Raw genomic sequence first — 71782 nt, 5'->3', positions numbered from 1 at the left:
TTTGGTCGCAGCCAGGTAGGTCCCACCACATAGCATGCAAACGAATCTAAACTACCACCACTTGGTCTGACATGTACGCACACCGCGTCGAGCTGAGTGCATAGCCATGCATAGTAGGACGCAGACCTGTACGTGACTGGATTCCATGGCTGGCCACAAGTTCGACTGTTAAGATTTGTTCTTCATTAGCCGCCCTTGACTAAGCGCATCCAGATTAATTTGTTTTTTTGCCGCTGCACAAATAGAACTCCTCAAGTTCTGCCCGTTAGTGTGAAAACTTCTATGTTTAATCTGGGAATCAATTTTGGCGAAGTATCAAGTGAAAACTGGAATTCGGTGCAAATCTGGAAACTTCCATCGTGGGACCTTGGATCAATAGCGAGCGGCAGAGATCAAAGGTGGGAGCACTAACCAGCCATTTAACTCCATTTTTCACATAACCCCCTCTTTCAGTAATTAGGTAACTCCATGTCTTATTCTACCCGTTCCTATCCTTCCAAGTTCTAACCCAAATCTCGCCGCCGCCCCATCTGACCTATGCGACGGCGACCAGGCGAGCCCCCGCGCGATGGCGGGTGCTGCACCACGCAATGGTGATTCGGCGGCCTCAGCGCTACTTCAGGCAACGACCACCCGGCGCCCTTGGGGCTGCTCCGACGCGACGACGAGTCTGACGGCCTTGGCGCTGCCCGTCCTGCCCGTCCCACCCCAGTGCGATGGCAGCCCGCTGACCTTGGCGCTGCTTGCCCTTCGAAGCTGTTGGTCTGTATTTGCTGTCGTCCAAATTCTAGTGCAGACAATTGGGTTGGGCCAGCTTTTGGTTAGCTGTTCATATTCAGTTCCTTAGCTGAATGAATGCTGCAGCGTGCAGCCTAAAGGAAAAATTAAGTTCCCCAGAAATCCACTATAAAGAAATCACAGAGTATTGAAGCAACAATAACAAGAGACCATCTATGAAGAAAGGCAGCAGATGGAAACCCCCAAATGAAGATTACCTGAAGATCAAGTGCTCTGTTTCAAGAAGCAAAATTTAAACTGACCTTTTATTTCAGTTCTGCTTTCTATTGTGTGATGACCCAAGTCTTGTAATTAAATTTTTATTGGCCGAGTGTAATCTCACCCTCGCTCCCAACTCTCAACCTTTGTAAATGTACTCTATCTTATAATGAAATGGTTCAGGCCGGCGTAAGTTCGCCGTAGCTCCGTAAAAAAAAAGGTCCAACTCTGTAATCTGTATCTTCATTTTTGTTTGTTTTGGTCGTTGCAATTCTGTGTGGTGGCTTTCCCCTCGTCTCCTATTCTAATATATTCACATACAACTCTTCAAATTTCTGATGTAATCAACGGATCTATGATTAGTACTCCTACATTACTAAGACCCCATGAGCCACTGCGTTACTTCCACTACCCGTGAACTGGAACATGTAGTTAGGAAAACGGCCACACATCACATTGATCTCCCTGAGCTCTCATGGCACCATTTGCAGAGAGAAGCTTCAAGTATTTTCAGTTTGTCGATGACCAGCGAACAAACACATTCAAAAGAGCTTTGCTACAGTTATGGGATGAAAATCACGGATTATAATTACAGGCTGACAGTGGCCTTATCGTATTGGGTCACGTTGCCCCCCCCCCCCCCCCCCCCCCCCCCCCGCTGGAAATTAGGGGGGAAAGTTCAGCGTGGGGTGGACACGTCTGTCCGTAAGAGCAGTCCGTGGCTTGTAGTCCGTAAGTGTAGGATTTTTGTATTCAAAAACTACAGGGAAGTTGCACAACTCCAGTACCTATTTTTTAATTGCACAGCTTCAGCACTAACTTTTTCTTTTTGCGGTGTGCTCCAGCACCAACTGAACAGCAACTTTCCGTGCACAAGCTTCAACATATCCAGGTAAAGTACTTCAGAGAACAGAGTTTGTGCTGGACAATTCTTCAGAGAACTGCAAAATCAGTGTACAATTCTTCAGAGAACGACGTAGCGTGGGGGCAACCCGCGGCTGTCGAGTTGCCCTTCGAGGTTGCCACATCCGGACGCCGATGTGCTTCACGCAACCTACACTGCAGGTCACGGCCACCGTTACGGCGTCGCGTGGAGCTCAGAGGTGCTGTTAGCGATGCGTGGCTGTGTCGCTCTACTTCACCTCCGGGGCTGTGCCGGCGAGCTCTTCGCCTCCTACGCAGTCCCAATCCCTTGCAGCAAGGTCCACGTCGTCGGTGAGGGAGGCTCCCTGAGCCGACGCCACGGGCACCCTCGCCAGCGCGTCCCTTGACTCGGCTTCTCGGGACTGCGCTCCTCGCCGAGGAGAGCTTCGGCACGGTGCGCGGCTGCGTCGCCGCAGTTGGGAGCCCCGTCAGCTATGCCCGCCTACCTCTGTGGATTCACCGCGGCAGCTGCACCATGGTACGGGGCGAGTTAGGTTGGATACGGCCAAGTAATCTGCTAATCATCGAGATAAGAGGGGGTTTCTGCTAATTGATGTTTAAGTGGCCGGTTAGAATTCCCACCTTTGATCTGTGCCGTTCTTTGTAGATCTAATGGCTCACACGGCAAGTTTCCAGATTTTCACTGAAAATCAGTTTTCACTCGATACTTCGCCATCAATTTTATCCATTTGACATCCTACACTCGTTAGTCTACCACAAGTTTGAATGTGCACGTAGATGAACCATGACCTGTAGGCTCGAGTTTGATAAATTAATGCCAATGCTCTTAAGGGCCTGTTTGGTTCACAAGTCCTAGGACTTTTTTTAGTCCCAACTTATAAGTCCTTAGTCCCTAAAAAGTCCTTACCTGTTTGGTTCCTGAGACTTATAAGTCTCTATAAGACCATATTACAACTATAAGTCCCAATAAGTCCCTCTTTGAGAGTCTTATTTTATAAGTCTCAAATGCCCACTTTAAGTCCCTATAAGTCCCTCCTGTTTGGTTTAGATGGGACTTATAGGGACTTATTTAAGTCCCTAGACCAATAAGTCCCTGAAAACAAACACCCTCTAACTTATTTAACCTGTATAAACAGGCTACCACGCATTAACATGTTTACAAGGTTTCATGAACACTTGTACACAACTGACCAGTACGCTGTAAGCGACAGCTGGCACAAGTTCTTTGCTCCACTCACGCGCCGACTGTGCCGTGAGTGCTGGCAAATAAAATTAACCGCTCTCCTGATTACAATATTGGATTAGAGAGTAAACATGATGAGGACTTACACATCAGAGTGTATGTAATGATAGCAAGGTAGTTAACAGGTACTCCCTCTATAAGGAAATAGGAGTATAAGAGTGTTTAGATCACTATTTTAATAATCTAAACGCTCTTATATTTTTTTACGGAGGGAGTAGTATTTACTAACAAATATCTAATGTTAGTTGAAACTCAGTATTCCACAGATGACTATGCACATTGCTTATCCATTTCCATAACCTGTTTGTGATTACCAATCGCTGGCACAACATTTTCAGTCGAAAGCATAGTCACACATTTGTGCCATGAAATTCTTTGGACCCTTGATCACCTCCTAACTCCAATGTACCATCACCATATGCAGGATATATCACATGTACTCCCTCCGTTCCTAAATATTTGTCTTTCTAGACATTTCAAATGACTACTACATACGGATGTATGTAGATATATTTTAGAGTGTAGATTCACTCATTTTACTTCGTATGTAGTCACTTGTTGAAATGCCTAGAAAGACAAGTATTTAGGAACGGAGGGAGTATTTGATTTTGCACAGATTAGCATGCAGACTGAAGGAAATATGCCCTAGAGGCAATAATAATGTTATTATTTTATTTCCTTATATCATGATAAATGTTTAATATTCATGCTAGAATTGTATTATCCGGAAACATAATACTTGTGTGAATACATAGACAAACCAAACGTCACTAGTATGCCTCTACTTGACTAGCTCGTTAATCGAAGATGGTTATGTTTCCTAACCATAGACATGTGTTGTCATTTGATTAATGGGATCACATCATTAGAAGAATGATGTGATTGACATGACCCATTCCATTAGCTTAGCATCCGATCGTTTAGTATGTTGCTATTGCTTTCTTCATGACTTATACATGTTCCTATGACTATGAGATTATGCAACTCCCGTTTACCGGAGGAACACTTTGTGTGCTACCAAACGTCACAACGTAACTAGGTGATTATAAAGGAGCTCTACAGGTGTCTCCAAAGGTGAATGTTGGGTTGGCGTATTTCGAGATTAGGATTTGTCACTCCGATTGTCGGAGAGGTATCTCTGGGCCCTCTCGGTAATGCACATCACATAAGCCTTGCAAGCATTACAACTAATGAGTTAGTTGCAAGATGATGTATTACGAAACAAGTAAAGAGACTTGCCGGTAACGAGATTGAACTAGGTATTGAGATACCGACGATCGAATCTCAGGCAAGTAACATACCGATGACAAAAGGAACAACATATGTTGTTATGCGGTCTGACCGATAAAGATCTTCGTAGAATATGTAGGAGCCAATATGAGCATCCAGGTTCCGCTATTGGTTATTGACCGGAGAAGTGTCTCGGTCATGTCTACATTGTTCTCGAACCCGTAGGGTCCGCACGCTTAAGGTTTCGATGACAGTTATATTATGAGTTTATGAGTTTTGATGTACCGAAGTTAGTTCGGAGTCCTAGATGCGATCACGGATATGACGAGGAGTCTCGAAATGGTCGAGACATAAAGATTGATATATTGGAAGCCTATATTTGGATATCGGAAGTGTTCCGGGTAAAATTGGGATTTTACCGGAGTACCGGGAGGTTACCGGAACCCCCCGGGAGGTATATGGGCCTTAGTGGGCTTTAGTGGAAAGAGAGGAGAGGTGGCCAGGGCTGGGCCACGCGCCCCTCCCCCTAGTCCGAATAGGACAAGGAGAGGGGGGCGGCGCCCCCCCTTCCTTTTCTCTCTCCTCTTTCCCCCTCCCGAATCCTATTCCAACTAGGAAAGGGGGGAATCCTACTCCCGGTGGGAGTAGGACTCCTCCTGGCGCGCCCTCCTCCTGGCCGACCGCACCTCCCCTTGCTCCTTTATATACGGGGGCAGGGGGCACCCCTAGACACACAAGTTGATCCACGTGATCATATACTTAGCCGTGTGCGGTGCCCCCTTCCACCGTAATCCTCGATAATATTGTAGCGGTGCTTAGGCGAAGCCCTGCGACTGTAGAACATCAAGATCGTCACCACGCCGTCGTGCTGACGGAACTCTTCCCCGACACTTTGCTGGATCGGAGTCCGGGGATCGTCATCGAGCTGAACGTGTGCTAGAACTCGGAGGCGCCGTAGTTTCGGTGCTTGATCGGTCGGGCCATGAAGACGTACGACTACATCAACCGCGTTGTACTAACGCTTCCGCTGTCAGTCTACAAGGGTACGTAGATCACACTCTCCCCTCTCATTGCTATGCATCACCATGATCTTGCGTGTGCGTAGGAATTTTTTTGAAATTACTACATTCCCCAACAGTGGTATCAGAGCCTAGGTTTTATGTGTTGATGTTATATGCACGGGTAGAATACAAGTGAGTTGTGGGCGATATAAGTCAACTGCTTACCAGCATGTCATACTTTGGTTCGGCGGTATTGTTGGACGAAGCGGCCCGGACCGACATTACGCGTACGCTTACGCGAGACCGGTTCTCCCGACGTGCTTTGCACAAAGGTGGCTAGCGGGTGACAGTTTCTTCAACTTTAGTTGAACCAAGTGTGGCTACGCCCGGTCCTTGCGAAGGTTAAAACAACACCAACTTGACAAACTATCATTGTGGTTTTGATGCGTAGATAAGATTGGTTCTTACTTAAGCCCGTAGCAGCCACATAAAACTTGCAACAACAAAGTAGAGGACGTCTAACTTTTTTTTGCAGGGCATGTTGTGATGTGATATGGTCAAGACATGATGCTAAATTTTATTGTATGAGATGATCATGTTTTGTAACCGAGTTATCGGCAACTCGCAGGAGCCATATAGTTGTCGCTTTATTGTATGCAATGCAACCGCGCTGTAATGCTTTACTTTATCACCAAGCGGGGGCAATAGTCGTGGAAGCATAAGATTGGCGAGACGACAACGATGCTACGATGGAGATCAAGGTATCGCGCCGGTGACGATGGTGATCACGATGGTGCTTCGAAGATGGAGATCACAAGCACAAGATGATGATGGCCATATCATATCACTTATATTGACTGCATGTGATGTTTATCTTTTATGCATCTTATCTTGCTTTGATTGACGTTAGCATTATAAGATGATCTCTCACTAATTATCAAGAAGTGTTCTCCCTGAGTATGCACCGTTGCGAAAGTTCTTCGTGCTGAGACACCACGTGATGATCGGGTGTGATAGGCTCTACGTTCAAATACAATGGGTGCAAAACAGTTGCACACGCGGAATACTCAGGTTATACTTGACGAGCCAAGCATATACAGATATGGCCTCGGAACACGGAGACCGAAAGGTCGAGCATGAATCATATAGTAGATATGATCAACATAGTGATGTTCAGCAATGAAACTACTCCATCTCACGTGATGATCGGACATGGTTTAGTTGATTTGGATCACGTCATCACTTAGAGGATTAGAGGGATGTCTATCTAAGTGGGAGTTCTTTAAGTAATATGATTAATTGAACCTAAATTTATAATGAACTTAGTACCTGATAGTATCTTGCTTGTTTATGTTTGATTGTAGCTAGATGGCCCGTGCTGATGTTCCGTTGAATTTTAATGCGTTCCTTGAGAAAGCAAAGTTGAAAGATGATGGTAGCAATTACACGGACTGGGTCCGTAACTTGAGGATTATCCTCATTGCTGCACAGAAGAATTACGTCCTGGAAGCACCGCTGGGTGCCAGGCCTGCTGCTGGAGCAACACCAGATGTTATGAACGTCTGGCAGAGCAAAGCTGATGACTACTCGATAGTTCAGTGTGCCATGCTTTACGGCTTAGATTCGGGACTTCAACGACGTTTTGAACGTCATGGAGCATATGAGATGTTCCAGGAGTTGAAGTTAATATTTCAAGCAAATGCCCGGATTGAGAGATATGAAGTCTCCAATAAGTTCTATAGCTGCAAGATGGAGGAGAACTGTTCTGTCAGTGAGCATATACTCAAAATGTCTGGCTATAATAATCACTTGATTCAATTGGGAGTTAATCTTCCAGATGATTGCGTCATTGACAGAATTCTCCAATCACTGCCACCAAGCTACAAGAGCTTCGATTGCATCATTGACAGAATTCTCCAATCACTGCCACCAAGCTACAAGAGCTTCGTGATGAACTATAATATGCAAGGGATGAATAAGACTATTCCCGAGCTCTTCGCAATGCTGAAAGTTGCGGAGGTAGAAATGAAGAAGGAGCATCAAGTGTTGATGGTCAACAAGACCACTAGTTTGAAGAAAAAGGGCAAAGGGAAGAAGAAGGGGAACTTCAAAAAGAACAGCAAGCAAGTTGCTACTCAAGAGAAGAAACCCAAACTTGGACCTAAGCCTGAAACTGAGTGCTTCTACTGCAAGCAGACTGGCCACTGGAAGCGGAACTGCCCCAAGTATTTGGCGGATAAGAAGGATGGCAAGGTGAACAAAGGTATATGTGATATACATGTTATTGATGTGTACCTTAGTAATGCTCGCAGTAGTACCTGGGTATTTGATACTGGTTCTGTTGCTAATATTTGCAACTCGAAACAGGGACTACGGATTAAGCGAAGATTCGCTAAGGACGAGGTGACGATGTGCGTGGGAAATGGTTCCAAAGTCGATGTGATCGCAGTCGGCACGCTACCTCTACATCTACCTTCGGGATTAGTATTAGACCTAAATAATTGTTATTTGGTGCCAGCGTTAAGCATGAACATTATATCTGGATCTTGTTTGATGCGAGACGGTTATTCATTTAAATCAGAGAATAATGGTTGTTCTATTTACATGAGTAATATCTTTTATGGTCATGCACCCTTAAAGAGTGGTCTATTCTTATTAAATCTCGATAGTAGTGACACACATATTCATAGTGTTGAAGCCAAAAGATGCAGAGTTGATAATCATAGTGCAACTTATTTGTGGCACTGCCTTTTGGCTCATATCGGTATAAAGCACATGAAGAAACTCCATACCGATGGGCTTTTGGAACCACTTGATTATGAATCACTTGGTACTTGCGAACCGTGCCTTATGGGTAAGATGACAAAAACACCGTTCTCCTGTACTATGGAGAGAGCAACAGATTTATTGGAAATAATACATACAGATGTATGTGGTCCGATGAATGTTGAGGCTCGTGGTGGATATCGTTATTTTCTCACATTCACAGATGACTTAAGCAGATATGGGTATATCTACTTAATGAAACATAAGTCTGAAACGTTTGAAAAGTTCAAAGAATTTCAGAGTGAAGTTGAAAATCATCGTAACAAGAAAATAAAATTCCTACGATCTGATCGTGGAGGAGAATATTTGAGTTACGAGTTTGGTGTACATTTGAAACAATGTGGAATAGTTTCGCAACTCACGCCACCCGGAACACCACAGCGTAATGGTGTGTCCGAACGTTGTAATCGTACTTTACTAGATATGGTACGATCTATGATGTCTCTTACTGATTTACCGCTATCATTTTGGGGATATGCTCTAGAGACGGCCGCATTCACGTTAAATAGGGCACCATCAAAATCCGTTGAGACGACGCCTTATGAACTGTGGTTTGGCAAGAAACCAAAGTTGTCGTTTCTGAAAGTTTTGGGTTGCGATGCTTATGTGAAAAAGCTTCAACCTGATAAGCTTGAACCCAAATCGGAGAAATGTGTCTTCATAGGATATCCAAAGAAAACTATTGGATACACCTTCTATCACAGATCCGAAGGCAAGACTTTTGTTGCTAAATTCGGAAACTTTCTGGAGAAGGAGTTTCTATCGAAAGAAGTGAGTGGGAGGAAAGTAGAACTTGACGAGGTAACTGTACCTGCTCCCTTATTGGAAAGTAGTACATCACAGAAACCTGTTTCTGTGACACCTACACCAATTAGTGAGGAAGTTAATGATAATGATCATGAAACTTCAGAACAAGATACCACTGAACCTCGTAGATCAACCAGAGTAAGATCCGGGCCAGAGTGGTACGGTAATCCTGTTCTGGAAGTCATACTACTAGATCATGATGAACCTACAAACTATGAAGAAGCGATGGTGAGCCCAGATTCCGCAAATGGCTTGAAGCCATGAAATCTGAGATGGGATCCATGTATGAGAACAAAGTATGGACTTTGGTTGACTTGCCCAATGATCGGTAAGCAATTGAGAATAAATGGATCTTCAAGAAGAAGACTGACGCTGACGGTAATATTACTGTCTACAAAGCTCGACTTGTCGCAAAAGGTTTTCGGCAAGTTCAAGGGATTGACTACGATGAGACCTTCTCACCCGTAGCGATGCTTAAGTCTGTCCGAATCATGTTAGCAATTGCCGCATTTTATGATTATGAAATTTGGCAAATGGATGTCAAAACTACATTCCTGAATGGATTTCTGCAAGAAGAGTTGTATATGATGCAGCCGGAAGGTTTTGTCGATCCAAAGGGAGCTAACAAAGTGTGCAAGCTCCTGCGATCCATTTATGGACTGGTGCAAGCCTCTCGGAGTTGGAATAAACGCTTTGATAGTGTGATCAAAGCATTTGGTTTTATACAGACTTTTGGAGAAGTCTGTATTTACAAGAAAGTGAGTGGGAGCTCTGTAGCATTTCTGATATTATATGTAGATGACATATTACTAATCGGAAATGATATAGAATTTCTGGATAGCATAAAAGGATACTTGAATAAAAGTTTTTCAATGAAAGACCTCGGTGAAGCTCTTACATATTGGGCATTAAGATCTATAGAGATAGATCAAAACGCTTAATTGGACTTTCACAAAGCACATACCTTGACAAAATTTTGAAGAAGTTCAAAATGGATCAAGCAAAGAAAGGATTCTTGCCTGTGTTACAAGGTGTGAAATTGAGTAAGACTCAATCCCCGACCAATGCAGAAGATAGAGAGAAAATAAAAGATGTTCCCTATGCTTCAGCCATAGGCTCTATCATGTATGCAATGTTATGTACCAGACCTGATGTGTGTCTTGCTATAAGTCTAGCAGGGAGGTACCAAAGTAATCCAGGAGTGGATCACTGGACAGTGGTCAAGAACATCCTGATATACCTGAAAAGGACTAAGGATATGTTTCTCATATATGGAGGTGACAAAGAGCTCATTGTAAATGGTTACGTTGATGCAAGCTTTGACACTGATCCGGACGATTCTAAATCGCAAACCGGATACGTGTTTACATTAAACGGTGGAGCTGTCAGTTGGTGCAGTTCTAAACAAAGCGTTATGGCGGGATCTACATGTGAAGCGGAGTACATAGCTGCTTTGGAAGCAGCAAACGAAGGAGTCTGGATGAAGGAGTTCATATCCGATCTAGGTGTCATACCTAGTGCATCGGGTCCAATGAAAATCTTTTGTGACAATACTGGTGCAATTGCCTTGGCAAAGGAATCCAGATTTCACAAGAGAACCAAGCACATCAAGAGACGCTTCAATTCCATCCGGGATCTAGTCCAGGTGGGAGACATAGAGATTTGCAAGATACATACGGATCTGAATATAGCAGACCCGTTGACTAAGCCTCTTCCATGAGCAAAACATGATCAACACCAAAGCTCCATGGGTGTTAGAATCATTATCGTGTAATCTAGATTATTGACTCTAGTGCAAGTGGGAGACTGAAGGAAATATGCCCTAGAGGCAATAATAATTTTATTATTTTCTTTCCTTATATCATGATAAATGCTTCTTATTCATGCTAGAATTGTATTATCCGGAAACATAATACTTGTGTGAATACATAGACAAACCAAACGTCACTAGTATGCCTCTACTTGACTAGCTCGTTAATCGAAGATGGTTATGTTTCCTAACCATAGACATGTGTTGTCATTTGATTAATGGGATCACATCATTAGGAGAATGATGTGATTGACATGACCCATTCCATTAGCTTAGCACCCGATCATTTAGTATGTTGCTATTGCTTTCTTCATGACTTATACTTGTTCCTATGACTATGAGATTATGCAACTCCCGTTTACTGGAGGAACACTTTGTATGCTACCAAACTTCACAACGTAACTGGGTGATTATAAAGGAGCTCTATAGGTGTCTCCAAAGGTGAATGTTGGGTTGGCGTATTTCGAGATTAGGATTTGTCACTCCGATTGTCGGAGAGGTATCTCTGGGCCCTCTCGGTAATGCACATCACATAAGCCTTGCAAGCATTACAACTAATGAGTTAGTTGCAAGATGATGTATTACGAAACGAGTAAAGAGACTTGTCGGTAACGAGATTGAACTAGGTATTGAGATACCGACGATCGAATCTCGGGCAAGTAACATACCGATGACAAAGGGAACAACGTATGTTGTTATGCGGTCTGACCGATAAAGATCTTCATAGAATATGTAGGAGCCAATATGAGCATCCAGGTTCCGCTATTGGTTATTGACCGGAGAAGTGTCTCGGTCATGTCTACATTGTTCTCGAACCCGTAGGGTCCGCACGCTTAAGGTTTCGATGACAGTTTTATTATGAGTTTTGATGTACCGAAGTTAGTTCGGAGTCCCGGGTGCGATCACGGACATGACGAGGAGTCTCGAAATGGTCGAGACATAAAGATTGATATATTGGAAGCCTATATTTGGATATCTAAAGTGTTCCGGGTAAAATCGGGATTTTACCGGAGTACCGGGAGGTTACCGGAACCCCCCGGGAGGTATATGGGCCTTAGTGGGCTTTAGTGGAAAGAGAGGAGAGGTGGCCAGTGCTGGCCCGCGCGCCCCTCCCCCCCTAGTCCGAATAGGACAAGGAGAGGGGGGCGGCGCCCCCCCTTCCTTCTCTCTCTCCTCTTTCCCCCTCCCGAATCCTATTCCAACTAGGAAAGGGGGGGGGGAATCCTACTCCCGGTGGGAGTAGGACTCCTCCTGGTGTGCCCTCCTCCTGGCCGGCCGCACCTCCCCTTGCTCCTTTATATACGGGGGCAGGGGCACCCCTAGACACACAAGTTGATCCACGTGATCATATTCTTAGCCGTGTGCGGTTCCCCCTTCCACCATAATCCTTGATAATATTGTAGCGGTGCTTAGGCGAAGCCCTGCGATGGTAGAACATCAAGATCGTCACCACACCGTCGTGCTGACGGAACTCTTCCCCGACACTTTGCTGGATCGGAGTCCGGGGATCGTCATCGAGCTGAACGTGTGCTAGAACTCGGAGGCGCCGTAGTTTCGGTGCTTGATCGGTCGGGCCGTGAAGACGTACGACTACATCAATCGCGTTGTGCTAACGCTTCCGCTGTCGGTCTACAAGGGTACGCAGATCGCACTCTCCCCTCTCGTTGCTATGCATCACCATGATCTTGCGTGTGCGTAGGAATTTTTTTGAAATTACTACGTTCCCCAACACAGAGAACAACTAAATCGAAGTCGAAAATGACTGAAATATCAACTGCCTTACATTGACAGCTAAGTCATCTTTTTAATTACCCACTCAAGCCCTCTTTACTTGTTCAAAAAAAGCCCTCTTTACCAACCAGCTTGCAGTTAGCTTGCGAGCACTTTTTCGGCCAGGCCTCCCTCTCCAAATTCTCCAGATATGCTTTTCCCACTCTCACCCTGATGAGACAACACAAACCATTATCACTAGAACTGAATTGAAAATCGACACATTTTGACAAAATAACTTAAGCTAACACACAACATGTGCTGATTTTTACTAATACACACATCATGTTCTACGTACAGAATAGGAACAATGAATAATTGGAATACCCATCACCCACCTTAGCAATTTGATATGGTTCACAAACGGTACAAATACATTACAGTATTTACAAACATACGCCATAGTGTGTCAAATGGATCACTGACAGGGAACTTATCAGATGCGTATCTATATGCTGGCAGATTTCAGTCCAAAATTATTGATACATTTCACAATTTACCAGGAAGAAACTTTCAGCAGCTCGTGCAAAAAACCAAGATTTCTGTTTGGTAAACAGCAACACATTGCAAGACACGAGCGGTTGATCTGAATTTACACAGACGTACCATGCAAAAAACCAGGAAGAAACATGCTTTTTTTTACACAGACGTATCGCGCATGCACACACAATCTCTTGCATACATCTTGTTCTCTGCACATTGAGCCTGCTCTTCGCCAGCCGTATACCAAACCCAGTTTCCCATGAATATAGGTTATAGAACTCATATGCCTCATCCAACAAGTCAAATTCCGTGCCAGTTGTTGGATTGATGACATGCCCTTCACATTTTTCAGCATAAGCATGGACAGACAGCTCAACCGTTGTTTTCCTGTCGGGGTTCATGTCCCTCTCACCAGGTGCTTTCCCGAGCCTCACCCTGAGCCAGTGTGTCGCATGAAAAAGAACAGTCATCAATTAGTTATCTATTCATGGTATAGCACTAGCATAAATCAATAACAGCAAAAGATCTGTATGCGCTGGAAAACTTCGTATGATCAAGATACCTCCTACCACAAGAGACTAGAGAAACCCCCCAAAAAACTAATGAAATATGGCTCCCCACTGCATAGATATCAAACGCCACAGTAGAAATCACATACACATATCCAGCTCACTATTAGCTGAAAAAAAATGCATTTCTCCTGTCACCATAGGAAACCAGCTCTACTTACAGAAGCCAAATCCACAACCATAATCGGTATAACTCATCCTCTCTTTTTTCAGACTTTTTGAATACAGAATCAGCCATCTTTTTAAGGTCCAGCACACTCATCCTAGAATCGAAACAAAACAGATTTTGTGTCTGCATGCGCGGTGAGTCTCAGTACTCCAGCCATAATCACAACAAAAAGTTATCTCGCTTACTCTTGCCTAAATGTCAGACGCCACGCTTAAAATCAAAAAAACTACATAGTTCAGTATCGCCTACTAATTTGCATTTATGTATTTCACCATAAGAAAGCAGCTCTTGTTACGTAATCCAAATATGCACGCCCATGATTAGCATAACTCATTCTATCTATTTTTGCAGCCTGCTACATCCACAAAAAAACCCCATAATTTCAAGATGCATCAGAGGATGCTAGGAATCCAAACATCACAGATACTGTGTATCAATGACAGGTTGGTCTTATTAATCCTAGAATCCAAAAAACGAACCAGAAAGCTATTCAGAAATCTAAAACGAACAACCTGAAACCATTACTCTCTGCGTCTCCTACTAGGGACACGACTCAAACAAGACAAATCAGACACTTAACTGTTTGATATTTGGTCTTTCTAAATAGGGATCCATCACAGGATTGTACCAGCAGGGTATGTCGAGAATGCATCTCTTAAGCTGAACATATGCGAATGAAGCATGATGGGGGGGGGGGGACAGAAAAAACCGCACCTCCTCGTCCAGCCGCTTGTAGCTTGAGAGCACACCTCGTATCTCTTCCCATCTCCAACCATCGCTGCTTCTTCGTCCTTGTCGAGCTCTAGGGCTGGAGCACTCATGGAATCTTGGGATTCCACCGGGAACACAACACTTTTTCCATCCGGTGATGTTAGCTCCACCGCTCCTGCAGTCAAACCTAGCGCCATCAGTGAATGGATTTGCAAAGAAAAGTGGGGAAGGAACTAGGGGGAGAGAGAACTTGGAGGAGCAAGAACATACCCGTTGACCTCCAGTCCGTCCGTCGAAATCTCACCGGTGGGGAATCCGCAGCGCGCCCGTGTGGAAAAAGAGAGCAGCCGTGGATGCAAGCTTTCTGTCTGTGGAGGAGAGGCCCATATAACATGTGTTGTTTCGAAAGATTTCTCTGTACCAAAACTAGGGAGCAACTAGTCAACAAGCGCTCCTTCAGGAGCCTCGCAACGATCAGCGCCACTTGGCGCGCTCTCAGCCATTCGCCACGTGTCGCGCTCTGGACGCTCCCTTCGGATTTTGTTTTTTTATTTTTCCACACGCGTTTTCGACTTTTTAAACGGTTTTTCCCGGGTTTTTTTCTGCGTTTTGGTTTTCCCCCGGTCTTTCTTAGCTTTTCGATAAGAAACAATTCGAAAAAAAAACTTTTTTGCGCGAAAAAACGTGTTTTCTTTTTTTCCCTTTCGCAAAAGTCACGGTTTTTCTTCCGTAAGAGGCACGGTTGTGCTTTATCGAGAGTCACGGCCGTGCCTTTTCGGAAACGAAAAAAAATGCATTTTCTGTTTTTTTCTTTTGCGAGAGTCACGGTTTTTCTTCCGCGATAGGCACGGTTGTACTTTTGCGAGAGTCACGACCGTGCCTCTCGGAAAGGGAAAAACAAAACGCGTTTTCTGTATTTTTTCTTTCGTGAGAATCATGGTTTTGCTTCCGCGAGAGGCATGGTTGTGCTTACGCGAAAGTCACGGCCGTGCCTCTCGGAAAGGGAAAAAAATACACGTTTTCTATTTTTTTTCTTTCATGAGAGTCACGGTTTTGCTTCCGCGAGAGGCACGGTTGTGCTTTCGCGAGAATCACGGTCGTGCCTCTCGAAAATGAAAAAAAACGCGTTTTCTGTTTTTTTTCCTTCCACGAGAGTCGCGGTTTTGCTTCCACGAGAGGCAAGGTTGTGATTTCGCGAGAGGCACGGGCGTGCCTCTTTCGAAAAGGGAAAAAACCGTGCTCCCGGTTCGGTTTTTTCGCCCGGTTTTTTTCGTCCGGTTTTTTCGTGAAAAAAAAAGTTCTTCAAAACCTATCAAAATGGGATCTAGTTTTGAAGATCTCGACGCGAGGAATCCAATGATGAAAACGGTTCAAGATTTGGATGCACGGTTTAAGAGATAAAACGTTTTGAATAAACGGATCTACGAAAAAAGGGAAAACTCCCAGGTTGCGACAAGTGGCGCGCTGCATGTACGCCACTTGTCGCGACCTGGGAAAGTGAAGTGTTCTTTGCAACGAGTACTCCTTAATTAGTGATTTCGCCAAAACTACTGTCCAGGCCACCGAGTCACGCCGCGGGCCGGGGTACAGGAACGGGTGATGGGCCGAACACAATACGCCTATTGAAGGAAGTCTAGCTGTATCACGGACCGTAATTCACCCACTAGGCCTGCCACCCCACAGCAGTGAAAAGACGGATCCCCAATCCCAAAGCCCATTCGAATGGACGAGATTGCAGCCTGCCTGTAGCCCGGCCATCAAAAGCCCTTACTCGCATAGATATAGATATATATATTAGTAGTACTGCCTGTAGCAAGACAAGCAGGAGAATTCTGATAGACCCGGAGTCCCTTAGTGCACGAGTACTGAAGGCCAAATATCACCCGACAACGGATTTCTTGGACTCGGAGTTGGGTTCTGCTCCTTCCCAGATCTGGCGCGCGATCTTGGAGGGACGAGACGTGATGACCCAGGGGCTAATAAGACGGATTGGCCACGGTCAAACAACGTAGATCTGGAACCAGAATTGGTTACCACGTCCGTCTAATATGAGACCCATGGTGAGCAGGATAGTGGATCCACCGCAATGGGTCACTGAACTAATCATGCCAGACGCACAATGGGACAGCACATTGATCTAGGAAATCTTCCTTCCAACAGATGCTCAGACAATTATGTCGATACCTTTGTGCACGAGACATGTCGATGACTTCTGGTCTTGGATTCATGAAAAGAATGGAGTGTTTTCCGTCCGATCTGCTTACCGCATGTTGGTTAACACCAAGATGAGGAGAGAAGCATGGATTGAGGGCCGAGCAAATTCTTCTGATTTGGACAGAGACTCCAAGGCGTGGGAGAAATTGTGGAAAGTCAATGTTCCTCCTAAGGTGAAGATTTTCTTATGGAGGCTAGCGCAGCAATCTATCCCCACAGCAGACCTGCTATATCACTGAAACATGACCACAAGCACACGGTGTGACTTGTGCGGGGCAGAAGATTCATGGCAGCACTCCTTTCTTCACTGCACAGTCGCCCGGTGTGTGTGGGCGCTACAAGATCCTGAGTTGGTTGAGGCCCTGAACAACACCCAAGAGCCGGATGCGAGACGATGGTTGTTTGTCCTGCAGGAAATGCTTTCACCTGCAGAATTTACCCAGGTTGCAGTTACATTGTGGGCGTTGTGGCACTCACGTCGTCAGGCGCTGCATGAAAACATCTTTCAGAGCCCTTTGTCTACGCATCTTTTTATCACCAAGTATATCAGAGAGATCGAGGATTGCACGCCCAAGGCGATGCAAGGGATAGTGCACCCAACCCCGGTGCAAACGCAGGCTAGATGGATACCGCCACCGCCGGGAGTGGCAAAGATCAGAGTGGACGGGGCAACAATGAGAAACTCCCTGGAGGGTTCTTTCAGTGCTATATGCAGAGATGAAACAGGGTTATTCTTAGGAGCCTCGGTGATCAAGACACCAGGAGTGACTGATCTTGCGACTGGAAGCTCTGGTGTGTACCGCCCTTGCAATGGACTTGCAGATCTCCAGGGTTGTCATTGCTTCAGACTGCCAGGGAGTGATCCAGGATATCAAAGATGCTACAGGAGGGCACTACGCTGCTGTAATCAAGGAGATCACTGAAACAGTGAGAGATTTTGAGCAATGCACCTTCATCTTCGAGGGTAGATCGACCAATATCGAGGCACATAGCCTTGCTAAACACGCTTTCGGACTAGATTATGGGCGTCATTTGTGGCTTATAATCCATTGTATTCCTATGAACTTTTATGATTAATAAAGTGTGTTCAGACTAAAAAAAAGATATATATTAGTAGTGCAAGAAACTTTTTCCAAAGAAAAGGGGCACACCTGACCGGATGCAAGGATATATAGGAGTGAGGTTGGAGCGCCTACTTGGCCGCAAACGAGAGGAGAGCAGGGGCAGGAAACCATGGCTGCCGACATGAACCAATGCCCCTGCGCCGCCGCTCCCAGTCCTTTTCCAGACACAAATAGTAACTTAGAGAAGCTGCTACCATTTCGGATCGGAGCTCTGGTCGTCGTAGCCGTGGTCATGCTGTTCGTCCTGCACGTCCTCGGCTCCTTACGCCGGAGGTCGAGCAACAAGGCCCTCCACGGCGTCGTGGTGGGGGCCTACTCCCTCTCCTACGCGCTGGTCAGCTACACCCTCGGCCTGATGCAGTCTTCCACGTACTACGTCGACGAGTTCCCCATATGGGCGGTGTGCCTGCTCATGCTCGTCGGCAACGCCGACTGCCTGACGGCCAGCAGCCTCAACGACATCGAGAGTTGGAAGAGCTACATCGTGAAGCACCTCATCCACGGAATGTGGGGGGTGTGGATCGTTGTGTACTTCGGCTTGCTGCCGGGGGCGTCGGACTTCCCGGTGACCATGAAGGTGGCGCTCTGGTTCATGCTGTTCATCATCCTGCTCAAGTCGTACGCGCGGATCGCATCCATGAGGATGGCGCGCAAATCTTACATGCTCTGCAAGAACATGAAGCGGATCGCAGACTACATGCAGGAGGATGTGCTACGGGCATGCGATGAGAGGCCCGACCCGGTGACCATGCAAGGCTACCGGTACGTGGTCTCCGGCGAGCGCAAGCAGAAATTCCTCGTGAAGCGACCCGAGTACGTGTTATCTTACGACAGGCAGTGCGTGAAGATGACCACCGTGGAGCAGATCTGGTCGTGCACGGGCAGCCTCCTGAGTTCTGACGGCGGCGGGTTGCTCAAGGACATGTGCCTCTCCATGGCCTTGTCCAAGATGCTCAACCGAAGGTTCGCTGGTTTCGAGCTAGTCGAGGCGGAGCTCGAGAAGACCCACGATTTTGTGTTCCGCGGGCTGCTCGCCGGCGACAAGCAGAAGCAGTGCGAGCGGGTGTTCAGGGTCGTGGAAGAAGAGCTTGCTTTCGTCCATGACTTGTACTACACAAGGTACCCTTATCTCTACCACAAGGGTCGCTACTTCGCCTTCTACTTGCCCTTCGCCATGATTGGCCTCTGCCTCTGGGTCATTCACCTGCTCTTCGAGAAGAACAAGTTCCCGTTGTTGACCACTACCACAATGGTTTTAATGGTGGTGGTGGCATTCTTGGAGCTATTCCAGCTGTACCTGTACGCGGCATCAGGGTGGTGCAAGGTGGCGTTGATAAGGAGCTACGCCGCCATGCCTGCGTCTGCGTTGCAAAGGAACGGCTTCTGTCAGATGCTTATTGGTCTTCTATTGAGGTTGAAGGCGCTTCGCCCGTGGGAGGACAAGCTCGGCCAGTACTCTCTCATCGACGCGTTCGACCGAACGCGTCGTGCTAGCAAGTGCCTGCACTGCATGACATGCTGCCTAGTCGACAAGCCTAAGAAGGGTCGCCACAGAGCCAAGCCTGTCAAGGTGTCGAGGCAGCTGAAGCAAGCAGTCGTCGATTCTCTCATCGATAGCGAGGGCCGCCTCACCAATGGGGTCAGATCCCTGAGAAACAATGGCGTCGAGCAACTATTGGAGAGGGCTAGCAACAGAACGACGACGACCCACACCGTTCTGGTGTGGCACATTGCTACAACCCTCTGCAAGCACAGCCTCGATGAGCAAGCAACAGACGGGCGGCTGCCCGGAAATGATGGAAGCACGATTGACACGGACTCCTCGGTGGCCTCCAGCTTGTCGCTCTACTGCGCGTACCTCATCGCCTTCGAGCCGGATCTCTTGCCCGATCACAGCTCCGTTTCGACATTGATACTCGGGGAATCCATCAGAGAAGCGCGCAAGCTGCTCAAAGGGGCCAAGACCATGAAGCGCAAGTATGAGAAGCTCATGGACATCAGTGATGACCGGTCTGCCGCCGGCGACGTGTCGCTCGTCGTGGAGGGCGCTCGACTTGCGAGAAGGCTGAACGAGGACATCCCAGACCCGGCGCGACGCTGGAGGATCCTCTCCGAGTTCTGGGCGGAGATGATGCTGTACCTAGCGCCCTCCGACAACGCCCGGGCGCATCTGGAGGCTCTGGCGACAGGAGGTGAGTTCATCACGCACCTCTGGGCGCTGCTCACCCACGCCGGCGTGCTGCAGCGAGATCGTGGCGCTGGCGGGCCACAGGCTGCTGTCTAATCCATCCATCGCTTCAATTCATTCAGTGCACGCGCGCGGCATTGTTAATTTAATTATCGTGTTTATTTCCGGCCACGGCCATGCATCTATCTAATCCATCGATCGCTTCAATTCAATCAGTGCACGCGCGCGGCATTGTTTATTTATTTATCGTGTTTATTTCCGTCCATCTATCTACTATCAAATTTCAAACTCCTTTTTTCTTAGGTTTCGATGGAATGAGCATCCCTGGGAGAGGTGTAAGTGGATGAATGTATGATCTATTTATTTTTGAGTCAAAGACAACCCCCCCCCCCCCCCCCCCCCCCCCCCTCCCCCTCCAATTTCATTAACGAAACCATCGTGTCTGAAAGGCATAAATAGATGGACGGAGTGACTACGTGGTGTACCGAAATTTCAGACCCCCAGCGCCCCCTTCCTCATACACCGCTAGAGAATTGTCACGTCGTGAAGAGAGAACTGTCATGCTGAGGATAACCACACTAGAAAAGCCTAATAATGATGCGGGTAAATTGCTTGGTAACAGCATGGGGCCCTCACTACTACTATCATGCCACAGCTAAAATGTTAGTAGAAGCCTGGGGTATCACCACCTAAATAGTAGTAGCGCGTCTGTAGTACCATGTGCTATTAGTATCCTAAATACTAATAGCACGCAGTTTTTTTCCGTGCTACTACTACTAATTAGGAATTAAAAAATAAAATCTTCCAGTTCCATTTTAGTATGGTCAGAAGGTTAGGGAGGTCATCCAGCCGAACAGGCAAAGTACGCCGTTGTTGGTGAACGTAACCACCGCGCCATCGACGTGCGCCGCGACGTGGGGCATGCGCTGAGCGTGACCAGTGTGGACATGCTGAAGCCGACGAGCCAGAATCGTTGGTTGCTCTGCATCTTGATGAACCCCAGAAACAACCTGATCCCCGCAGATGACATGATCCACACAGGTTTGAGGATCAATTGGGCGAGCTTGGACCGTAGCCCGATGACGAAGATGAGGATAAACATGAGGCCCTCGATGAAGACCACGACGAGTGCCTTGCGGTAGGAGAGCGTGCCCGAGCCATGGAAGCCGACTACAGTGTATGTGAAGTAGGCGTTGGTGCCCATGTCGGGGGCGAGCGTGATGGGGAGGTCGGCGAAGGCACCCATGATGAAGGCGCCGGTGATGGACGAGGTGGCGGTGGCGACGATGAGGTCGCGGCGCACGCGAGAGAGGAAGGCGGCGCAGCCGGGTCGGAGAGGATAGAGGCGTTGACGGCGAGGATGTAGGCCATGGCAAGGAGCGTGGTGGTGCCGGTGAGAAGCTCAGTGGTGAAGGTGCCCCCCCTCCCCCCCTGCACGCGTTGCCAGGCGGAAGTGTCAGCCCACCTAGGACCGCTCCACCGCGGCGTTGAGGCGGCCCACCCTCGTCGTCGCGACTTGTCCACCATCATCGGATCATCGGTTCACGAGATGATGGGGCTAGTCATGCGTGCGTGCGTGCGTGCGTGTGTGTGCGTGTGTGTGTGCGTGCGTGTGTGTGTGTGTGTGTGTGTGTGTGTGTGTGTGTGTGTTGGATCCTTTGAATGGGTGGGGATTTGGGAAGGAGATTTGGGGGCGAAGAGGTAGCCTTCGACAACTGATTCGGGGGAAGGACAGATAGGAAGAGGAGGAAGAATAGTGTGGTTGTTGGTTAGGTTTTGGGTTCGGTTTTGTGTTTGGTGGGCGGGCAGCTAGATTTCCAATTTGGTAGTGGTAGCGCGGGTAGCAAACCCACGCTACTACTAAGATGGGCCCATCAATGGATTTCATGGACCTATAGTAGTAGCGCGGTTTGTACCTCACATGCTACAACTATTTTCTTAGTAGTATGATATGTGGTACAACCCACGCTACCACGGCTTGTCCGCGGGACACGGTTGAAGATATTTAATAGTACCGTGTTTCTTTGGGTCACCCGCTAGCACGGGTCTGCGGGCAACGCTACGTAAGTAGCAGTAGCACACGATCAATATAACACACCATTAGTAAATGATTGTCTATAACCTTTTTCCTAATAGTATTATATTATGAAGAGAGAACTATCATGTTGTACCATGTTGTGAAGAAAGAATTACTACGCTACGATAATACAGAAACTTGTCATGTGTTCGGGCGTTGCCATGTTGTGACATAGAAAATGCGAGTGTCTATTTTCCATTCCACTGAAATAGAATTCGCCTTCATTTAAATTTCGGTTTGTCTAAGGCACATCTAGACAGTGGTGGAGACCAGGGTCTGTATGTAGTTTATCTGCAGCGTTCGGAATTACTCCGGTGAACCAATCCGTGGTTGTATGATTAGGTGGACAGTGGTATCCCAGCCCATCAGGGTTCAAGTCCCGATACTAGCATTTATCCTGGATTTATTTTAGAATTTTCTACGATGCGTTTTTAGTGAGAGGAGACGTTTCCGTCGACTACGAAGCGCCCACGATGACTTCATAAAATCTCAAGAGAATATGCCAGCTCAGTCTCTCGGAGGTGCTTATAAGGGTAGGGTGTACATTCATTGTGGTGAATGTATGCGCGCGTATATAAGCGCTATTGTCTGTGCTGTGTTAAAAACAAAAATTCACACCGCAATGCACAACGCTGGTACCGATGACGTGCACCTGTGGCTTGTTCACGGACTCACTGATTTGACATACCCCATCAGCTTTGTGCCAAGTCTGTTTTGCACTCAAGATGTGACATAACACATCACCTTTGTTCTCAAGATTCTTGCATACTTTAGCTGTGTAGCCCTTTTTCCATACTGGAACACCACCAGCACCGGCTAGGTAGCACCATGTACTGGCCCTTTCACATCACCTGTAGATGAGTGAGCAGTGGCGTTGTGACAGGCACCAGAGGCCTTTGAACAGTTGGATATGTATCCTTCCAAGAGATTGAGCAATCTCTCCTAGACATTGGGTTCTCTTCACTTCTTCCAATGAATCCACATGTCCACTAAAAAAGAACCCTACGAATCCATGTACATGTGCTCATTACCTGTCACTCTGTTACTTGATTCTATGTGTGTAGGTTATATCCCGTTGTTCAGACATTTTACTACGTGCTCATGGTTGTGGCTTTAAGTAAACAACATCTAAAATTGGGGATGGAGTTCAGTTACTCTTACATATCTCAGTTAGCTTGTCTACAAGTACGAGCTACTAGTTTGCTTGCTTATGTGTACATAAATTCATCTCTAGTGGTTATAGTTTTTTTTTAGAACGAAGGCTCGAGGATGAACTCGGCTTTGAATTAACAAAGCCATCAACCGGCCAGGCATTACAGCCAACAAGTGCCAGCCCAACGCCACTTATAGAGAAAATAAAACAGGAGTAGCCCAAACATACATGGGTGCTGAAGATTGCTAGCGGTTGTTGACGAGCAGGATGACAATCACAACAGGTTGAATGGTACGACCCCGCGCTCACATGATGCCCCCCATCTACTGCTTTTTGCGTGCTCATTTGTTCCCTCTCATCTTTGGTTTCCTATCAGGAACATACTTTAGACTGACCCCTTTTTAATGAACAGACAGCGTGCAGCTACGGTCTGCGGAATTAAATAATTATATCGACCTTTGAGATGAAAGCAAAGCATCTTCACGCATTGTATGGTCATCATTATAAAATAATGTAAATAAAATTTACCTAAGTTGATGCACTATATCTTCTAGCACTTCATTTCCCACTTGTGTTCCCATTCAATGTTCTGTGCCCTCCAATCGTAACGACCCTTGCCCATATTGCTCAGCCTGCAAATTATGTAGCAAAGTGTCAATTTAGTACATTAAAGAAGACACTAACTATTTAGGGAGGTCACATCTTACTTATGGGTTTCCTTCGTCTATACATCTTGGAAAAGGTGGTGGAATATCCTAATAGAGACCGAACTGTCTCATGACACGCTCTGGGTTGTAAGGCTCAACACACCACATGAATAATAAGTTGCAGCTAGTCAGCCAGAATGCACTATCGCTCATGCATCCGGTTGTGATGGGTCGTATATCGAAGTCATCTGTAACTGCTCCTGAGTCCACGAGTTCCATGTGACTAGTGACCCATCAAGCATCTCAAATTGTTGGTGGTGTATAGGGTAACAACATTTCGCAATATATGGAGACCATTTTTTCCGTGCCTTTGTCCACCTGCTGGCCATAGTTACATTGCCCTCGCTACAGTCGTATCAATGTATGGGATTTAGTATACGAGGTCGTCAACAGGGAGGTATTCCCAGGACCATAACTATAGAAACTCATAGGTGACACAAAGTAACGGAGCTTTTTCTGCGAACGAAGTTTTCTGTGTGGCATCACACAAGCCTCTATATGTATGAGATAGCATGGCAAAATCAAAGTTGTATTTTTGATGCTGAAGTAAAGATTCATCTACCATATTCTCTACAAAGTAGACGAGACCAGGGAGAACTACGTCCCAGTGTGAATTTGGAAACATAGTCCCGATGAGCCACAACAAATACGTAAACAGATGTATTTTCCTCATCTGATAATCAGCGTGGTTAGGTAAACAATTAAAGTTTGCACGAAGCTAGGCGAGTGGGACGCCCCAATTGCCACCAGAACGTTGTGATTCTGGCATTGTCATCCCAAGACGGACTGAGATATTTAATGCCCAAGATGGAGAAACTCATTCAGAGACTAACGACTCACCTCTAATTGGTAGAGCAGTGATCCTAGAAACATCTTTCAGTGTAGGTGCAAGGTCCCCAAAACGAAAGTGAAAGGTGTGGGTTTCAGGTCTCCACCAGTCAATGAGGGATGTCAAAAGGGATGCGTCCGAACGTAATTGGTCTTCGGATGATGTGAGCCTAGCATAACCATGTAGTCCATAAGCCTCAACGCGAGGAATGAAATAATCGTGTATTGACCATGTGTTACTTACGGTTCGAAGTCTGAAAGTTCGAGGATCATTATCATTATTTGGGTTCAACAATAGGTGGCAATGGTGGCCGGCGTCATGGGGCCCCTGCAAAAGCATTGGCACTTCAGCCGTAACTTGCACACAAACATATAAATAAAAATAAACATCTGAAGACACAAATACACAAATACAAATGCAAATTATCTGAAGACACAAATTAACCTAAAAATACAGAGAGATACAATTTACATTAATTATTTGAAGATAACATCACGATTACAAAAATACAAAGAGATTCAATTTAAATTAAATATCTAAAGGTGCATCACGAGTATGAAAAGTATGAAAATTAAATATTACACACGGATTTTTCTTTCAGTTACCAAAAGTATGAAAATAGCACTTGCATGTATGTGGTCATCACCTCAAAAAGGACAGCGAATATTGAAATACGTTCTTCAATCATTCATCTCCTCCTTGTTTGCTACTAAGATGAATTATTTTACCTAATTGCATACATCATTAAGTACATTAGCATGTAATCTTAACACAGAAAATTTAGATTATTGCGACATAACCAAGTAGACATACGGTTTCCTAACTATATACTTATTAATAAACATACCACATGAGCACATGCAACGAACAATTACAGTATGTACAAACTTTTTCTTAATTACCATATTAAGATCTTCTCGTATGTCAAACTAAATTTATGCATTTTAAAAGCCTAATGTTGATCTACAATACCGTCAAATATTTGCTGTCCAAATTCCGGCTCGAACCAAACCTAAACGTTCAACAAAAGTACTAATTACGATTAATACTAATGGATGCCGCTAACATTGATACAACATCTTCAACCTACTCTTCTAAAAAAATAGTATAAATGCAACATATGTAATTTGAAATTATTTCTAACTTTAAGCACTAACATCGCATAGCTAATGACTAGCTAAAAGACTAACTAGTTAACACCGTGCATGCACGAAAAAATCATTTTATTGCAAAGCTCATACCTTGATCAACTTCGTAATTCACTTCGCTAGGAAAATCCTACTCCTGAAGCTTTAAATGACACAAAAGGTGATGAAATAATGCCTAACACAACAGATAACACATAGTTATGAACTAATCTAAAAGAGTAAAAAAATCATGCATGCGAACGAAACCAACAAAAAGGATAGATCTTACCTTGATCTATCTTTTGTTCAACTTCAGCATATTCAAAATCCAACTCCAAATCGCGCTAAATCATGAGTGAAAGTGCCTAATGAGTTTTTCTTTCTCAATGTTCTTAGAGACTTAGAGAGCAGAAGAGGAGGCCAGGGAGGGTGTGCTTTCGCACGGAGCAAAAGCATAGGATAGCATATAAAAGGAAGAGGATCCCTGTAGTGTCGGCACAACAGGTTAAAACTCACCTACCTCAGCCTCGAATTCGCACAGCGAGTGAGTGAATTCATGCAGTGTCGTCGCGTCCTCTAAAGCAAAAGCCAGTGCTGAGTGAGTGATTCCCGGGCAGCCGTCCCTTCCGCTGAAGCAAAAGTCAGTGTTGAGTGAGTGATTCCCGGGCTGCCGTCACGTCCGCTGAAGCAAAAGCCAACACTGAATGAGTAATTTCCGGGCAGCAGCGGGGCATAAAGAAAGGAAACGACATCGGATTCCCGCGCGTGGGAATCTGTCTCGTCGGCTGCGGCAATTAGCGCCGTCTGCAAATTACTCCAGTAGCGAGGGAATCAAGCAATCAGGGAATCAGTGACACAAAGCGACAACGGCAGCTAAAGAACTGGCAAGAAGTCAGTGCCACGAATATTCCAGTGCTACTGCGCGCCAATGAGTGCCGCTATCAATCAAATTCTTCAATCGGTGCCGGGGAATCTCTGCCTCGATCGCATGCAGGAACAGTCCTGCCGCCGTGGCGGCAAGGCCCACATCCGTAGCACCGTTCTGTCCGGAGACTGCCTCCTATTATGCGCGGCCTGCCACCTGCTCTGGTGGCAGCAGGTGCCACGCCTGCCGTCATAGTTGAGGGGTTTTTTTTGTCTCTTTCGACCACATGTGGTCCTTTTTATCAATTTCGTTGGGCCAGTGGTCCTTTTGGACAAAAATTTCTGTTGGCCATGGTGCGGCAGCATGCCGCACCAGCGCATGCCGCCTCGTATCGTGGCGGTAGGTCCCACGTCGCCAACCTGTTCCGTCCCACCCAGCGATTTCGGTTATACGAGGGCGACCACCTCGTGCAGTGGCGGCAGGTGCCACGTGTCGCCTGCCGCCACGGCCGGAGGTCTTTTCTGCCATTTCATCTTCGAGGTGGTCCTTTTTGGCAATACCGGTCGGCAGTTGCTCCTTTTCGACACAAAAGCTTTTTTGTTCGACTGAAATAGAATTCACCTTCATTTAAATTTGGGCTCGTCTAGGACACGTCTATACAGTGGCTGAGACAGCGGGTACGTGTAGTTTATCTGCAGCGTTCAGAATTTTACTCCGTGATGCACAAAGTTGGCACCCATGACGTGCACCTGTGGCAAGGACACGGACTCGCTGATTTGACATACCCCATCAGCTTTGTGTCAAGTCTTTTTTGCACTCAAGATGTGACATAACACATCACCTTTGTGCTCGAGATTCTTGCATACTTTAGCTGTGTAGCCCTTTTCCACACTGGAACACCACCAGCACCGGCCAGGTACGTAGCACCATGTGCTGGCCCTTTCACATCACCTGCATTCCATACCTACACTTCAACTTAAAATTTTCTCAGTTTACACTACCGTACCAGACCCAAAGAAAAATCACACTTGTAGATGACTGAGCAATGTCCTTGGGACAGGCACCAGAGGCCTTTGAACTGTTGGATATGCATCCTTCCAAGAGATTGAGCAATCTCTCCCAGGCATTGGGCATTGGGTTCTCTTCACTTCTTCCGATGAATCCACTTGACCACCAAAAATGAACCCTACGGAATCTATGTACACGTGCTCATTACCTGTCACTCTGTTACTTGATTCTGTGTCTGTAGGTTATATCCCGTTGTTCAGACATTTTACTGCGTGCTCATGGTTGTGGCTTTAAGTAAACAACATCTAAAATTGGGGATGGAGTTCCGTTACTCTTACTTACGTCATTTAGCTTATCTACAAGTTGGAGCTACAGGTTTGCTTGCTTATGTGTACATAAATTCATCTCTAATGGTTACAGTTTTTTTTAGAACGAAGGCTCGAGGATGAACTCGGCTTTCAATTAACAAAGCCATCAACCGGCCAGGCATTACAGCCAACAAGTGCCAGCCCAACGCCACTTACAGAGAAAATAAAACAGGAGTAGCCCAAACATACATGGGTACTGAAGAACACAGCTACAACGTGATTCTCTTGGTTGCAGCTTAAGGGAACTTCAGCTAATGTTGGTGATGGATTCTGTCACTGTCACCTTGCTAGGTTGGAAGCTAGTATCAGTTAGGTTGCCTCCACTAAGTGGGGGCATAAGATTGCTAGCCGTTGTTGACGAGTAGGATGACAATCACAACAGGTTGAATGGTAATCCCCGCGTTCTCCTGATGCCCCACCTACTGCTTTGCGTGCTCATTTGTTCCCTCTCATCTTTGGTTTCCTATCAGGAACAAACTTTAGACTGGCCCCTTTTAATGGACGGACTTGCTGAGGTCTTCCTACGACACGGTGTATGAGGTCACGACCATGGTCATCTTCTTTGGATTGGAGCCGGCTCCTCTACCGTACTGCACCCTGCCGTTGGCTCACTGACGCATGGGCCCGGGCTCACGTGTCAGTGGGCTGACGGCACGTCAGAGGAGCTGCGTCCCTTTGGATTGTATCGAGTACACCACTGCCACATCCACATGGGCATGTACGAGGGTCATCATCTCATCTGCTCTCATATGTCATCTAAGCACACATCCACACGAATCTTTTGTGATAGATTGAGCTACTGTCTATTCAGAATTTTTACTACTGTCGTCTGTGCTCGGTTGGAAGCTATTAGTGGAGACTGAAGATGGCATTCCCAACCAGTTGCACGCTACGGTTCTGCTTTCCCCTAATGGTCAGTTTCTTGTGAGGTTCGCCATTTCCATGTTGTAATTCTGCATGTTCATTTGTTTTTTGTCTATATTTGGCATGAACTGGGACGACACCGAAACAGCAGAGCCCACACCTCCCGGGTCGCTCTAGGGCGACTCCGGAGGACACCCCAGCCGCCGGCCCTAGAAACCTCAGATCGTCGTCCTACTCCTGCCGCCGGCGGCGCTGACGGCGGCGGTGGGGCTCTCGCGCCCGACTCTATATTTCCCTCCTCCCCCGGGTTAGCCAGCCTCTTCCTGCACCTTGTGGCTGCTGTACGTACTTGGCCGGATCTGGTTGGTACGAAGCCAAGGTGTGGGGTTGGCGCAGAGGTGCTTTGCGCCGTGGCGCTGTGGACGGCACGGATGCGAGTTAATTGCAAAAAACCATCATATTTGGGGCATCAATTACAGAAAACCACCTAGTCCCTAATTTTGTGTAAAAATCACTATGTTTTTAGTAAACTTTTTGCAAATTGCACTGATCAAGTGATTTAGCCTGATAGATCACTTTCTGACATGTGGAGCCGGATTATAAGGAGATGATTTGGTTAAAAAATGACATACACCTCCCTGGATTTCATAAATAGACCCTTGTTCAAAAACTGAAAAAGCAATCAGCCCCCCTCCCACTCCGTCGCCTTCCTCCTCTGAGGTGGTGGCTGGCCACGGCGAGACGGCCTCCGGCGGGACGACCTCCCTCCTCCCTGGCCTTGCTCGTGGGCGGGGCGGCCTCCCTCCTCCCTGGCTATGCTGCCGGAGCTCCGACGCCCGGCGAGTGCTCCGCCCCGCGCGCCGCTGTGTGCTGCTGTCGGCACCGCAGCTCCCCGCCGGTGTGGCTGCTGCTGCTCGCCGCCGCAGGTCCTCGCCATCGCGGCTACCACGGGCATGCCGAGCAGGAGGTCGTGGCAGCTGTGCCGCGGGCACGCCGAGCAGGAGGTCGTGGCGCAGACGCGCCGACCAGCTCGTGGACCAGGCCGTCGTGCTCGCAGGCAGTAGCAACGCCACCATGGGGACCTACGACCGGGATGCGCCGCCGAACTACTCCGAATTCCGGCGAGGACGAGCTCCTGGGCGCCGCGACCCATCCCGCTTCGGCGATGCTGAGCTCCAGCGCACCCGCGCCCTTGCCCATCATCGGCGGAACGTGCACCTCATGGACGACGCACATCGCAGAGGAGATGAGGAGAGGCAGGGCCGGCTGTGGGCTTTTGGCGGCGGCGACAGGAGCCGGTGGGGGCTGCGCGGTTGCCTCCTCCCTATCGGATCGGGAGCAAGGATCGGATCGAGAGTAGGGGTTAGATTGCTTTTTGTTTTTAGATCCAAGGATGTGTGTATGTAATTTTTTTTCCCAAGTCAGCTCCTTACAGTCCGGTTCCATGTGTCAGAAAGTGATTAAATGGGCTAAATCACCTGATCAGTGCAATTTGCAAAAAGTTTACTAGAAACGCGGTGATTTTTGCACAAAATTAGGGATCATCTGGTTTTCTACAATCGATGCCTCAAATGTGGGTTTTTTTTGCAATTAACTCCACACATGCATAGTGCTGCTGCTGCGGCGCACGATGGAGTGGTGCGGTGCAGATCTGGCGCTGTGTTGATGACATGTTTATGAGACATGTTGTGGATTATCTCAAGGTCTGTAATGAATTGAGCATCCATGACCATGCTGCATCGTGTTCTTTGATTCAGTCTTGCCCCTGTATTTTTGCTTAGTCATTATGTAATTAGTGGCTGCCTTTGTATGTTTTCGCCTTCTCTTGCCGTTTCTTCTTCTGAATACAAATACATCGCACATTCTTGCAAACAAAACAAGAGCACCAAAGCAAGAACAAAGAAAATCAAATCGAGACCCGAAGGAAGTAATAAGCAAGAGATCCATCGTCCTCTGATTTGACTATGCATGGATCCACAATGTTGTTTCATGCATGAATAGATTAGTAATTTCTGGGCACGAAATTTTACTATTTTACAAAGAAGAAATACAGGAAACAAACGGGCATATGTTGGTAATGGCTTGCTTGAGTGACATGTGGAACCCTCTCATACTACCCTCACGCTGAAACCCTCTCATTGACCACTTATCTCTCTCTCCAGGAGGCAGGAGCTGCTCCACTGTGCAATCTCCCGTCTGTGCGCCGCCCCGAGCTCCCGATCACCGCTCACCATGTTGAAGAAGCGAGTCGATCGCCTTCTCCGTCCAAGCCTAGGCATAACATGAGTGAATGAAACACGCGTGTAAAAATAGTGTTTCTCCGGTGCAGGGCTTGGAACCATAGAAACTGCATCATCTTTGGTCAAGGTAAGGCTATATTATTTACGGTTTTTCTGCAGGCGTGTTCACTCGCTCCAGTCAATTGAAGCTTGTCAGCCACACCATCACATCAAAGGGAAAGGTATCCTCTATCGTCCATGGGAGCGGACTGGCGGTGACCGGTGACTAGCACAAGAAGTGATACTCAGGCGAGGAGATGAGAGAGGCCGGACCGAGCTTAGCTAACACGCTTAATGTTCTCACTGAAGACACTGTCTAGGTTGCTTGGGGTGCGGTGCCGCATGATGAGACTGGCGTTGTGTTGTGGTCGGCATGGCAGAAAAATTCCTTTCTACAACAATGCGGCCATGCCACTATGCCAGGTGGGTCACGAGGTATTGTTAACCTTTGTTAAATTGCCCGTGATCATCGAGAGCTATGGTGCAAAAGTGGTGGCTGAGATGAGGTTCTCTGAAGCTCACCATTTGCATGTTCATGTAGTGGTGGCTGAGATGAGGTTAACCTTTGTTAAATTGCCCGCTCCTTCCTCTCCCTCTCCTCCGTCGCCGCCGGTGGTTGGCGCCGGGCATAGCCTGTGCGTGCGACGGCGGCGGCAGAGGCACTCCTCCCTCTCATGGGTCATAGGGTGACGTGGGGCGCCCTGGCTCGAGGGTGTGACCCCGATCTGCACTGTGGCGGCGCCGATCTGGTTCATGAAGGCCCAGATCTGGACTACGGCGGTGTGGCGGCCGGCCAGCGTCCTAATGGCGGCTGTGGTGGCAGTGTTGGCGACAGCAATGGCTGTGGCGCGGCGGCGTCGGAGGCGGCACGGGCTGCGGGCGCGGCGGCCTGCCCTGTTTTGGCGGCGGCGGCGGCACGCCATCTGCCTTTGGATCGAAGGATTCGTGGAGGGCCTGGCGGTCGCGTCAGCGGCACCTCCGGTTAGATCTGTTCTGACTGGTGCAGCCAACGGTGGTGGTCATCTCTTCCGTCAGAGGTGGCCGGCCTGTGGCTGGGTTGTCAGATCTCGAGATTCGTCATCTAGTCCCGGCTACGAGTCGGGGAGACATAGTTGCCAGTGAAAACCGAGCCGTTGGCGGGCGAGGGCGGCGTTTTGCCCCATTACCTTGATGAAGGCATCGTCATGTAACTGTTGTCGACCCACTCGTGCTGCTTCGGGGGAAACCCTAGAATCTGGTCTTCCAGATGGCGGTACTACGGTGTCGTTTCTCCTTTGGGAGTATTGTTTATGGAGCATCGCTGGAAGACAGAGGCAGGAGGTTGAACGGCTTCATCTTGCATGGAGCTTCGGTGGAGCTGTCAAGTCATGCCTGGCCGACAGGTGCTACGCTGAGTCATGCCTGGTTGGCAGGTGCTACGCACGATGGATCTTCCAGAGTCTTCGCATCTGGACGGACGAGCGCAGGGTGGTGGCGCCGTGGTGGCGTCGACGGATGTCCGGACTGGTAAGGATGATGCGGATCACTCTCCTGAAGATGGGTCAGTGGTCCGATGATGATGGCGGCTTCTAAAACGTATGCATGTGGTGTGCACTTTAGGTAGGCTGCACCGGTTTTAGATATGGAAAATAAGAGCACTCCATATTTATCGAGTTTGTAGGTGTGAGTGGTGGCTTCGGATGAATTGATGTATGTTCTTGTCACACCTTTATGGAATAATTAATAAAGATGGCTGCATGCATTGATTAATGCAGAGGCAGGGGGTTTAACCTCCTTTTCAAAAAAAATCTCTATCTCTACCTTATATTAATAAAGCAGATATTGCTTCTGCCCGTCCGTCACAAAAATTGCCCTCCAAAGTTGCTATAAATTAACTGTTATGCCACCCGTAAGTGAAGAAAATGATTCGATTTTTCTTTTCAAAGTCGCCGTCGTATACGTAATATCCCATATATAGCACAGATGCACCAGCAGCCCGGTGGCTCGATCCTGTCTCTTCCACCCTCGAGACCAGGGTTTGAATCCTAGCTTCTACCAATATTTTCCTCCATCTTTTTCTCATGCACTCCCCCCCCTCCTCCCCCTCCTCCTCCTCCTCCTTAGGCCTACATGGGCCGGCCAGCGGGCTTAACGTCCTGTTTATTTTTTATTTTTTTGGTCTTCTCTTTTCTCACTTTTGCTTTTTTTCTCCTTCTTTAAATTAATTCAAGATTTTTCAAATATTAAAAAGTTGCGAGTTTGACAAGATGTTTGAGAAATTATAAAATGTGTGTGAATTCAAAAAAGTACAGAAAATCATAAAATTTCGCTGTTTCAAAAAATGTCAGTGATTTTACAAAAATGGTCGCAAATTATAAAAAAAACATAATTTGGAAAGAAATTCCGTTAATTAAAATCAACTTCATGATCTTGATAAAATGATCGTGTATTCAAAACATATTTGTGAATCTGAAAAAAGTCAATGAAATTTTAGAAAATATTTGAAAAAATCAAAAAAAATGTGAAATTCAAAATTTGTTCCCCAATTTTAAAATAGTTCATCGATTTAAAAAACATTTTCTAAGTCATCATGAACTTGAAAACTATTCATGCATTTCAATAAATGTTCGTCTAAAAAACAAATGTTCGTGAATTAAAAAAATGCCTAAATTTAAAAGAATGTTTGTCGATTCAAAAAACTGTTCTGATTCAGAAGTATTTTATATCTAAGATTTGATTAGTTTTTGGAAATTCTTTATATGTCTTGGCGTTGGCGAGTAGTTTATGGTCAATGAGATTTGTCTTTAAAGTTTTAAACATTCCCTTACGCGAGACGATGACAAATATGTCTGCAGTGACAAGCTCATTGTTTACCACGTTGAATGCATTGCGATCACGTGGATATCGCATCCATCATCAACGATACTGAGAAGAAGGATAATTTGCAAAATGGTCACGTACCCTGCCGCGTCGCCGACCAGGGCCACGCGCCCGACCACGCGGCAAGGGCGCGGGTGCTCCTGGATTGGGTGTGCCTCCACCTTGACCTTGCAGCACCCTGCGATCGTGGGGCCCGCCCGCGCCCTAATGCAGGACTGGAGCTTCTTGATCTCCGACTTGGCGGCGATGGTGTTGGTTCCAACGCACAAGTGCACGTTGGTCTCCATAGGGGACGTATGTCGGTTGTGGAGGGAGGTCGGCTAGCGGAAGGATGGCGGCGGCGGCCTACGCGCGAGCAGGATTACCCTCGCTCGGGAGATTAGAAAAGGGTGGGGCGTTTGTTTTCTCTAGCGGGGGCTCTATGATTGATTTGGTAGAGAACAAATAGAAAACGGAAGGTGGGATATGTTTCCTTTTTTCGTGCGTTAATAAAAAGACTTGGGACGGGAACAACGAAAGGATAGAAGGGTTGGTATGCGATATGTTTTGCATGGAAGGTTCGATATGATTTGATTGGTGTCTTATATGGAAGCGTCGGTTTTTCTGGGCATGGGATGTGGGGGTCTGCTGATGAATGAAAACTGGTGGTGGTTTTCGGAGGAAGGTAGAAAATCAGTGGGAGGCAGATCGGGGGTAGGGCCATATCTATCAATCGAAGGGACAAGCGAAACGAAACCACAACGGACTGCTCCATTAGGATGCTCATATGTAATTTTGGGTGCTCATATGTTCCAATCAGTTGGTACTATATATGGGGATGGTTGATTTACTCTGTGCAGAATATTCACTTCACTCTGCCCTTGGTTGCTGATTAATAAAACACCAGCTAAAATTGGGGATGGGGTTCAGTTACTGTCAATTAGCTTAGCTGGAAGCAATCAGTTTGCTTATCTTCACTTCACTTGGTCGCACTGAAGATTGGGAGCTACTCCCTCAGTCCCATAATATAAGACGTTTTTACAAGCTAAGTTAGCTTGCAAAAACGTCCTATATTATGGGACGTAGTAGTAGCTGTCAGTCGGTCACTGTCGATGAGCAGGATATCATTCACAACCTATCTGAGCAGCACAAACCACAAGCCAGATAATCCCGCACAAGAGGTCAGGCGTTGAATCCATGCACATCCACTCATTTCCTGCTGTTGTTGTTTCGCTTGATTCTGTGTCTACACTCTGCAGTTTATCTATCTCCAGTGTTCACAATCTTTGCTTTGCGCTCTTGGTTGCAGCTTAAGCAAATTACATATAGAATTGGCCATGGATTCGGTTCCATCACATCAGCTAGCTCAGTTGGAGGCCATCACCTCAGTTAGCTTACTTTCCACTATGTGGGGCAGAAGATTGCCAGCCGGCCATCACTCTTGGCGCAGGATGACATTCGCAAACCAGTTGTGTGATACGGTTCCGCTGTGTTTCTTCTGATGCTCCCCTGCTGGTTAGTTTCTGTACAGACTATCATTTTTTCATGAGGTAATTCTGGGTCCTCATATGTTCCCATCAGTTGGCATGGTTAATTTAATCTGGGTCCTCATATGTTCCCATCAGTTGGTATGGTTATCGCTTCACTAGCCTGCCCTCAGTTGTAGCTTAAGCAAACACCAGCTAAGAATGGGGATGGAGCTCAGTTACCATACCTAGCTCGGTTGGAATTGATCAGTTAGCTTATCTTCACTAGGTGGCACTGAAGATTGCCATCCGGCTCTCAGTGTCAGATGGCATCAAGGTTTTGGTTACCGAATGAGGCAATTTTACCGAGGGGGACTAGTAAATGTGGTTACCACAGTTACCGAGAAATGCAGAGAATATTTCGAGCGAATTTTGTAGTTGAATTTTGAATTCAAATAAGTGAATGAACGAATATTCGAACCAAAGACCTCTCAAAAAAGGAACTAGCTTGCTACCAATACGCTAGAACCAACTCTCATGACATTAATTAGATCCTACGTACTTTACAGTAAATCGAGTGTTTAAATTTAAAATTTTCAAAAAATGGTATTTTTTGCTCGGTATGGCGATTTACTGAGGGGCACGGAAATACACGGTAACCACGGAAAATAGTGAAATTTCGACCGGTAACCAAAACAGTGGATGGCATTCAATGTCTATCTCTGCAACGCGAATCACAAGCCGATAATATGCAATGCGGTTTATTGTGAACAGAAATGAGCCATTTGGCAAAGACTTGTCAACACCCCCTTTGATGGGCTAGAATATCATGCACAAGAAGGCAGGCATTGACTGACTTGAGAGGCGGCTCTGCGGCAGCAAGACCAGAAAAAGGTAGTGGTGCTTACTTTTCTTGTTCTTCGCGGTGTCTTCTTACTTGGGCCTAGTGTCTCCATTAATTTGCAGCACCAAGCCAGTCCTGAAAGTGGTACGTACAATATAAGGCCTCCCAGATGAGCCGTTCAACACTGACTACTGTTAAATCCTCATAGCATTGTCGCAAACTTGACAGGTCCACTAACTTGTAACAAGTGGCAAATATAGTGCCGTAAATTTGCAAATTATGCCACTTTGATCACTGCAACATTGAATTAGCTAAAATGTTTGCCAAAGTAATGTCCAAAACGCGGTGTCCAATGCTGATGAGTTTCTGATTTAGTTCGTTTGGCATCTTCATGCTGCAATTTTGCTTCTTTACTTGTTCTCATCAATTTGCACAAGTTTGGCGTGAGTTTTCTAGCATCTTAGTAAAAACATGTGGTGACATGGGCTAGAATTACCTGCACCAGGAGATAATGACTGACTTACAAGTTCAGCTGCAGCATAGCCACAAGAAAAGTAGCGGCGCAATTTAATGTGGCCATGGCAAATTGGCAATCTCACTTTCATATCGCATCAAACCCACCACAGCCACATCCACAGGAGTCAAACTGCAACTATGCAACCATTAATATGCAGACTTAAAGCTGGCATGACTTGATAAAAAAAATCCGTGAGATGTACACCCCATATACTCTCCCCATATACTTGCCTGACCTGAATTTCTCGAGCGAAGTTGGAAGCAGCGCAAGGTGCATTTGTAGATCATGGGCATCTTGCCAGTGATCTATGCACTACTCCCTTTCTTGGTACTCGGGTCACTAGGAAAGCTAACTGCGTTAGCATCTGGAGTTGTAACAAGCTACAGTCCAGAACATAATAGTGTTCCCCGGAGTGCCTCGCTCGAAGGTTGCGTGAAGACATGTGGCAATCTGAGCTTCGACTATCCCTTTGGCATCGGGTCGAGGTGCTCCCGTGGGCCTGATTTCAATCTCTCTTGCAACGAGACCTCCCAACCCCCCAAGCTCTTCTTGCACGACGGCATCACCGAGGTAACCGGCGATATCGATGTGAATGGTTTCGGCACTGCAAATTTCATCAGCACCTCCTTCCGGCATACCATTCCTTTGAAATCTGGTGTTAAAGTGTATGACTTGTCGCTGAAATCACCTGGGAGGTCCTTCACCCATGGGTACACTGTTCTAAACATCATAGGTTGCGACCTGGATGTGTATTGGGTCAACGACAACACCGGCACAGCCAGACGCGTCTGCAAAACTGCGTGCATGGACCTAGGAATTACGGAGATGGTGGCTACGAAGAAGTGCAATGGCGTCGGTTGCTGTAGTTTTCCCATCGATGACCATAGCATCGACACTTTTCACCTCAAATTTGTATTGCGCCATAGGAAAATTAACACCAGAGCACGCCCTAACCGGACCTCTCCATTGTGGGATAGAATCAGCATAACGGACAGTGGCGGCGCCACTGTTCATTGGAATATGGTGGATCAACCCAACTGTGCTGGCACGGTGCGAAATAGGACTGCCTATGCCTGTATCAGCGAGCATGCCGAGTGCGTCGACAGTACATTTTTTGACTGTCCATTGACACGTGATGAGTGCATTGACTTCGGCATGACATCAAGCAATGGGTACAACTGCATCTGCGGTGCCGGCTATACAGGCAACCCCTTCATTCAAGATGGATGCTCCAACGACAAAGGTAACTTTATTTTTTTCCCTAGTGAAATGACCAAATGTACAACTGTTAGGTATTTTGGGAATTGTAACTTGGATACAACTTACCTTTATTGATCATCCCAGGGTATAATCCAATTGCAAGCAGAGCTGATTGTACCCGTTCGTGTGGTAACATTAGTGTGCAATTCCCGTTCGGCTTAGAAGAGGGTTGTTTTGCGAGGGGAGATTTTCACCTCAACTGCTCAGTTACGACTTCATCAGCTGTCCTCATGTTGGCACATCTGGAGGTAAACAGCATGAATGTTGATGAAGGGACCATTAATATCACCAATCCTGAGCAAAAAGGAGGATTCACCCTGTCTGGAGGTCTTTTTTATTCATATGGGACATTGTTCTCCCCTCTGCAATGGGTTGCTGCAAATCTAAGTTGCATAGAGGCCCGACAGAATAAAACCGGATATGCTTGTGTGAGTCTCAACAGCAAGTGCGTAGAAGTAAACACTGCAGACATCTATGTTGGTTATCACTGCAAATGCGCAGATGGCTTCCAAGGAAATCCATACGTCCAAAGTGGTTGTAGCGGTAAGCACAATATATCTCTTATAAAAGAAAATTTGTACAATTATATCAAAGCTAAGGTTTACAGCGAAAATACTTCGCTGCATCTGGTATGTTTTATCATGCATGTAGGCTTTTTTACTTGGCTGATGTACTGCTTCATGTTAATTGAATATATACTATGTCTCATGTATATAGTTTTGGGATGCATCTTATCAAGATCTTGTTAATTTCAGACATTGATGAGTGCATTCAGCCAAACAATTGTAAAGGGATCTGCCATAATATTGAAGGAAGCTTCTTTTGTACTGGATGTCCTCGCAAGACTGAGTATGATCAAACAAAAATGCAGTGTACTAGAACGAAACAACAGACTCTGCTTTTAGGTAAGAATGTTATGGTAACATTTGATAGATGACATAGAACATTAACTTAAAGAGCTTGATGACTGCAGGTATAATTATTGGGTTGTCTTGTGGATTCGGTGTTCTACTTCTGAGCTTCAGTGCATCACTTCTCATTCTTAGATGGAAAATAAATGTTCAAAAGCAACTACGGAAAAAATATTTCCAGAAGAACCAAGGTCTTCTCCTAGAAACGTTGATATCGTCTGATGAAACTGCAAATGAGAATACTAAGATTTTTTCGTTAGAAGAGCTAGAGAAGGCAACAAACAACTTCGATCCTACACGTATTATCGGACGTGGGGGCCATGGCATGGTTTACAAAGGCATATGTCTGATCAGTGTGTCGTTGCAGTAAAAAAGTCAAAGGTCATTGAGCAATCTGAGATCAGACAATTCATTAATGAGGTCGCAGTCCTCACTCAGATAAATCACAGAAATATTGTGAAGCTCTTTGGATGTTGCCTCGAAACCGAGGTTCCACTACTGGTGTATGATTATGTATCCAACGGCTCACTGTCTGAAGTTCTTCATGCCGATGCAAGTGATGGTTTTTCCTTATCTTGGGGTGATTATTTGAGGATTGCTCTCGAATCAGCAGGAGCTCTATCTTATCTCCATTCTTCAGCTTCAGTATCAATCTTCCATCGTGACGTGAAGTCCTCAAATATTCTTTTGGATGGGAACTACACAGCTAAAGTTTCTGATTTTGGCGCTTCCAGATTGGTTCCAATCGATCAAACACATATTGTCACGAATGTGCAAGGTACATTTGGGTACTTAGATCCAGAGTATTTCCATACCAGGCAGCTGAACGGGAAGAGCGACGTGTACAGTTTTGGTGTGGTACTAGTGGAGTTGCTTCTCAGAATGAAGCCTGTATTTACATGTGAATCAGGCACAGTCTAAAGTTTGTCAAACTATTTCCTTCAGGAGTTCAATGAGGGAAGAATCACAGATATTGCTAATTCTCAGGTGCTTGAGGAGGCAACCGAGGAAGAGATCAATGGTGTTGCCTCTCTTGCAGAGCGGTGCTTGAGGCTACACGGTGAAGAAAGACCAACCATGAAACAGGTTGAGACAGAACTGCAGACTCTACGGACAAAACGGATGAACTCATCTCAGCCAGATCCGAGAAGTGGAGAACAGATGCAACCAAGGTCGTTAACTCAAAGGAGTAGATATGCTCGGCAATTATCCGCACAGCCAGGAGATAGCCAACGACGCTATAGCTTGGAGGCAGAGTTCTTGTCATCTTCTAGCCTGCCACGGTAGATGAGGCTATTGAGCTTATTAATAATGGATAATTTCTTTCCCTCTTTTGTGAACCTGTATTTCAGGCATCATGATTGTATCAGATTCTCGGTTGGAATTATGCTTGCTTATATGTGTACACTGGTTTTAATTACCCAGAGATAGGGAGTGAATTTCTAGCATATGCATTGTGTTGATGAGATCAATGTTTATAAGAGATTTAGTGAATTACACTAGCAATGATTTTGAGCGCTCTTTTTATTTTGCCATTGCCACCGTTGGTACATTGCTGCATTTTCTTGGTGCTTCTTTTAATACAAGATATATGTTTCATGTTTTTTCTCTTGGCGCAAATACAAAAGGCATTCAGATGCATGTTGGGTAAACAGAAGGAGAATGCACTATATCCAACTCTAACATTTGTTGGGGCCCATCACACTGCTGCCATCCTTAAATGTCAGACAGCAAAGGCCTCTGAATAATTGAATGTGTATTTTGTATGCTGAAATCGAGGATGCTGAAACAATCTCAGGCACTGGCCGGTTCTCTCCAGTTCTTGAGATGAACCCACTTGTCCCCGGAAAATGTACAAGTGCTCACTTCGTGTTATCATTTTAGTCGATTCTCTGCATTTCTCTACTTTATCTCCAGCGGTGAGGGTTTTGACTTTGATTCCCCTTCTTTATCTTGAGCTAATAGTTAGCCTTCTGAGGATGGATTCAGTTGCTGTTGGCAATCAGTTAACTTATCTTCCACTGGATGGGACTGAAGATCGCAAGTCGTTTGTCGCTGTTGATGAGTAGCATGGCATCCACAACCGATTGCATGATACGGTTATGCATTCTCCTGACGCCCCCTGCTAGTGAGCTCCTGTGCAGGTTGGCATTTTTCATGCGGTAATTTTGTGTGCCCGAGCTCATATGTTCCCGTTCCATCAATTTAATTTGCTGAGGTTAAGGGCCCTTAGCCCGACCGTATTTTAGACTTCCTATCTGTGTTTGGCCCTCGAAGAGCTGAGAGCCGAACAGACTGCTCATTGCCGAAGCAAGAAAGAGATGGCCGAGATGGCCGTGAAGCTAAAAAGCGCTGCTGACCGTTGCAAGCTTCTTGAAAGGGAAGACCGGGCGGAGCAGACGGACTTGAAGAAGGCCGTTGCCGATGCCAAGGATGCTCGCTCTGCGATGAGAGCTGCAAAGAAGGAGCTGCGTCAGGCCAGAGAAATCACGGCTGGAAAGCCTTATATGCTGCGGAGGAAGTTTTGTGATCCTAAACATGCTCCGTTGGACCGACTGTGGAGTACGACGGACACCTATCTGGATTTGGCGGCGAGTGCCGCTGATGCGATCGAACACTTTCGAGATCAAGAAGATCGCGAAGTGGAAAAGCTTTTCTGGTCGCAGTTCCACAATTCAGAGCGTCCACTGTCAGTGGCCGATCGTCTGGCCGAATGGGCCGAACTGAATAGGCTGTCCGAACTCACCATGAAGTGTGTCATGAGTCACCTGTGGCCGGGGAGATCGGAGCCGAAGAGTTATTTCAGCTTGGTGCAGCAGTTCCTTGGTGCGATGCCGCGTATTAATGCAATTAAGAGGTCAGCATGCATAGAGGGTGCGCGGATAGCTCTTGCCCGTGTCAAGACATACTGGGCGGAAATGGAGACCACCGCTGTTGCATCCCAAGATTCGGATAGAAGCCGAGTACCTGCCGAGCACTATTTTCAGGAAGTCCTGCAAGGCGCTCATGTAATCGAGACGCAATGCTCGAAGGATGCTATCTTCGAATAGCGTACGTGATTGTAAAAAGATATTTTGATAAATTATAGGAACTTTTTATACTTGTGTCTGCAAGTATTTTAACACCTCCTGTGCGGCTGTTTATATAAAATCTGAAAGATGGCAGTCGTCGGCTTCAGCCCCCATGCACATAATGTCGGGGTGTTCGCAGAAGGCGTGTTTTCACACTTAATCCAACGTCTTGGTCCTACAAAGGAGGTGATAGCGCAGCGAACTAGGCAATCGGACTATAATGCTTTATCACTTTCACTTAGCCATAGGAGCTTGATTGTGAGGCTACTTAGATAGCCCCTGGTGGCGACTGCGCTCGCCCGAATTCGGGGCGCGTATGTGCCTGGCCGGGAAACGGCCCTTCGTTAAAGCGGAGGAATCCTATAGATTCCGGTAGTTCATCGAGTGGCTGACCAGTCTCGCGCTATATCATGACAGTCAGTTTTTGGCTTTCTCTACTAAGGTGCTCGCCCGGCCGAACCGGGGCACAATCGCAGTAGTTCTCCTGGTGCTACCTTAGCCGATAGAGCGGAACGTAAGGCAGCCGAACACAGGAGCCGGGCAACCCAACATTTGACCAAAGACATGATTCTGAGCTGATGCATATAAGGCCAAAACGCGCGACGCCGAACACTCCCTAAGGTATTCGGTCTTTATGAGTGCGAGCAAGACAACGCCCTTTGTTAAAAGCCCCTAGTGTCTAGGTACGCGCAAAAATTCTGACGTGGCCACATGGCAAGACGCCAGCCTCCTCCTTGGTTATACCAGAGAAAACCAGAGGATGTATATCAACAAGAGACAGTAAAAAAGGTTTACGCAAGGTCTTAATCTGAAAAGAATCCTTGAAACGGGTCCCTGCTGCACGTCTGCGCCTGTGTCTCCGTTGTGCCGTATCCTGGACGGGCGCAACACGATGTTCATCTGTAAAAGAGAGGAACTAGGTTGAAAAAAGGTCGTGCCGAACAAAAGTTATATTAAATAAACAAAGTATAAAGTAAAATATGTAAAATTGAGCTTTATTGTCTCTTATTTTATATGTGTGGAGCCCCAGGGCAGTGGTATATGGCCACTAAGTTTTTATTAATGATACTTTTGTGCCGGACTCGTCTATCCGTGTCCGTGGTCTTAATGACCTGTTCAGATGTTTTGGCTGGTGAAGCCATTTTATTGTGGGGCTGTTAAAGAGGCCGCACAATCCTCCGCTCGAGGGAGGCGCATTCAACGCTTCCCCTGCAAAGAGATGATGCCTCGCGGACCGGGCATCTTAAGCGTAAGAGATGCATAATGCGGTATTGCGTTAAAGCGAGCGAAAGCCTCGCGTCCCAGCAGTGCTTGATAGCGACTTGAGAATGGGACGATTTTGAAAGTCAGCTTTTCGCGGCGGAAGTTATCGGTGGAGCCGAATATAACTTCGAGCCGGAGAAAACCCATGCAATGGGTGTCCGGACCTTGCGCTACCCCTTGAAAGGAGGTTTTGCTGTGGCGAATTCTTGTTGGGTCTATCCCCATGTGGCGGATTGTATCCTGATATATCAGGTTTAGACTGCTGCCGCCGTCCATCAGGACATTTGTAAATTGGAGTCCGCCAATTATTGGAGCGAGTACCAAGGCAGTCCAGCCTGCGTTCCTGATACTTCTAGAATAGTCCAGATGATCGAAGATGATTGGTTTTGACAACCAGTGGCGCGACTCCTTTGGGATAGGCCGTGTGGCGCGTACCTTTATGGGCGCCGCACGTTTTGTTATGTGAAGTAAGTTTACTGTTTTTACTTCTTGTGGAAAATTCTTTTGTTTCCTGGTGCTCTGCTTTTGGGGTTCGTCATCGTCTTCGCTTGGTGTGTCAAGCCCCTTGTGTTCGGCGTTGAGTCTGCCGGATTGTTTGAAGACCCAACAATCTCTGTGGGTATGGTTAGCAGGCTTCCCAGGAGTACTGTGTATTTGACATATCCTGTCCAGGATTTTGTTTACGTTGGATAGGTCGTCCCTGTTATCCTGGAGGGGCGGCCTTTTCTAATTCTGCCGTGAGCTTTTGAATCCGGCGTTGACGGCCGTGCTCTTCGGATTGTTTTCCTTGGTCCGGCGACGATCCTTGTTGTGTCGCGGTTTTCCATTTCCATCCCTAGTTTCGGATGTACTTGGGTCACTGGTGCTACATCTTGCCAACCAGCTGTCCTTTCCTGCGCAAAAGCTGGTCATGAGGCTTGTCAATGCGGCCATTGTTCTTGGATTTTCTTGGCCGAGGTGTCTGGAGAGCCATTCGTCTCGAACGTTGTGCCTAAAAGCTGTTAGGGCTTCGGCATCCGGACAGTCGACTATTTGATTCTTCTTAGTGAGAAATCTATTCCAGAACTGCCGAGCTGACTCTCCGGGCCGTTGGGTTATGTGACTGAGATCGTCTGCATCCGGAGGGCGGACATAGGTCCCTTGAAAATTTGCTCGGAAAGCGTCCTCGAGCTCTTCCCAACTTCCAATTGTGTTTTTAGGAAGGCTTTTAAGCCAATGCCGGGCTGGCCCTTTAAGCTTGAGGGGTAAGTATTTGATGGCGTGGAGGTCATCTCCTCTAGCCATATGTATGTGGAGGATATAATCGTCGATCCAGACTCCAGGGTCTGTTGTTCCGTCGTATGCCTCTATGTTTACAGGTTTGAATCCCGCTAGAAATTCATAATCCAGGACCTCATCGGTGAAACATAGGGGGTGTGCGGCGCCCCTGTATTTGGGTGTGCCGGATTCGGATATTGGCTTTGTTGCATTGCTTACGAGAGCTTGCTTTCTTGGCCCATAAATGGACCTGGATGGGCCATCCTTTTGGTGCGAATCCTTAAGTGGGTCGCATGCCGGCTTGAGTGCGGCGCCGCTTGCCGCTTTGTGCTGGCCATGGGGTCGTCTATCCGACCGGGTGGCTTTCTTATTTTTTGAATGCGAGGGTTCTAAGGCCTCTTCGCCGAATTCGGGCAGTAGCTTGCGTTTCGGATAGCTTTTAATGTGGCGACTGCCGCCGTATTTGTCTGCGGTATTGAGTACTTTACTCCATCTGATCCTGAGTGCATCTTCCGCAGTTTTTAGCTTCCGCTTCTGCTTTTTCAGGCTGCGTGCGGTTGCAACGAGCCTCTTGTGGAGGTTCTTCTGCTTCATGGGCTTATCCGGCGTAAGGTCGTCCGGAATGCCATTTTCGCCGGGGGAGGGTTGTTTGGTTTATTTATCCGGGTTTCCCTGTTCAGACGGTTGTTCTAAGGCATGCTCGTCGTCTGCCGGCTCATCCTGCTCTATGGCTGGGTCTTTATCGAGGCGGGGCTTGGGCCGGCATTTACGCCGACGCTTTGATTGTTTTTCGAGAGATCGATCCCTCATTCCGTCCCCGTGTTCCTCGTTGTCGCTTCCTTTAGGGGTATCCACCATGTACACATCATGAGGTGAGGTGGCTGACCAATGCCCTATAGGCGTTGGTTCATCTGTGTCTCCTACATCGTCGTCCATGTCGTCGATGTCTTCGGAGTCGAAGTTGAGCACGTCGTTTAAATTATCGACGGTGGCTACCAAATGGGTGGTGGGTGGGTTTTGAATTTATTCATCATCCTTATCCCATCCTTGCTGACCGTAGGCCGGCCAGGGCTCTCCTGATAAAGAGAGAGACTTTAGTGACTTCAGGATGTCGCCGAAGGGCGAGTGCTGAAAGATGTTTGCGGCAGTGAACTCCATGATCGGCGCCCAATCGGATTCGATAGGCGGGCGTGCGGAGGGCTCGGAGTCCGAAGAGGAATCCGGCTCCTCGGAGTCAGAGGCCATGCGGAGTGCGGGGCTGGTGTTCGGCTCGATCACCTTTGGGATCACAGCCCCCGAGGCGGCGTCCAACCGCTCATCCTCGATCGATGCAACCAGCTCCGAATTAAGGGTCGGAACCGATGCGTGTGCGGCCTCCAGGACACTGTTCAGCGGCAGAGCTAGATCATGCCCCTCGAGACAGTGCAGCGCGCTTGGCTGTGGCTCGAATCCGTCGAAGATCAAGTCTCCGCGGATGTCAGCCGTGTAGTTTAAGCTTCCAAATCTGACCTGATGGCCAAGGGCGTAGCTTTCGATCTGCTCCAGGTGGCCAAGCAAATTGGCCCGCAGTGCGAAGCCGCCGAAGACGAAGATCTGTCCGGGGAGAAAAGTCTCACCCTGGACTTCATCATGGTTGATGATCGAAGGAGCCATCGGGCCTAAAGGCGACGACACAGAGGAACTCTCAATGAAAGCACTAATGTCGGTGTCAAAACCGGCGGATCTCGGGTAGGGGGTCCCGAACTGTGCGTCTAGGCGGATGGTAACAGGAGACGAGGGACACAATGTTTTACCCAGGTTTGGGCCCTCTTGATGGAGGTAAAACCCTACATCCTGCTTGATTAATATTGATGATATGGGTAGTACAAGAGTAGATCTGCCACGAGATCAAGGAGGCTAAACCCTAGAAGCTAGCCTATGGTATGATTGTTGTATATTGAGATTGTGTCCTACAGACTAAAACCCTTCGGTTTATATAGACACCGAAGAGGGTTAGGGTTACACAAAGCCGGTTACAACGGTAGGAGATCTAAATATGCGCATCGCCAAGCTTGCCTTCCACGCCAAGGAAAGTCCCTTCCGTACACGGGACGAAGTCTTCAATCTTGTATCTTTATAGTCCTGGAGTCCGGCTGAAGGTATAGTCCGTCTATCCGGACACCCCCTAATCCAGGACTCCCTCACTCGCCGTCAACATCACCAAGGTCATCTCGTCTGATCTTATACCACAATGCACCGCATACCGAGCATGCATTCAAATCCTTGTATGCACCGCGGTAGAGGATGCAGTCATTAGGGCATGCATGTATCTTGTGCACCTCCAATCCTAGAGGACATACGAGCTTCTTTGATGCGTATGTACTGTCGGGCAATTCGTTATCCCTGTCTTCTTCAATATTTTAAGTATCTTCTCAAATCCTTTGTCAGGCACAGCATTCTCTACCGTCCACTGCAGCAATTCCAGTACGGTACCGAGCTTTGTGTTGCCATCTTCGCAATTGGGGTACAACCCTTTTTTGTGATCCTCTAACATGCGATCGAACTTCAGCTTTTCCTTTTGACTTTCGCATTGCGTCCTTGCATCGACAATGACCCAGCGGAGATCATCATCATCGGACACATCGTCTGGTTCCTCTTGATCTTCAGCAGCTTCACCCGTTGCAGCATGATTGGGCACATCGTCTGGTTCCTCTTGATCTTCACCAGCTCCCCCGGTTGCAGCATCACCGTATTCAGGGGGCACATAGTTGTCATCGTACTCTTCTTCTTCGCCGTCTTCCATCATAACCCCTATTTCTCCGTGCCTTGTCCAAACATTATAGTGTGGCATGAAACCCTTGTAAAGCAGGTGGGTGTGAAGGATTTTCCGGTCAGAGTAAGACTTCGTATTCCCACAATTAGGGCATGGACAACACATAAAACCATTCAGCTTGTTTGCCTCAGCCGCTTCGAGAAATTCATGCACGCCCTTAATGTACTCGGAGGTGTGTCTGTCACCGTACATCCGTTGCCGGTTCATCTGCGTGCGTTATATATAATTAAGTGTGTCAAAAACCATTACAGAACATCATGAATAGATAATTAAGTGACCAAATTAATATAAGTTCATCATCACATTAAAACCAAAGTACATACATAATTCTCATCTAACAACATATAGCTCTCTAGAGCATCTAATTAATTAAACCATACATTGAAACTATGTAAAACATTTCAATGCGAAAACAAACACGATCATAATCGCAAACAAGGTAACAATTGATCCAACGACATAATGATACCAAGCGTCGGTATGAACGGCATATTTTCTAATCTTTCTAATCTTCAAGCGCATTGCATCCATCTTGATCTTGTGATCATCGACGACATCCGCAACATGCATGCAACTCCAATATCATCTTCTCCTCCTCAAATTTTTTTATTTATTTTTTCCTTCAAGAAATTGTTTTCTTCTTCAACTAAATTTAACCTCTCAACAATAGGGTCGGTTGGAATTTCCGGTTCACATACCTCGTAGATAAATAAAATCTATGTCACGTTGGTCGGCATAATTTTCATAAACAATAAATGAACCAATAGTTATAAAGATAATATATACCACATCCGAATCATAGACAGGACAAGGGCCGACGGGGGCGGATACCAAAACCATCGCACTATATAAGATGCAATAATAAAAGTAAGAAAATGATACAAGTATCTATCTAAACATACAAGTAAGAATATTTTTCCTTTCAGAAAGAACATAAGAACAAGAGGCTCACCACGGTGGTGCCGGTGATGAGATCGGCGCGGGTGATCGACTGCGGTGAAGACGGGGGCGGGCGTGACGGACCGCTAAACCTAGACAAATATTGAGGAAAATGGAGCTTGGAGGTCGAGCTTGGAGAGGCGAAAGCTTAAGTAGTGTGGCTCGGGCATTCCATCAAACACCTTGTGTGCATAGGAGGTGAGCTAGAGCACCACCAAGCCCTCTCCCCTCGGCCAGAAAAAATAGAGCAGTGTGCTCTGCTCTTGCGCGAGGGGGTATATATAGGCACCACCATTGAACCCGGTTGGTGGCATGAACCGGGACTAAAGGGGGCCCTTTGGTCCCGGTTCATGCCTCCAACCGGGGCCAATGGTGGTGGGCCAAGAGCCAGGACCATTGGTCCCGGTTCGTCCCATAAACCGGGACCAAAAGGTCCAGACGAATCGGGACCAATGGCCCACGTGGCCCGGCCGGCCCCTTGGGCTCATGAACCGGGTCCAATGCACCCATTGGTCCCGGTTCTAAACTGAACCAGGACTAATGGGCTTACCCGGCCTGAACCTTTGCCCCCTTTTCTACTAGTGCGTGCCCGTGGCACCAGAGGGCGTGGACGAGGGAGACGCCCTCCTTCCTCTTCTGGCAACAGTGGCAGAAGTTCTCGAGGTCGTCCACAACAAAATCAACAGCAACGTCAAACGTCTAGGGATTACCCTGAATGCCAGATATGCTTCAAGCATCACCGAGGGGGCGCTTGGATTATTAATAGGATTATTCTGTTGCATCCTAATTTATATGCATATTTGAATTTTTCGGAGTCTATGTGATATTCTAACGAGTGGGAATAAAAGGACTTTCCCGAATACTCATTTTGACTCATATTTTATTTTGCAAATGTTCAAACCCTTTTCAACTCAAGGGAAAATATTGAGAGAAGAAAAACATGACTTCTTCCCTGTTAAGTATAGTTGAAAAAGGTTTAGAACATTATTTAGAATTATTTTGAGATCGTTTGATACTCTTATTTGCTCCTATTGCATAAATTAGTTTTTATATATATTTTGGGATGAAAACTGTTCACTGTATTCTGTATTATCAATAATATTTTTTCTGTGTGTATTACTATTTTTTTAGGAAGTCATCTGTTATTTTGTTTTAGCCAAATAGACCTCCTGTTCAGTATAATTGCTCAGCCAGAGATCACTGTTCATTGGGCCGCGTAGTGCCAGCTGCGCGCAGCCCATTTCCTTTCCTTCGCCCCGCGCGCAACAGCAGCAGGCCGAAGCCCAGTCGCAGCACCCCACAAAACTTCTTTTGTTTTTTTTCTTTCTTCTTTTGTTTTTTTTCTTTCTTCTCCTAGTGCCGCTGACGAGAGGGTCCCAGGCGTTGTCTCCTTCCTCTGTACGAACTCCTGGAAACGCACGAGACGTCCTAAATCCCCGAACCAAATCCACTCCGATTTGGCTCAATCTTTGCTCCTCGCGTAGACCCACCTACGTATAAATACTCCCTGTGTCCTCCTCGTACGATTTTTCGCCAAACGGAGATCTCCCGTGCCCTAGAACTCGCCGCTGGACCTCGCTGGAGTACCTCCGTCCAGAAGCTTCCCGCTGGTCGATTCCGTCGCGTATGTAGGTTCCCAACACCTCCTTCCCCTATGGTTAGATTCGCTTTGGTCTCCTTCATCTCTTATTCTGCGCAGGGAGACACCACATCGAGCCCTAGGACCTCCGCCCGAAGCTTCATGGAGGCAGCTCCGCTCCAGCCGGTCACTGTCACCACAGGAGCAAGCCCCAATCGTCTCCGATGTCACCTAATTTATCTCTGTGGCGTTCTGCACCCGTCGGTGATCTCTACGCAGCCGGACGGCCCCTGTAGCCGTCGCTCACATCACTACCGAGCCGCCCGACGCGTTCTTCTCCAAGTCCGGTGGCCACCTTGCTCTGTTCTCCGGTGAGTCAACACGCACCGTCCGATCTCCCTTCGACGGTCCAGATTAGATCGTGTTCATTTATTTATTTCCGAACCGTTTTCCTCTAAATAGCGACCGTTCGCCGTTTAGCCCTTACAGCAAACAACCTACGACCACTCACACCTTGCCACGTGGCACATCCACAGCCGCAGCAGTTCTCGAAGAAATCTATTTTGACACAATTTATTTTGGGCAGATTTCATACCAAAATTTCATTTAAGTATAACCTTTAGCATATAACTCAAATTTAGATGATTCTTTTTCCTGTATACTCATATTGACTGGGAGTATCTATTAGAACCAAAGTTTCAAACTTTTGCACTGTTCAAATTTGATTTTTTTTAATTTGAATTCAACCTTCCGAAGGCCATATCTTTCAAACCGTTGATCCAAATTAGTTGATTCTTTTTGCATTGTGATCCTACTAGCATGTAGACGATTTATAACTACTGATATGTTCTGTTAATTAAGTTTTATTTGAATTCCTTGCTATTGACTTTATTGTGGGGCTATGTGAGTATGGTTTATTTATCGGTGCCTTCGTTATGGTATAGATTGTCCAGAGTGTGAAGCGGACCAGAATTAAGCGTTAGAGTACTTCAACACCGTTCAAGGCAAGTTTGCACTTTTGATTTTGCTCATCCTATATTCTGCTATGCGTGTGTGGTTTTATGCTATGCTATATGTTAGGCTTGATATGTGTATTCCGTGTTACCATGTTTTGTTGTCGATTGTGGTATGTGATGGTGTGATCAACTTGCTATGGTAGACGTGGGCATGTGTCGAGTGATCCATGAAAGTGGTGAGTATTTATAGCCGTAGGTTCGGGATTATTAACCAGGTGAATGCGTCACTGGCAGAGCGCTCTATTGTCCCTAGAGAATGCGTCATTGACAGAGCGCACTTGAGGCGAGGTATAGTTTTCGGAACTTAAATCAGGTGAATGCGTCCTTGGCAGAGCGCTCTATTGTTCCTAGAGAATGCGCCATTGACAGAGCGCACTTGAGAGATACTTCTGAAGTTCTTGTCATGTTTATTTAGAATCTTTGGGTTACCTTGGGCGAGTAAATTAGAGACGTTTGTGAGTTCAAGTAGTGGAGGTAGGTGAAGACATTCTTTTCCAGACTAACTTGTGTGTTTTATTTGTCATACATTGCTTTATGGATGTAGGTTTGCTATATCATATTGTGTGATTTGCCAATACATTCAATGTATTGACCCTTTGTCGCTGCAACTTACCATGTTGCAGGATTTTCAGATGATCAGTGAGATACAGTAGGGTCGCAAGTCTTCACTCAACATGTTCTCCAGTGGGCATCGATGGACTCATCGTTTATTATGCTACCTTTCCGCTGTTATTATTGAATAAAGTTAGCCATGCGTTATTCAGTTTGTAATACTTTATAACTTCTGGATCATACATTATGTTAAATGATGCACTTGTTATTTGATATTCATATGTCCTGTGTGTGCTAGCGAGTTGATCCAGGGACTAGCACTATGAGCACAGAGACATCGAATCTTATCAGGTTCGGGTCGTTACAGATTGTGTCGTTTCCCCCTTGGGGGCGTCTTTCTTGGAGGTGTACGCGGGCTCGAGGGACCAGTGGACGACGTCTTTGGTGGAGCGGTGCTTCATGACACACATGGATGGCGACAGATCTCGATTCCTGGAGATTAGGAGTCTGATGTGCGATGATGGACTCGCGCAGGAGGTCGACGCTGGTTGGCGTCGTGGTGGCGTCGGCGGCAGCTAGACCGGGCAAGGTCGATGCAACAGTACAACTCTGAAGATGGATTGGTGGCAAGTGGCTGCGGCGGCCTCATACCCTGCAGGCGTCCTGGTTGAGGAGCACGCTGGACTGGTGGGTGCCCATACCCGGCAGGCGTCCTGGTTGGGACCTCAGGTCTTAGATGTTAGGTCTGGCTGCGATGCCTGTTTGATATTAGGCCCAGGCTATCAGCGCCCCTTCATCAATTGGATAGGTGTAGCGACAATTGTTACTTAGATGGTGGCTTTAGTCTTACTGTTGTATGACTTTGTACGGGTGTCCTCCTCCTTTTCTAAAAAATAATTTTTACTCTCTGCTCATGGTTGCAGCTTAAGCAAACACCAGCTAAAATTGGGGATGGAGTTCAGTTATTGTTACCAAGTTACTAGCTCAGGTAGTTTATCTGTAAATTGAAGTAACTGGTTTGCTTTGCTTCCGAATCTATCAATTCATTTCAGTGGTTAGAGGTTTTTATGTCGTGATTCCCTTGGTTGTGATGTAAAACGTCTTATTTTGTTGACAGAGGGAGTTCATGATTCTGTGCCTGTAGCAGTTTATTTCCAGCAGTCACACTTTTTACTCTGTGCTCTCCAGTAGTTTAATGGGCACATCACTAACTGTCAGAACATTTACCATGGCTGTGCTCCTTGGTTGTAGCTTAAGCAAATGACGACGGTGGGAAACCCCCGGCTCCTACACGGTGCACGGGGATGCGACATGCCACATCAGCTTTGCGCTCAAGTCTTCTTTACACTCAAGATTCTTACATACTTCAGCTGTGTAGCCCTTTTCCACACTGGAACACTGCCCGCACAAAGCACCAGACGCACCAGATTCTTGGAATATATTCAGAATAATCATTGCACTTCATGTACCTGATTCTTTGTCTGTGGCTTATCTCCAGCAATCACAATGTTTACCCTGTGTGTGCTCTTGGTTACATCTTGAGCAAGCGACATCTAATTGGAATGGACTTTAGTTACTGTTGCTTAGCTCTTTTAGCTTATCTAAATAAATTTTTTGTTACCCCTCGGAAAAATGTGTGTTACTTCTTAATGTTGGTGATGGTTTCAGTTACTGTCACCTAGCTCAGTTGTAGACGAGCAAGATGGCACTCACAACAGTTTTCATGGAACGGTTCCACGCTCTACCGATGGCCTACCTATTGTTGGTGAGTTTCTTGTGTGGTTCCCTTTTTCATGTTGTAGCATGCTCATATTTTTCCTTTCTATGTTAGTAATGCCTTTTTTGCCTAGAGCAACATTTGGAAACCCAGAAAATCGACAAGGGAAATTTTTAGCGTGGTTTATCAGGAACAGGCGTAGATTAGCCCCTTAAATAGAGTCTTCCTGCGGCACGACATACAAGGTCACGGGCTGACAGTACATACAAGGTCACATACAGCAAGATATACCCCCACTGCCACATCCACATGGCAATGTACGAAGCATCTCCTTTCACATGCCAATAAAGCACACCACATCCACGCCAGCTGTAACCATTGATATATATGCATTAGGGAGGCAGTCATGAAAGTGGTACCTAGAAGAGAAGCCACTGCGGCCTGACCTGAATTTCTCTAGTGCAAGGTGTAGTATAGAACTGTAGATCGATCATGGGCATCTTCCCGATGATGTTCTATCTATTGGTACTTGAGTCACTAGGACAACCAACTGCTCTAGCATCTGGAGTTGTAACAAGCCAGCAGAGCCCTGAAGGAAACTCGGCGCAACCATCACTCGATGGTTGCCCAACGAGCTGTGGCAACGTGAGCTTTGCCTATCCTTTCGGCATCGGATCCAGGTGCTCCCGTGGGCCTGACTTCAACCTCATTTGCAACCACACTGCTCATCGACCGAGGCTCTTCTTGTGCGACGGCATCACCGAGGTGATCGAATTTAGCAATACTGATTCATTTAATTCAATCTGGGCCTCCTTCTCGCATACCATCCCCATGCATCCTGGTGAGAGTGTCTACAACTTTTCTTTGAACTCACCTGGGAGGTCCTTCTCCCTTGAGTCTATTGTTCTAAACATTACAAGCTGTGACCTGGAGGTATACTTTGTTGGAGACGATGCTACCACGTTAAAATGCAGCACTGTGTGTCTGGATCCAAGAACCCCAGAGATGGTGGCTATGCACTACTGTAAAAATACATCCGGATGCTGTCGTATTCATCTGAACCTTAAAGGCAGTTTTCAGTTCAAATTTGTCTTCAACCACAGCAAAAGCATCATTGGCGCACACTCCAACCAAACCTCTCAACTGTGGGATAGAATCAACATAACTAGTGATGGGCCGGGTGGCTTTATGCTAATGTGGCAGATAGTTGAGCCATCCAACTGCGATGCTGCCAAGCAAAACAGGACAAGCTATGCCTGTATGAGCGAGTATGCCGAGTGCAACGACCGTACACCCAGTTATTGTCTCGTTGAAGATGCCGCGTGCATTGATGGAAGCAATGGCTACAGCTGCACGTGCAGGACTAACTATGCAGGCAATCCCTACATTCAAGATGGTTGCTTCAATGATATAGGTGACTCCTCTATTCCTAATCAACACCAAACATACAGGTGTTGTTATGTATTTCCGGTATTGATACATGCTAACCTTTACTGATCAAACTAGGATATAATCCAATTCCGAGCAGGGCTAATTGTACACGTTCCTGTGGTAACATTAGTGTGCAATTCCCGTTCGGCTTCGAAGAGGGTTGCTTTGCCAGGGAAGAGTTTCACCTCAACTGCATAAGTACGACATCATCAGCTGCCCTGGTCATGTTGGACTTGTGGGAGAAACAGGTCATTGACATAAGTGTCGACGAAGGGACCATTAATGTCACCATTCCTGACCAAAATTCTGCGAACTCCCTGTTTATATTACAGCCTAACAGTCTTTTTTCTACATATGGGTTATTTTTCTCTATGAACTGGGTTGCTGCTAATCTAAGTTGCGCAGAGGCCCAACAGGATAAATCTGGATATGCTTGTGTGAGTACGAACAGCAAGTGTATGGGAGTAAGTGCTGAAGGAGTCTATGCTGGTTACCGTTGCAAATGCTCAGATGGCTTCCAAGGAAATCCATACATCAAAACCGGTTGTCAAGGTACCCCCCCCCCCTCCCTTTACACTTGAAATGTTCAAAGCTTTGTACTATACCATCTATCTTAACTGCCTATGCCGCTGGAAAAAAATGTATGATATATAAAAACATGTATAGAAGTTGCCAGCTACTATAAAGACGGTGACTACTTTTGCTACTTCTAGTTTGTTTTATCATTCATTTGGGCTTCACTTAATTGATATTGTTTCATGTTAGCTGAATGAAGTACAATCTTCTGATTTCTGTGTCATAGATTTTGTCAACACATCATATCAAGATTTTCTTAATTTCAGATATTAATGAATGCCTTCAACCGAGCAATTGTAACGGGACATGCCATAATAACAGAGGAAGCTTTAGTTGTACTGAATGTCCTCCCAAGACTAAGTATGATTCATTAAAAATGCAGTGTACTAAGAGGCAACAACCTCTGCTCTTAGGTAAGACTAGTATTGTTACATTTTTGATAGACAAGATAGAACGGAAACATAAAAGAGCTTAATTCCTGCAGGTATAATAATTGGGTTATCATGTGGTTTGGGTGTCCTACTTCTGAGCTTCAGTGTAGTGCTTCTCACTCGTAGATGGAAAATAAGCGTTCAAAAGCAACTACGGAAGAACTATTTCCGAAAGAACCAAGGTCTTCTCCTAGAAACATTGATATCATCTGATGAAAGTGCAAATGATAATACAAAGATTTTCTCGTTAGAAGAGCTAGAGAAGGCAACAAACAACTTTGACCCTGCACGTATCATCGGACGTGGGGGGCATGGCATGGTTTACAAAGGCATATTGTCTGATCAACGTGTTGTTGCAGTAAAAAAGTCTAAGGTCATTGAGCAGTCCGAGATCAGTCAATTTATCAATGAGGTTGCAGTCCTCACCCAGATAAATCACAGAAATATTGTGAAGCTCTTTGGATGTTGTCTCGAAACTGAGGTTCCACTGCTAGTGTATGATTATGTATCTAGTGGTTCACTATCTGAAGCTCTTCATGCAGATACAAGTAACGATTTTTCTTTGTCTTGGGGTGATTACTTAAGGATTGCCCTGGAAACAGCAGGAGCTCTATCTTATCTCCATTCTTCAGCTTCAATATCAATCTTCCATCGTGACGTGAAGTCCTCCAAGATACTCTTGGATGGGAATTACACAGCTAAAGTGTCAGATTTTGGTGCATCCAGATTGGTTCCGATCGATCAAACGCACATTGTCACGAATGTGCAGGGTACATTTGGGTACTTAGACCCAGAGTATTTCCATACCAGGCAGCTGAATGGGAAGAGCGACGTGTACAGTTTTGGTGTGGTACTGGTGGAGTTGCTTCTCAGAAAGAAGCCTGTTTTTACAAGTGAATCAGGCACCATCATGGGCTTGTCAAGCTATTTTCTCCAGGAGTACAGTGAGGGGAGAATCACTGGTACTGTTTGTTCCCAGGTCCTGGAGGAGGCAACTGAGGAAGAGATCAACGGTGTCGCCTCTCTTGCAGAGAGGTGCTTAAGACTGCATGGCGAGGAAAGACCCACCATGAAACAGGTGGAGACGGAACTGCAGACTCTACGCGCAAAACAGATGGAATCATCTCAGGCAGATCCGAGGAATGGAGAACAGATGCAACCAAGGTCGTTAACTCAAAGAAGTAGATCTGCTCGGCAATTGTATGCACAGCCTGGAGGTAGCCAACGACACTATAGCTTGGAGGCAGAGTTCTTGTCATCTGCTAGCCTACCACGCTAGATGAGGCTATTGAGCTTATTAATAATGGATAATTTATTTCCCTCTTTTGTGAACTATTGCTAGAACCTGTATTACAGGCTAGTTAGGTTGGTACTGTAATAAGTCATGATTTCAGGCATCATGATTGTATCAGTTCTCGGTTGGAATTATGCTTGCTGATATATGTAGACTGAATTTTGTTACCCTAGAAGAGATGTAGTGGATTGTATTAGCAATGTTTTGGCACTCATGCTGTCTTGCCGTTGCCACCGTTAGTACATTGCTGTGTTTTCTCGACGCTTATTTTAATACAAATATAATGGTTCAAGTTTTTCCTCTCGGCGAAAATATGACAGGCATTCAGATACATGTTCGGGAAACAGAAGGAGAATGCACTATATATCCAGCTCTAAAATTTGTTTGGGCCCATCACATTCACACCGCTGCTGTCCTTCTCCAACTTGTACCTCCAGTGTCAGACAGCAAAGGCGTCTGAAGAATTGAATGTGTATTTTGTTTGCTGAAATCAAGGATGTCGAAACAATCTCAGGCATTGGGTTCTCTCCCATGAACCACAAGCCAAATGATATATGATACTATGTGACTTGTTCATTGCTACCATGACAGGAAATTCATGCCAAGCTTAGATGGAGAACCGCACAACTGAAAGCCCTTGCCATGCAAATTGGTGGTAACATTTGAGCAGAGAAGCCAAAGCTACCGCATAAAAAATGTCAGTCTGCACAGAAACGCACGGGCAGGTGGGCATCGTTTGAATGCGGAACGGTACTGTGCAACCGATTGTGGATGCCGCTCTCATCAACCCGGCAGCCATCTGATAATATTCAGTCCCGCATAGGGGAAGATAAGCTAACTGACAGCCACTAACAGTAACTGAACTCCTCCCCAATGTTAGCAACCGAGAGCAGACGGAAGTAAAAATTCAGACCGCTGGAGACTGATTCGAGACTGGTTGAAATCAAAATTAACAAGAAACGCACCTGTAGACGGATTCATTAGGCAAAAAGTGGATTCATTACCAGAACTGAAGAGCACCAACTCGAAGAAATTGGCGCTCTCGCTCGCTCGCTTCTCTCTATCACGCCGCCGGGAGCGTGGTGAGGCGGCTCCTTTTTATCAGCGACAGTGTGTACTGTTGGCGTGAATAAGCCATGCCCAACGGTGGTGACCGGCGAGACGGCGTCCAGGTCGGGGGGACGAGCAGGTGTGCTCACCATCGGGAGACCGGAGGGCCAGGGAGGCTCCGTGAACTACGTTTCTGTTAGCTAGTAGGTTGTTTGCATGGATAAGTTAGTTGGTCGCAGAGTTGTGCAGCCACTGGCCATGCATGTCCTGCTGGAAAGATTCTAGGATATGGAGTTAGGCCTTGTTTGGTTCATAAGTCCTAAGACTTTTTTTAGTCCCAACTTATAAGTCACAAGTCTTTAAAAAATCCCTATATGTTTGGTTCTTGGGACTTATAAGTGTGTGTGCAGTCGGGTATAAAAAGGCCCCCTGATGTACTGTTTGCGGTGCGCCGGTATGAGCCGAGCCTAGGAGCCAGAAATGAGGTATTCTCCGCCGGGACCGTGGTATGCGCCCGGTCGGCTGTGAGAGAGCTCCGGTGTGTTGCCGCGCCTGGGTATGTGCCTAGTAAAGTGGGGTCGTTCGTGCGGCCGAGGTGCCGTTCGTGCGGCGGAGGCGTTTGTGCGCCGGAAAAATTGTGTGCTCCATCTTCCACCTTCGTTTGTGCGAGTGAGAGAAAGAGAGCGGCAATAACATGTACTATGTCTGGGGGGAGAGGCGGCGGGCGGAGAGGGGCGGGGGCGACTAGGTCTCAGGTCGGCGGTGCATATGGCAAGACTGGTGCCGGCGGCAGGGGAGCAAGACGGCGGACAGAGGCACCGCCCGATTCGACCGCCGTGGTGACGGCCAAACCCCATAATGCGGCCCATTCTCGACCGCTCTTCTCCTGCTCCGTCCAGTGTAACTCCACTTCCCGCAAAAAAAAATTGTCTCAAAAAAGAAACTTCCCGTATTTTTTTTTACCCTCTAAGCTGGCGAACGTTCACTCAGAAGGATGGAAATTGCAAACATTTTTATGGCAATTTAGTTGTAGGGGCGGCAATTTCTTCGGACTAGCATGACAACTTCACGGTAGAGAAGTCATTTAAAAAGAAAACTGTCATCATTTGATCTCGGTTAAATGTTTAGAGTGAAATGTATCCTAGGTCCTTGAACTATTTTGATGGTGTCATGTAGGTCCTCAAACTATGAAAAGTGTCAACCAGGGTCCTTCAAAATTCTTGAAGTGTAATAAGTGTGTATATATGTGACACCTCTAAAATAGTTGAAGGACCTACGTGATACCCTTGAAATAGTTTGAGGACCAGGATAACACACATGTTGCACTTTGAGGACCTAGATAACGATTTTCATAGCTCGAGGACCTATGTAACACCTCTGAACTAGTTCAAGGACCTATGATGCACTTCACTCAAATGTTTATGAGTGCGTTTGCTAGCAGTTACTTTCAAGTGAACGTTTGCCAGTTAGCATTACCTTTTTTTAGCTGCCATACCCTTGTGAAGCTGTGATCATCAAAGAAATAACAAACACAAACAAAAGATGACTATTTGAAGCATTTTTTTGACAAACATATTACAACCACAAACTCTCACAAAACGCGTACATATACTTACCCCTATAAACGCATGCACGCACACCCTATCCACCTCGCTATCGTCCCCCATTGAAATAATATTTCATCTTTACTAGACACCAAAGCATCAAACCTAGGTGTTGATCCCTGAAGGATTGGTGGTAACATTACCCTCCTAACCATCCAATCACATGTTGGTTCATTTTTTTATCACAAACCGAAAGAATCCAAGATTCAAAAAGAAAACATCAATCAACAACATATTTCACGAGGTGTAATTCCAGCCTCAACACCAAATATTTCCAAAAATAAAAACCATTACCCACAATTTTGACACTCCCCTAGAATACTAGATAAGAGGGTCTTTTTTTCAGAAAGCCAAAGGTCATATATTAGGTAATACAAACCCTTCCAAAAACACTCTTACATACGTCGAAAATATGTGGGGGGGGGGGGGGGGGGGTGCTGTGGCGCGTTGTGAGAAAGCTCGTTGCCGCCTCTCGGCCTCTATCTGACCGTAGCAAATATATTGAACTCTGGAGCTTGTACAAGTAGTGGCCCATATATAAGTCATTGATGTAGACCTAAAGACGCTGTCCACCGCGATCTATGTAGCAAAATTCCCGCTACAGAGAAGAAAACGATGGAGAGTTAGAACGCCCTAGATCCAACTAGGCGGACTTGGAGAACACAAATCTCACAAGCTGCTAATCGAGGTAAAGATCGGGAGACTTTCATCGGTTGAAATTGGAGTTGTAGTATTGAAACACACAATCACATTGTCTGCTCCGTGGACAACACCACTAAGAAAAACCTCCTAAAGAAAAAGCTAGGTCTGAAACCACACCATCCTCCACACGTTCCCTGATGATAAAAAGAGGGATCATCAGATCGAGCAAGAGACTTGGAGACCTTATTCCACTCCAACGACGATGCCCTCATCTCGCCACCGTCATTCGAAGACCAAACCCTATATTCCTATCTCTACTGCCATCAAGCCGAAGAACTGGGATCCTCGTTCCCTCCCATCATTGTTGCAACAAACAAAGGGAGAAGGGGACCCATGCAGGAAACGTGTAGATCGGCCGCTGCCTCCGCCCTGCCTAGGTCGCATGAGCGGAGGAAAAGAATGGGCTGACATGAGCTTAAGTGAGTGTAGGGGTGAAGTAGCGGATCCGCGGGCTAATCGGGCCGTGCCTGGCACGATTACAATGGACCGGGCCGTGCTGGGGCATTTGGCTAGCTCTGACTGCCTGGAAGTGGTGAGCAAGATTGACACAGGTGCAGCGACCCGCTATGCACCAATTTTGCATGAAATTTCGGCCAGAAGGAGGGAGTTCAACTACGTCAAGTTCAAGTTTGAGCATAGAGAAAATAATTTTGAAGCACATGCGCTGGCAAAAGCTGCATTTTCGCTTCCAGTAGGTCGTCATATTTGGCTAGGGACACTGCCAGACATTATTTGTATCCCGTTGATTATTACTCCTTAATAAAGTCCCTAGTTACTCGTAAAAAAAAGTCCACCTTTTCTCTCTTCTTCCTTTAGAGTTCCAATCATGGGTATTCTTCTCCTGCCGGCACGGTGGCACCTCCGCCGGCGGCGCCCGACTCGCCAACTCCGCGTCCGTACAACCCAACCCAACGTACCTAGAGTTCATCCGCCGGCCACCCCTATCCCCCTAGGTGGTGCCCCTAAACTATGATCTCCCCATTGTGTCATGGCCCCTGACACCGCACGGCGCGCAGAAGCTCGCCGCCCCAGGCGTGTCAACGCCGTTGATGAGTACACGCGTGCTCCATGGAGGCCGCCACCCCGCCCTCTCCTCTCCAACCCGAGGGCACCTCCAATTTTCAGGTCCAAGTTTTTCTTTTTGCGAGTTTTTCAGGTCCAAGTTGGAGCAGGCAGCGGAAAACTTAGATGCGTGTATGTATGGATGTATGTATGTATGTACGTGCGTACGTACGTATGTATGTATCCCAAGATTGAGTTCAAGTTTATTTTCTGGCAAAGCAATCTCAGGCATCGGGTCCTTTTCAGTTAATTTCCATCCTGTTATTTGATTGAGTTCAGAATTTTTACCCGGGCTGTGCTCCTTGGTTGCAGCCCGAGCAAACGACGACGGTGGGGAACCAAACGTTGGCACCCCGCATCAGCTTTGCGCTCAAGTCTTTTTTGCACTCAAGATGTCACACACCATCAGCTTTGCACTCAAGATTCTTTCTTACATACTTCAGATGTGTGACCCTTTTCCACACTGGAACACTGCCCGCACAGGGTACCAGACCCACCAGATTCTTGGAAATTCTCCAAAATAATCATTGCAAACATCAGTCATTTACATTTTTTTGGAAAAGGAGGATGTACCCCAGCCTCTGCGTGATGCATGCAACAATCTTATTAATTATTCACAAAGCCATTACAAGGTAATACAACAGTAAGCCTGAAACAACCGTCATGGCAACACATGTCACTACTTCCATCCCCGTGATGAAGGAGTACCCACTGTCCGAGTCTAATACCAAACAGACATCGCACCATGCTACCTCTTGAGTACTGCGTTGGTTTTTCCTTGAAGAGGAAAGGGTGATGCAGTAAAGTAGCGTAAGTATTTCCCTCAGTTTTGAAAACTAAGGTATCAATCCAGTAGGAGTCCACGTGCGAGTCCCACGCACCTACACAAACAAACAAGAATCTCGCAAGCAACGCGATAAAGGGGTTGTCAATCCCTTCACGGTCACTTACGAGAGTGAGATCTGATAGAGATGATAGGATAATATTTTTGGTATTTTTATGATAAAGATGCAAAGTAAAATAAACAGAAATAGAAATAGCAAAGTGTTGGAAGATTAATATGATGAAAAATACACCCAGGGGTCATAGGTTTCACTAGTGGCTTCTCTCAAAATAGCATAAGTGTTGCGATGGGTAAACAAATTACTGTCGAGCAATTGATAGAATTGAACATAGTTATGAGAATATCTATGTATGATCATGTATATAGGCATCACGTCCGTAACAAGTAGACCGACTACTGCCTGCATTTAGTACTATTACTCCACACATCGACCGCTATCCAGCATGCATCTAGAGTATTAAGTTCATAAGAATAGAGTAACGCATTAGGCAAGATGACATGATTTAGAGGGATAAACTCATGCAATATGATATAAACCCCATCTTTTTATCCTTGATGGCAATAATACAATACGTGCCTTGCTGCCCCTACTGTCACTGGGAAAGGACACCGCAAGATTAAACCCAAAGCAAAGCACTTCTCCTATTGCAAGAAAGATCAATCTAGTAGGCCAAACCAAATTGATAATTCAAAGAGAATTGCAAAGATAACCAATCATACATAAAAGAATTCAGAGGAGATTCAAATATTGTTCATAGATAATGTTGATCATAAACCCATAAATTCATCGGATCTCGACAAACACACCGCAAAAGAAGATTACATCGAATAGATCTCCACGAGAGAGGGGGAGAACTTTGTATTGAGATCCAAAAAGAGAGAAGAAGCCATCTAGCTAATAACTATGGACCCGAAGGTCTGAGGTAAACTACTCACACTTCATTGGAGAGGCTATGGTGTTGATGTAGAAGCCCTCCATGATCAATGCCCCCTCCGGCGGAGCGCCGGAAAATGCCCCAAGATGGGATCTCACGGGTACAGAAGGTTGCGGCAGTGGAAATAGAGTTTTAGCTCCATATCTGATGTTTTCCGGGTACATGGGTATATATAGGAGGAAGAAGTACGTCGGTGGAGCAACGAGGGGCCCACGAGGGTGGAGGGTGCGCCCAGGGGGGGTAGGCGCCCCCCCTACCTCGTGCCTTCCTCGTTCGTTGCTTTGAGTAGACTCCAAGTCCTCTGGACCACGTTTGTTTCGAAAATCACGTTTCCGAAGGTTTCATTCCGTTTGGACTTCGTTTGATATTCTTTTTCTGCGAAACACTAAAATGGGAAAAAACAGCAATTTGGGCTGGGCCTCCGGTTAATAGGTTAGCCCCAAAAATAATATTAAAGTGTATAATAAAGCCCAATAAACATCCAAAACAGAATATAATATAGCATGGAACAATAAAAAATTATAGATACGTTGGAGACGTATCACACCAACACCTAATATCTAATGTTGGATGCCTCATCCAAGCCACAATACCTGGTCTGGGTAACACACCGATCCGGCGCACTTTCAGTGGGCACCACATGCGCATACTGCAAGGGCGTCACCGCCGTCTTCCACCAATCCATCTTCAGAGCAAGTACATGCATCGACCTTGCTAGGCCAGCCGTCAACACCGCCACGGTGCCAAACATGCCCACCGCCCTGCGCTCGTTCCTACAGCCGCATCCGTCGTCGAGATCCAACTACACCATGCCGCCAATACTCGTCGTCATAGACGCGGTAGATACAACGCCGCTCCTCCTGCCAACCTTCACACCGTCACTGCTGCTAGAGCTACGCGGAGACCACCACCCGTAGCATCTCTCCCCCGACCATCTGATCCTCCCAAGACGGCGCCTCCATGGAGGTTACGACGCACAGGACGCCGCCGCCGCCCAATCCAGACTGAATTTTGGACTTTCGTGCGGGAGGGGTTCGGATATGGATAGGAGGGATCTCGGCTTCACCTCCATTGAGGGTAACGGCGTCGAGGGACGCCGCCGATGCCGGGCCGGACCAGCCGACCAAAGTTTCCTCCGGTCCCCAACCTATACCACAAAACCTCCATCTATTCCGGATCCGGCAGCGAGCCACGAACCGAGACCAGCAGAGATGCAAGTGCCATGGGGCTCAACCCACCAAGAAGGAGGATCAAGAAGAACAACCGCCGTAGATCTCCAGGCGCCGGATCCAACGATCCGACGAAGCCAGCGGCGAAGACCACCACCCTGCGCCGGCCGACATCATCCAAGCGCCAGATCCAGATGGATCCGGCCTGAACATTGCGGTGCCGCGACCACTCGATTTGAAGACCACGCATCCACCACCTCGTCGTGTACTCGGATCCAAGCCGCAGCCGCCGCACCATGCCGCCGGCGCAGCAAGGATGCTCGCCCGCCGCGCCGCCGGACACGTGCTAGCCAAACGCCGCTTCGTGATCTGGCCGTCCCGTGCCGCCCGAGACGCTCGAAGGGGGAGAAGCCCCGCCGCCGCCCTGCCAGCCAGGCTTTGCTCGGCGCCAGTGCAGACAGTGGCGAGGAATGGAGGGGGGCGGCCGGGGTCGAGAAACGGTGGCTAGGGTTTCCCCCCGGGTCACCCACGGGGGCGACACGAGGGGGTCGAGGGGAAAAAGGCTGCACTGACTTGGGGAAGTGTTCATCAGTCATGTACATGATCCTTTGTCTCTAGTTTATCTCCAGCAATGACTATGTTTACCCTCTGGCCTCTGCTTTTGGTTGCAGCTTGAGGAAGCAACAGCTAAATTGGAGAATTCAGTTAGCTTAACTAAGATTTGTGTTACTCCTCTAAAAAATGTGTTACTGCCTTGCTAGCTTCTGAATCTATAAATTCATCTCCAGTGGATAGAGGTTTTTACGTCGTGATTTCCTTAGTTGTATTGTGCATGATTCTGTTTCTGTAATTTATTCCCAGCAGTTACACTTTTTACTCTGTGCTCTCCGCTGGTTAAATGGGCGCATCAGTAACTGTCTCCACCAGGTGGGGACTGAAGATTGCTAACCGGCTTCCATTGTTGACGAGCAAGGTGGCACTCCCAACAGGTTGCATGGTACGACTCCGCATTCTTAGTTTCTTACTGCTGCTGGTGGCTTTCTTGTGTGGTTCCCCATTTTCATGCTGTAAATTGTGTGCCCATCTGTTCCCTCTCTAGTCTCTATGTTTCCCATGAGCTTTGATTCATCTCTATGTTGGTAATGCCTTTCTTGCATAGAGCAAACCTTTGGAAACCGAGAAAATCCACAAGCCAAATGTGTAACGTGGTTTATCAGGAGCAGACTTTAGACCAGCCCCTTTAATGGACCGACTTGCTGAGGTCTTCCTGCGACACCGCGTACTAGGTCACAGTCATGGTCATCTCCTTCACATTGTATGAAGTACACCACTGCCACATCTAGGTACACATCCACATGGGTACGAGGGTCCTTATCATCATCTGGAACAGACTTGCACTAGCACATTCAGTTTCTGTAGTTTATCTCCAGCGACTAGAATGTTTACTCTACGCTCCCGGTTGGAGCTTAAGCAAACACCAACTAAAGCTGGGGAAGGAGTCAGTTACTGTTACTTAGCTAAGTGAGCTATCTATAAATTGGAGCTACTGGTTTGCTTGCTTCTGTACCTATAAATCCATCGGCCATCGCCAATGGTTAGATTTTTTTTTTTGATTTGTGGCTCCTTTGGCCGCAGCTTAAGCGACACTAGCTAATGTTGGTGATGGATTCGGTTACTGTCAGTGTCACCTAGACCTATCTCGGTTGGAAGCCATATCAGTTAGGTTGCCTCCACTAGGTGGGTGCTGAAGATTGCTAGCCGGCCTCCGTTGTCGACGAGCAGGATGACAATCATAACAGGTTGAATCGTACGATCCCGCGTTCTCCTGATGCCCTACCTACTGCTGGTGAGTTTCTTGTGTGGTTCCCCATTTTCATGCTGTAAATTTTGCGTGCTCATCTGTTTCCTCTCAACGTTGGAATAAACTTTAGACCGGCCCCTTTAATGGACCGACTTGTGGCCAAATTTGGTGTTTGACCCTTTTGCGACAGTTTAGCCAAATATGGCCCTACTTTAGAATTTTTTTGACATCTGACCCTTTTCCTACCGTCCAGGTCGATGGCGGTAGCATATAAGAGCCTACCGCTGAGGCCCTTGGCGGTACCGGTGCACGCCGTACCGTAAATAGTTTCTAAGTATCACACACATTGCCTGTACCCATCTACCGCCAGGCACCTCTCGGCGGTAGGGGTGCACAGGCTACCGCCAATCTGTTTGGCGGTAGGGCTGCACTGCGCTAACATGGATAAGTTGCCTACCACAAAGGACCTCGGCGGTAGGCTGGTATACCCTGCCGCCATCGACCCCGACGGTAGAAAAAGGGTCAGATCCCGAAATTTTTCCGAACCAGAGTCAGATCTAGCTAAACTTTTGCAAAAGGGTCAAAACATCAAATTTAGCCCTGACTTGCCGAGGTCATCCTGTGGCACGTTGTACGAGGTCACAGTCATGATCATCTCTTTTACATGCATTGTATCAAGTACGCCATGGCTACATCCACATGGGCATGTACGAGGATCAACATGTCATCAAAGCACACACTACATCCATAGGAACCCTTGGTGATAGGTTTAGCTACACTCTGTTCAGAATTTTTACTACTGTATATTCTGTTGGTGATGGATTCACTTAGCTCGGTTGCAAGCTATCAGTGGAGATAGAAGATGACATTCCCGACCAGTTGCACGGCACGGTTCTGCATTCTCCTAATGGTGAGCTTTTTGTGAGGTTCGCCACTTACGTGTTGTAATTCTGCATGTTCATTTGTTTCCTCTCTTTGTTTGGCATGAATATGTTTTCCTCTCTTTGTGCAGAGTAATCCTTTGGAAACCCACAAAACCCACAAGTGAAATGTGTAACGTGGTTTTGTTAGAAATGGTCATAGTAGACTGCCTTATGGACTGACTTGCTGAGGTGTTCTTCACATTGTATTGATACACCACTGACACGTCCACATGTGCATGCACAGACGGTCATGATTATCTGCTTACACATGCAAGCAAAGCACACCCCATCCCCATCCACACGAAGCCTCTTCCAGTCTTCCTTGAGTCAACTGTAAGCTTGTTACCATTGGTATATATATGCAGTAGGATGCCAGAATTTCTCTAGTGCAAAGTGCCGTGTAGAACTGTAGACTGATCATGGGCATCTTCCCTATGATTTTCTCTCTATTGGTACTCAGGTCACTAGGAAAGCCAATAGCTCTGGTATCTGGAGGTGTAACAAGCCATCGGAGCCCCGAAGGGAACTGGGCGCAACCATCCCGTGCCGGTGCCACGCTGCATGGCTGCCTGAAGAGCTGCGGCAAGCTGAGCTTCACGTATCCCTTTGGCATCGGATCCAGGTGCTCGGGCGGGCCTGACTTCAACCTCATTTGCAACGACACCGCTCATCCACCAGGCTCTTCTTGCGCGACGGCATCACCGAGGTGATCAAATTTGGCAATCCTACTTTATTAAATTCAATCTGGGCCTCCGTCTCCCATACCATCCCCATACAACCTGGTGTCAGTGTCTACAACTTGTCTTTGAAACCGCCTGGGAGATCCTTCCATCTTCATTCCATTGCTCTAAAGATAACTGGCTGTGACCTGGAGGTGTACTCCATCGAAGAGAACTCCGTTAAGTCAATCTGTGCAACTGTGTGCCCAGATCCAGAAATCACGGAGATAGTAGCTACGCACAACTGTAATGGCTTTGGATGTTGTCGTGTACACATGGAAAGCTATGCCAACACTTACCAGTTGAAATTTGTCCACATCACAAAAAACACCAGCACGGGCTCGAACAAGACCTCTCCACTGTGGGATAGAATCAGCATAACTAGTGAAGGGCCGAGTGGTTTTAAGCTATCGTGGCAGATAGTTGACCAATCCAACTGTGTTGCTGCCATGCAAAACATGAAAAACTGTGCCTGTATCGGCGAGTATGCCAAGTGCATTGACAGTACAACCAATTCCTGTGACATCGACGATGCGGAGTGCATTGACAGAAGCTATGGCTACAGCTGTATTTGCAGCACTGGTTATTCAGGCAACCCCTACATTCCACATGGCTGCTTGATCGATGAAGGTAACCTTCTTTCCTAATCAGGTGGCCAAATGTGCAGCTGTTGTTAGGTAAATTTTGGACATTGATATGTGCTAACTTCTCACTGATCAAACTAGGGTATAATCCAATTCTGAGTAGAGATGATTGCACCCGTTGGTGTGGTTATACTGAGGTGCCATTCCCATTCAGCTTAGAAGAGGGTTGCTTTGCAATGAAACAGTTCCACCTCAACTGCACAGATATGACATCATCAGCTGGATTGGTCATGTTGGAGGAGAAACAGGTCATCGATATAAATATCGAGGAAGGGACCGTTAACCTCATGAATCCTGACATAAAAGGGGAACATATTGCATCTCAACATGTTCTTTTTCCTATTCCTTATGGGTCATTCTCCTCTGTGCAATGGGTTGCTGGTTATCTAAGTTGTGCGCAGGCCCGGCAGAATATGTCTGGATATGCTTGCGTGAGTATCAACAGCAAGTGTGTGGAAGTAGGTGTTGAAGGGGTTGGTGTTGTTGATAGGGGTTATCGCTGCAAATGCTCAGATGGCCTTGTAGGAAATCCATACATCCAATCTGGTTGTGAAGGTACTTAATAACTCTCTAAAAAAGGTTGTATTACATTTAAAAACTGCATGTTACTCTTAGACATTGCATTTTCATTTTTCTACTTGTGGTTTGTGTTACATCCATTTAGGTTTCATTTAATACGCTCATGCACGATTTCACAATTATTGAATGATTTACTATGTTCCATGTATATATATTTTGCTGACTCGTCTTATCAAGATCTCGTTGATTCAGGTATTACAGAAATTAATAGGAAGAAACAGCAGAATCTACTGTTAGGTAAGAGTATGACTATATTATTGTTGCATTTTTTATAAATGAGATAGAACAGAAACTTAAAAGCACTTAACGCCTGCAGGTATAATTGTTGGGCTGTCCTGTGGTTTCGGTGTCCTACTTATGAGCTTCAGTGTAGTGCTTCTCACTCGTAGATGGAAAATAAATGTTCAAAAGCAACTACGGAATAACTATTTCCGAAAGAACCAAGGTCTTCTCCTAGAAACACTGATATCATCTGATGAAAGTGCAAACGAGAATACAAAGATTTTCTCATTAGAAGAGCTGGAGAAGGCAACAAATAACTTTGATCCTACACGTATCATCGGACGTGGGGGTCATGGCATGGTTTACAAAGGCATATTATCCGATCAGCGTGTCGTTGCAATAAAAAAGTCTAAGGTCATTGAGGAGTCTGAGATCAGTCAATTCATCAACGAGGTTGCAGTCCTCTCTCAAATAAATCACAGAAATATTGCGAAGCTCTTTGGATGTTGTCTCGAAACTGAGGTTCCACTGCTGGTGTATGATTATGTATCCAGTGGCTCACTGTCTGAAGTCCTTCATGCAGATTCAAGTGATGGTTTTTCTTTGTCTTGGGGTGATTACTTAAGGATTGCCCTACAAACAGCAGGAGCTCTGTCTTATCTCCACTCTTCAGCTTCAATATCAATCTTCCATCGTGATGTGAAGTCCTCAAATATACTTTTGGATGGGAACTACACAGCTAAAGTGTCAGATTTCGGTGCATCCAGATTGGTTCCGATTGATCAAACACACATTGTCACGAATGTGCAAGGTACATTTGGGTACTTAGATCCAGAGTATTTCCATACTAGGCAGCTGAACGGGAAGAGTGATGTGTACAGTTTTGGTGTGGTACTAGTGGAGTTGCTTCTCAAAATGAAGCCTGTTTTCACAAGTGAATCAGGCACAATCAAGAGCTTGTCGAACTATTTCCTCCAGGAGTTCAATGAGGGAAGAATCACAGATATTGCTAATTCTCAGGTGCTTGAGGAAGCACCTGAGATCAATGATGTTGCCTCTCTTGCAGAGCGGTGCTTGAGGCTACACGGCGAAGAAAGACCAACCATGAAACAGGTTGAGACAGAACTGCAGACATTACGGACAAAACGGATGAACTCATCTCAGCCTGATTCAAGAAATGGAGAACAGACGCAACCAAGGTCGTTAACTCAAAGGAGTAGATCTGCTCGGCAATTGTCCGCACAGCCAGGAGGTAGCCAACGACGCTACAGCTTGGAGGCAGAGTTCTTGTCATCTGCTAGCCTACCACGCTAGATGGGGCTATTGAGCTTATTAATAATGGATAATTTGTTTCCCTCTTTTGTGAACTGTTGCTAGAACCTGTACTTACAGGCTAGTTAGATTGCTACTATAATAAGTCAATATTTCAGGCATCATGGTTGTATTAGTTTCTCGGTTGGGATTATGCATGCTTGCTTATATGTGTACACTGGTTTTTATTACCTGAGATATGGAGTCAATTACTGGCATATGCATTGTGTTGATGAGATCAATGTTTATAAGAGATTTAGTGAATTACACTAGCAATGATTCTGAGTGCTCTTGTTATTGGGCCATTGCTGCGTTTTCTTGGTGCTTCTTTTAATACAAAATATATGTTTCAAGTTTTTTCTCTTGGCGCAAATACGACAGGTATTCAGATGCATGTTGGGGAAACAGAAGGAGAATGCACTATATCCAGCTCTATCATTTGTTGGGGCCCATCACACCACTGCTGTCCTTCTCCAATTTGCACCTTCAATTTCAGACAGCAAAGGTCTCTGAAGAATTGAATGTGTATTTTGTATGCTGAAATCGAGGATGTCGAAACAATCTCAGGCACTGTGTTCTCTCCAGTTCTTGAGATGAACCCACTTGTCCCAATAAAATGTACAGGTGCTCATTTCTTGTTATCATTTTAGTCGATTCTCTACATTTCTCTACTTTATCTCCAGAGATGAGGTTACTGACTTTGATTTATCTACTTTATCTTGAGCTAATTGTTAGCCTTCTGAGGATGGAATCAGTTGCTTTTAGTGAGCTCAGCTGAGGCAATCAGTTAGCTTATCTTCCACTGGATGGGACTGAAGATTGCCAGCCGTTTGCCGCTGTTGATGAGTAGGATGGCATCCACAACCGATTGCATGATACGGTTATGCATTCTCCTGATGCCCCCTGCTAGTGAGCTCCTGTGCAGGTTGGCATTATTTTGTGTGCCCAAGCTCGTATGTTTCCGTTGCATCAATTTAATTTGCTGAGGTTAAGGGCCTTTAGCCCGACCGTATAGTGGACTTCCTGTCTGTGTTTGGCATGAATTTTACTAGGTGCTGGTAATCCCTTTCTTGTACAGAGCAAACCTTTGGAATTCCAGAAACGAGGCATGTAATCTGATTTTTTAGGGACAGAGATAGG

At 46.5% G+C, this 71782-nt stretch overlaps 2 protein-coding genes and 2 pseudogenes across 5 annotated transcripts; 3 read left to right on the top strand and 1 right to left on the bottom strand.

The window, feature by feature from the left end:
• Positions 1-12883: 12883 nt before the first annotated feature.
• Positions 12884-26354, bottom strand: LOC123063652 (uncharacterized). 4 transcript variants are annotated; one of them, XR_006430450.1, is made up of 10 exons: positions 26209-26354; positions 26034-26115; positions 25439-25520; positions 25036-25119; positions 24804-24961; positions 23785-23888; positions 23485-23686; positions 14771-14868; positions 14504-14675; positions 13093-13486 (listed from the first exon to the last, which is right to left on the bottom strand). XR_006430450.1 is itself a non-coding variant. In XM_044487523.1 (6 exons), the coding sequence occupies exons 3-6, from the start codon at positions 23835-23837 to the stop codon at positions 13045-13047; spliced, it is 765 nt and encodes a 254-aa protein (XP_044343458.1). In that variant the 5' UTR covers positions 23838-23888; positions 24804-24961; positions 25036-25428; the 3' UTR covers positions 12884-13044. The 4 variants fall into 4 exon arrangements, 2 of the variants coding, with proteins under 2 accessions (XP_044343458.1, XP_044343459.1); XR_006430449.1 differs by having other exon boundaries at positions 23485-23625; XM_044487523.1 differs by lacking the exons at positions 23485-23686; positions 25439-25520; positions 26034-26115; positions 26209-26354 and having other exon boundaries at positions 12884-13486; positions 25036-25428.
• Positions 26355-37199: 10845 nt separating this feature from the next.
• On the top strand, positions 37200-40510 carry LOC123063651 (wall-associated receptor kinase 3-like; annotated as a pseudogene).
• Positions 40511-53746: 13236 nt separating this feature from the next.
• Positions 53747-57291, top strand: LOC123063650 (wall-associated receptor kinase 1-like). The gene is made up of 4 exons (XM_044487522.1): positions 53747-54759; positions 54852-55328; positions 55619-55765; positions 55837-57291. Exons 1-4 carry the CDS (start codon positions 53838-53840, stop codon positions 57060-57062), a joined length of 2772 nt encoding a protein of 923 aa, XP_044343457.1. The 5' UTR covers positions 53747-53837; the 3' UTR covers positions 57063-57291.
• Positions 57292-67586: 10295 nt separating this feature from the next.
• LOC123059633 (wall-associated receptor kinase 1-like) lies at positions 67587-70853 on the top strand (annotated as a pseudogene).
• The last annotated feature ends 929 nt before the right edge of the window (positions 70854-71782 follow it).

The sequence above is a fragment of the Triticum aestivum genome, chromosome 3A (assembly GCF_018294505.1).
Source record: "Triticum aestivum cultivar Chinese Spring chromosome 3A, IWGSC CS RefSeq v2.1, whole genome shotgun sequence".
NCBI classification, from domain to species: domain Eukaryota; kingdom Viridiplantae; phylum Streptophyta; class Magnoliopsida; order Poales; family Poaceae; genus Triticum; species Triticum aestivum.
Note: the sequence above shows the minus strand (reverse complement) of the source record. Positions and strands in the feature narration are given on the sequence as shown.

Excerpts from the sequence above, each read along its gene's own strand:
- LOC123063652 (XM_044487524.1), bottom strand. The coding sequence starts at position 23,837 with ATGGGAACACAAGTGGGAAATGAAGTGCTAGAAGATATAGTGCATCAA. Across the intron at positions 14,869-23,784 it reads GATATAGTGCATCAACTTAG|ACAGAAAGCTTGCATCCACG; the intron begins GTAAATTTTATT and ends TCTCCTCCACAG. Across the intron at positions 14,676-14,770 it reads GACGGACTGGAGGTCAACGG|GAGCGGTGGAGCTAACATCA; the intron begins GTATGTTCTTGC and ends GTTTGACTGCAG.
- LOC123063650 (XM_044487522.1), top strand. The coding sequence starts at position 53,838 with ATGGGCATCTTCCCGATGATGTTCTATCTATTGGTACTTGAGTCACTA. Across the intron at positions 54,760-54,851 it reads TGGTTGCTTCAATGATATAG|GATATAATCCAATTCCGAGC; the intron begins GTGACTCCTCTA and ends TGATCAAACTAG. Across the intron at positions 55,329-55,618 it reads CATCAAAACCGGTTGTCAAG|ATATTAATGAATGCCTTCAA; the intron begins GTACCCCCCCCC and ends TCTTAATTTCAG.